Source organism: Pinus tabuliformis, chromosome 1_2 (genome assembly GCF_031772625.1).
Source record: "Pinus tabuliformis cultivar Carrire ecotype Pingquan chromosome 1_2, CPIR1, whole genome shotgun sequence".
In the NCBI taxonomy this organism is placed as follows: Eukaryota; Viridiplantae; Streptophyta; class Pinopsida; order Pinales; family Pinaceae; genus Pinus; species Pinus tabuliformis.
Window position 1 is genome coordinate 1009217641 of NC_142298.1, and position 72089 is coordinate 1009289729.

The 72089-nt window shown below is 38.7% G+C and overlaps 2 pseudogenes; both read right to left on the minus strand.

The window, feature by feature from the left end:
• Positions 1-19165: 19165 nt before the first annotated feature.
• Positions 19166-20430, minus strand: LOC149209515 (pre-mRNA-processing-splicing factor 8A pseudogene; annotated as a pseudogene).
• A 3678-nt stretch (positions 20431-24108) lies between these two features.
• LOC149209516 (pre-mRNA-processing-splicing factor 8A pseudogene) lies at positions 24109-31372 on the minus strand (annotated as a pseudogene).
• Positions 31373-72089: the final 40717 nt, after the last annotated feature.

The window sequence follows — 72089 nt, forward strand, 5'->3', positions numbered from 1 at the left end:
TATATAGTGTGACATGACTCTGATACCACTGAAGCAACAAAACTTATAGCTTGTTGGATTTAATGTAAAAATACACAAGAGGTATTTGTAGTAATAATTTATTATTTATAAAAATGTATAAGTGATTTGAATGTTACAATGAGGACGCACATATATTCCTAAGCAGGTGTCCTTTCGTGACTAGGCATGTCTTTTAGACATGATTTTTCACTTAACTAATGACTACTTAACATAATCATTACTTGATTATTTAGTATTTATATTATTTTACTTCTATATAATTATATTCGTAACAAATTCATGGAAATTTTTCGGTAACCAGCTGGAAGCTATTGTTGAGAAGCAATAAGGGTTCTAATAGTTTGGAGGCTTCATCCAAACAAGGGAAAAGTTGAATTGGATGATTCCATTAACATAACTTATAAGGAAACTTAACTTTAACCTTCTTTTTATGGACTTGATTAGAACTAGTCGACAGTTGGTCACCAACATGATCTCCAGAGGCCAACGACAAGGGCTGATATGAGCCTGCAGAATGCACTTCTAATACCTGAGCAATACGAGGAAAATATCTAAGGAGGTGGTTACCCTTACAAAGCATGCAAGTGGATTTGACTTTATGGGGCTTTGAAGGACTAGCTACATTAATTATAATGGTTTCTTGTTTTCCCCCTTGCTTATTTGGCTTCTATGTCTTCTTAGCCTCCTGGTTACTAACACCAATACTTTCATTAGGCGAGAAAGAAGAAAGGGAAGAAGGAAAAGGGCCAACTTGAGGTTGATGTTGTTTAGGAAAAGAGTCGGGTTTCAAAGCAACCAAGACATTTGGAGCCAAGGAGGTTGAAAAAGACCATATTAGTAAACCTATGGTAAATCCGAGAAGGGATAACATACCCATATAAGGAGCATAAATATTTCCAAAAGAAGGGAGAGTACCAAGATTCTTGTTAGAGGGGCTTCCTTGACTGTTGGACTTCAGAACAATTTCCATTAGGTTCAACCTAAGGTCTACTAAGGAGTAAAGCGATAATTTAATGTCTCATGAACATTGAATATGTTGTTTCACGATTGATTAATTTATTTTAGAAAAAAAACAAAAACAATATAAAGGAATTACCAAGTCCTTCTATATTGCAGAATACCATTTCCAATACGTGTAGGTAATCCAAACAAGGTGACTGACTTGGTTACTTATGGCAAGTTTGCAACCTAGTGGGGACTTCCCATATACTTGAGGTATGTGGAATCATAGTCCATGGTAGTGTTGTCTAATACGTCCTGTATGACAAGAATAATTTTGATATACTTTTCATAGGCGGAGTGCCATCCGATATACCCGAAGGTACATGGGGAATGATCCTATATACTTACATACGTGGAATAATGACTACCCGCAGAATGTAACATAAATAAGTAATGATAACTCCTACGTTTAAAGACACCAAAACACATCTTCTAGACTAGACCTCGATGTATGTCATTAATGTTCCAAATGCTCCTTAGGTTAATTGAATAAATTTTAAAGTTGATCTTCAATTAAGTTTCAATTTCAAGGCTCACAAAACAAATTCACCTGAATTTCCTATGATGCAACTAACATGATAAAAATAACTCTTTTTCTTTCAATGAAGATCTATCTACGAGAAGGAAGAAACACACAATGATGAAGCAAAAAAAAATATTCCTAACGATATCTTTCAATTGCACTATTCCAATTCAATTCAAAGCCCTAAATGCAATACAATGAAAAAAAATGAAAAAATTCTTTTCTTTTCATTTTTCAAATGAAAAGAAAAATGAAATGTAACTAGACTATTGATCGAAACAACTCACACAGACTAGAACCATAATATGAAAATTCCTTTTATCAAATCAATAATCAATCTAATTTCTCACAAACCCTAATTGATAAGAAGAAATAAAAATAAACAAACTCTCATCAAAAGGCTATCGCTCTTAAATGTAAACACATTGATGGATTTACAGAGACAATGATTAGTTTAGAGACTCGGTAAAACAAATAATACAACTAAAAAAAACTCAAAGAAAGGAAAAAAAAATGTATTTTTTTCATCCTACAGGGATGATCGCAGGTTATACATGACAACCAACACGATTCATCGCACTCAAAGAGAGAGACTAGTGTGTTGGGTCGCTCTGTCTTAGACCAGAAAGTGCAATGGGGTCGATTTTGTCCAAAAGACGAAACTCAAACCCTACCAAGCTCACGAATAGAAATTCCTAAGGCTGATTACTATCTGAATAAGTCAAATTGAGTCGATTTCAAAGCTTTAAAAATATTAGCCAAAGGAGACCACTAAAGGAACATCTCGTTCCATAGAGGAGTCACCAAGTTGTTTGACAGATAGTTCTCTTTTGCAGATAGAAGTGAACTCCCTAGATCTAGTGGCTTGATCTAGAAACAACAGAAACAAAAATACTTAAGCTTTCCTTAGAAAATTAGAACATGGAGGAAGGACCTACCTGGAATCCAACACAAGTTCTCCTCTTCTCCCTACTTGTAAGATTTAACTCCAACTCCAAATGCTATAAATAGGACATGAAAAAAAATAGAACAAGCAAGATCACTACAACATACAAATAAAATGTACTAATATATTTAAACAATGAGTCAATAAGGCATTCTAATACATATGCATCAATGAGACATAAGTATAGGAAAACAAAGAATTTTTTGTATTTTTGAATATAGGAGAAATTACAACCCTTTACAGATCTTGACCTTGTAGATGTCTCCTAACTATCATGTCCTTCTCTTGTCACAAAGCAAGCCTTCAATCAAAACTCAAGTGCATGGATGGATAATGGATCCTTAGGCACAAATCAACAACATGAGGGAATAACTAAGAGTCTCCAAAATCCAACCCAAACTCCACGGGAGGTAGTAAATTTATAGGGTAAATGGGGTGGTTTGGGATTTAACAATCTAGAACTTATATCCACATATAATGGAGGATATTATATGGGGGTAAGAGATAATACCTCAAGAGTATGCGCTCAATATTGTAATTAATAGTAAATGGTTAAAACCACCTTGGAAGCTTCTGGAAAGAGAAGATTCAATTTTTATTTTTATTTTTACCAAATTCTAGAGCCCATCAAACTTGTAGCAAAGGAAACATGCACTGGTCAGTGCATTTTCTCAGTGTACAACCTGCAACCAGTGTAAGTTTCTCAAAGGGAAAGTGAGATGGGGCTAAAAACTAGGATTTTGAGCTATTTAACCTAGAATTCTTAGACTTAGAGAGAAAATGTTCTAGGCTTTGCAGGGGATGAATGGAAAGTGTCAGTGGTTATTCGGTTTCCAGGCCATTTTATTGGATGTGGCAGAATGACTTGTAACAGTAGGAACCAAACTATTAATATAAACTTTGTAGGTACCAACCTACTATTGCAAACTTTGTAAGCACCGACCTACAGAAGATACCAATCCCACCTATTGCAGTATTTGTAGGAACCAAACTATAAGGGAAACCAATCCCCTCTACTGCAAGATTTGTAGTCACCAACCTATAGGAGACACAAATCCGCTCCAAGTTTACATACTAATTTTGTATTCATTAGGTCTATTAGTTGCTTCTGCCTTCACTAGGTATGATTGTTTCTTCTACCTTCACAAGGTCTACTTGTTGGTCCCTATTGGAAAGTTGACTATACTAAGAGGGGGGGTGAATCAATATAGTGCATTCATGGTCATCAAATTTCTATTTTTACTTTTCTTTCTTATAGTTATTTGACCTATTAAATGAGTAGCGTTAGATCATATGGAAAACATATTTAACATGTAAACAACATTAAACTACAACATAAGAATCAAGACACAAATGAAACGCATGTGGACACTAGATATAAGTGGAAACTCATAAAATAAAAAACCACATTTTTGTTGTTGTTGTGATGTAAATCAAGCACCCACTCCCTTATTACATGAAATTTTGGAGGCTCCAACCTCTCTACTATTTTTCAAGATACAACTTGCTCAAAGCACCCACTAACACTTACATCAATTTCATGTAGGCTTCTACCTATAAGAGGTTTCTACCTCGATTTTATTCTACAACCTACAACTTGCTGGGAAGATCCTACTTCCTCTTCTATAGGCTCCAACCTGCTCTTTTTCCGGCTACTACATGAAAGGAGACATCAATCCCATGATACATAAAAATTTTAATATGTCAGTTTACCTAGTCTTTAGTACTAAATACCTCCATCTCTTTGTATATGTTATGTACTCTTTGCTCCTTCTCCTTATTTCTACATCACATATGATCCTCTTCCACTTTCTCCTTGTGCCAAGTAACTCACAAACTAGGTATCACAAAAATCAGTTTTCTCTCTAATAAAACCAACCATCATGCCATCCAAAAGCACATATTTTTATGTACATAACTTGTTGACTATTAGTATTCCATGCAGGAATATGAAATGAAAGTCTAACTCTTTGTGTTCAATGTATTCATTTCACATTTTTAAAATTTGAATATTTAAACAAAATTAATAATCCTCGAATAATATTAAAAGATTAATATCAACCACTTTAATGATTGTATGAGTCAAGGACAAACCAATGCCAAGAATTTACATCACAATATATCTATGCACCTACATCATAAAATTTTCATACACCTCTACACTTGACCACATATTTCAACATCACTTCACATCACAATATCTACAAGACACCTCTGTAACTCTGACCTCTGCAATATAACTCACTGCTTGGCAACATACTCTTTCAACATCATCAACTAAAAAACTGCAAGCATTTACATCACAAAATATTTAATTATTTTCATTTTCACATTATATTCACTCACTGATAAACAATATAAAACTATGTTATGCACTTGACCTACGAGAATAACATAATTCCAGAAATACGAAACAATATTGCCAGAAACATAGAAATATCACATAAATGGAGACAAGCTGCAAATATATTTTATTATTCAAAAGCATAATATAATGTTCACTTGCCTCTTCGAGGGGGAAACCTCCAACCGAGTAGATCTCAATTACAATAAAACTCAATGATTCTTCCCTTGCTATCTAAGACTATTTATAGCTTTATGACATCCAAAACCCTAACTACTAGTTTTTCCTTCAATAATACAGGTTAACCACTTTATTATTAAATATGACCCATTTATAACTAATTTTGGCCCACTTTATTATTAATTTGGATAAATGATTACGAGCTTTATTGACTGAACTAACTAACTATGGCTCTGACTATGCCCCTTGGACTTATTGCATAGATAAAGGGGTTAGGGTTGGACTCTAACATGACCTACCCCATCAAAAGAAGCCTTGTCCTCAAGGCTGAAGTTGCGGAAGATGCTGAAGAATAGTGGCTCGTTCCCATGTCGCATCTTTTGGAGAGGTGTCCTTCCACTTGATGAAGAATTCCTTGATTGTGTGGTCATTGAGATGTATTTTGCGAGTATCAAGGATATGTTCGGGTCAGAGCCAAAGTGAACCTTCCTCATCCAATTATGGAAAACTTGTTTGAACCCTATAATTGTTCCCTACAACATTCTTGAGGTAGGATACGTGGAATATTGAGTGGATTTTTGAAGTAGTCAGTACAACCAGTTTGTAAGTGACTTCTCCTATACACTGAAGTACCTGATAAGGCCCATAGAATTTTTTTTCTAGTTTCTCACATCCCTTTTATTTGAGAGAGGTATTATTATAAGGTTGGAGTCAAAGGAACACCTGGTCACCTAATTGAAATAACCTCTCTAAACAGTGTTGGTAAGATTATTGCTTTTCTATTCAGAGCTTGATGTAGATTATCTTTGAGATGAGTGATCATGGTGACACAGTTCTGCAGGATATAAGAAGTTGGTGAAGGTGGCAGTTGGACATACACTACCTCATTTGGCGTTATCTTGGTGGCTTCATGATAGTTAGTATTATACCACCCTTCAGCTAAAGGAAGCTGCTGTACCCATTGATGATGATTTTATGAAGTGAAGCACCTCAGATAGGTCTCCAAACATTTGTTGACTTCTTTCATTTGATCATTAGTTTGGGGATGATAAGTTGTACTCAGTTGGAGTTGGGTGCCCTGAAGTTTGAAAACTTCCTGCCAAAATTTGCTTGTGAAAGTGGGGTCTCGATTAGACATAATGGAAGTCGACATGCCATGTAGATTTTGTCCATGAAAACTTGAGCCACCAATGTTGGGGTAAATGGGCGTGGTAGAGCGCAAAAATGAGCTTATTTGGAAATTTAGTCAACAACCACCATGATGCCAGATTTGTTGCGTGACTTTGGGAGACTTGTAATGAAATCGATGGAAACATCTTTCCAAAATGGAATTAGGGAGTGGAAAGGGCTGTAAGGTTCCCAGTAGCTTGATCTTTTCCTCTTTGTTGTGCTGGAATACATAAATAATTCCATTCTTCATGTCGGTCCAAAAGAAAGAGTGGTGTTCTCATGCAAAATTATTATGAAATATTGAATGTCTTGCAATAAGAGAGGAGTTCAACTCTTCCAAGATGATGGTTTTGAGGGTGGAGGTCAGGGATAACACTACTCGATCCTTATAGCAGAAAACCTCATCCTTCCAAGAGTAGTCCTCCTAGGAATCAAGATCTGATTGTAATCTATTAATGAGTTGGGACAAAGAAGGATGGGAGAAAAATTCATGATGAGCTTCTTCAATCCAATATGGTATGTGTAGAGAGAGGGATAAAAGGGTGACCTCATCCTCAAATTGGTGCGATAAGGCATCGACCACTACATTGTCATACCCCTTAGTTTAAATTATTTCATAATTATATCCCAACATTTTTGTGAGCCATTTATTTTATTGTGGTGACGATAGGAATTTCTCGAGGAAATATTTTAGGCTATGATGGCTAGTGCGTATTTGGAAATGACGCCCCAATAAATATGGTCGCCAAATTTCTATGCATGTAATATGGCCATCATTTCTTTCTCATATGTAGATTGACCTAGATGCTTGCCACTGATTTTTTGACTCGTGAAAGTCAATGGTATACCCTCTTGCATTAATAGTGCACCAATACCCATACCTAAAGCATCACATTCAATCACAATAGGTTTTGTAAAGTTTGGTAGGGCCAATACTGGAGTGGAGCACATGGCCTATTTGAGAGCCAAGAAGGCCTGCTTAGTGACATCAATCTAGAGAAATGATTTTTTCTTGAGAATATTAGTGAGGGGCCAGGAAATACATCCATAATTGCAAAAAAATTTGCAATAGTAGTCTGTGAGACCCAAGAATCCCTTCAAAATCTTCAAGGTTTATGGTTGGGGCCAATCTTACATTTCTTGAATCTTCTTCGGATCAATTCTCACTCCACAACCCACAAAGTGTCCCAAATACTCTACTTCTTCCATGCCAGAGGAACACTTGGATAATTTGAAAAATAGTTTATGATCTTGAAGCAGTTGCAATACATGGTCAACATGCTAAAGGTGAGCGTCCCATGTTATGTTGTAGATGAGAATATCATAAAAAAAGACTAGGACAAATTTTCTGAAATATAGTTTCAGAGGGCGGTTCATGAGGCTCTAAAAAGTGGATGGGTCATTACAAAGACCAAATGATATGACCAAGAATTCATAATGGCCTTCATGAGTTCAGAAGGTTGTCTTGGGAATGTCAACTTTCTTCATTTGTATTTGGTTACAACCCAAGCAGAGGTCTAGCTTGGTAAAAAATTTGGCACCATGTAGTTCATCAAGCATATCAACAACTATTTGGATAGGAAATTTGTCCTTGATAGTGAGCTTGTTAAGGGATCTAATGTCTGGAAAAATGTGCCATTTACCATCTTTCTTTAGAACCATGACCACTGGAGATGAATAAGGGCTGGTGCTGGGACAAATAACACCAACTTTGAGGATTTCCTTGATGTTTTTTTCAATTTCATTATTTTGTGCAAAAGGATATCAATACGGGTGGACATTTGGCAGTTGGGTACCTAGGAGAAAAGGGATGCTATGAACATGTTCACCCCTAAAGGGTGAGTGGTCCTTATCATTTTTCAAAGACCCGCTGGTGGTGATCTAATACTTGTTGCATATTAGGACGAATATGAGGAGGAGTGGATTCAATGACATGGATGACATTAAATTGTGTAACTATCCCATGATCTCCCTTTTTTAAAATCTTCTGCATTTGATGAGAGCTGATGATAGTAGGAGCACCTTCCTGGAGTCCCTGCAGGGTATGAGTGTGGTATTTTTTCTTAAAGCTCATATATAAGTCTTGGAAGTCTATTGTGATAGGGCCTACTGTGGAGATCCATTCAGAACCAAGGACAATGTCACAACCACCAATTCAATGGAAAACATGGGGGTTTTGAGGTGATAATCCCCCATTTGAACCTTAATATTTTCACAGTGTCCTTCACATTTCATGGTCTCCCCATTAGTGATAAGGACTTGGAAATTATATACTGCCTTAAAAAAAGAATGAATGACTTCTGCTACTCTCTTATGGAAAAATTTATGCATGCTGCCACTATCAATCAACACCACTACTTGTCGATGTTTAAGAAAATATCAGATTTTGAGAGTCTGGGGAGAAGAAATGATAGCCAGTGCATGGAGTGAGATAACAGACTCATTTGGCGTAGCTGTAGTATCAATGTCTAGGGATGTTATGGGTTCAACCTCTTCCTCCTCAGGAACTTTAGTGGATGGAGCTTCATTGGCAGAGCTGTTTTTAGTAGCGTTGATTTGAAATAATTTTGGTTCCTTGCATTTATGTCCCAGGGAGTATTTTTCATTACAGTAGTAGCAGAGTCCTTATTTCCTTCTTTCGGCCATTTCTGTCAGCGACAACTTTTGAACCTTAAGTGTTTGGGTGGGGCCCATAGGCGGGGTGGGAGATGCCCATGCGATGAAATTTGGATGATTAGAATGGAAACTTAAGGAAAATTCTGTATCTAAGGCCTTGCGACATTCTTGCAACCAAGGAGCTGGGTGATGCATTCATACATGGGATTGGATGGCTTCATTTAGGCCATTGATGAAACATTCCATGTAAAAGGCATCTTCTAGTCCCTCAATCTAGATGAACAATTGTTCAGAGGCTGCAATGTAGCCTTGTACCGTACCCATTTTCCTTAGCTTAGTGAGACGACCCAAAAAGTGAGATTCCCGATCAAAGTGGTCATAAATGGCTCTAGAGAACATGGTCAAAGTTGGCCTCACTGGATACCATTTTTGATGCCACTACCACTACTGCCATTACTCTTGATCCAAGTAAAGAGCTCAAACATGTAGTTTAGTTTCATCATCGCAAATAATATTGAGGTGGAAATATTGCTCCATTTGTTCCACCCATACCACTGGGTTGGAGCCATCAAATTTATACATGTCCAGCTTGGGTGTCTGGTGGCTTGAATATTGGTGACCTCCATGGAAATGAATGTGATGGATAGATTCTCCTTCTACATGTGCATCCACATTGTTTTATTCCCCTATGGGTTCACATGACTTGGTTAGGTCATGCGATACTTGTGAGAGTTTGTCGATTTTGTCTTCGATGGATGTTTGGAATTCATAGAATTTTTTCTCGAGGGTGTCAAAATTTTCCAAAGCCATAACTCTAAACCGGGTAATGTACATAGACTAGCCTTGGTCAAATTTTGAGCTTACTTAAGAGTAGTATGTGTGGAAATAGGGCAAGATTAGGAGTCTAGTGATGCGGGTCACTTGAATCCGAGTTGGGAAAAATTTGGGACTGCATGAAAATTGTGGGCTTATAGGGGAATGGTACCACTGTAATCAATTTGTCATCATGAATCTGATGGGATAGGTCTCTTACAAGTGTTCCATGATGGCCAATTTTTTTTTTTGTTTACTTCGAATGGAGTTTTACTTCTAGCTGATCAATACCGCAGTGGCCAAAATCCAAAATGCTTGATACTACCAAATATTCTGTGCAAATCAGAGCTGGATTGTAGTAACAAAAACCCCAAGGCCTTGCCACTGTAAAATGTGTTGTGAAAATATGATATGGACTATGGCTGCCAAAACCCTCACTGCACAAATAGTCTCATTTGCGTTGTGAAAAGACCAACTGTTGAATTTGATCAGTACAACGACAGCAGAACACCAACTGGTGTATCTGATATATACAACGACGGTCGAATCCCAACTACTAGATATGATTTGGATGAAAAGGTAGGGGGAGATCTACAGATAGCTGAGGGAACTATGGTCACAAAGGAGTGTCAGGTGCTATAGATCACAATATACACAAGGGTCCAACAGTGGTACTCGACCCAATATTTCAAATTGCTAACTAAGGAGGATCAACCGTACCTTTAGCTGTACTACCTAACTACCCTATTTTACATTCGAGTAATCTCCCCGAGTGCTGTTCTCAGTGTACTGTAGAAAAAAGATGACCAAAAAATTATCTAAGGTTAGGTTTCAGGTTACCCTAGGGGGGGCTTCTGATATACCCAAGTGTATGTGAAAGTGCAGTCCATGCATGGTTCTGTCTAATGTGATACTACTCTAAGGGGTACCCACAAGGGTTATAAGGGAGTCCAAGAAGCGTGACCACCTCTTGTAGTTCCTATGTGCATGTCTCCCCAAATCTATAAGTTTATGCCCTCAACAACAGATCCTGTGGTTTAAAGACGTCAAAACACATCTCTAGCCTAAAAAAATATTCTACCAAAATTGGAGGTACAACTGGATTTGGAAAGTGCTATGATATCACTTGTTATGCACTTGACTTGTAAGAATAATATAATGAAAGAAATACGAAACAATATTGCGAGAAATATAGAAATATCACATGAATGGAGACAAGTTGCAAAGATATTTTATTATTCGGAAGCATAATAAAATGTTCACTTGCCTCTTCGAGGGGGCAACCTCCAACAGAGCATAACTCACTTACAATAAAACTCCATGATTATTCCCTTGCTATCTAAGACTATTTATAGATTTATGACATCCAAAACCCTAACTACCAGTGGTCCCTTGCATAATATGGAGTAACCACTTTTTTTATTAACTATGTCCCGTTTATAACTAATTGTGGTCACTTTTCTGTAATGTGGTTCAACTACTTACAAATATTAATGCGGATAACCGCTTATGAGATTTATTGACTCAACTAACTAACTATGACTCAGACTAGGGCCCTTGGGCTTATTACATAGATAAAGGGGTTAGGTTTATACCTTAACAAACTCAACTATAACATTCTAACAACTGTATATGATATCAACATACTCATATCTTTGACATCAATCATAAACATACTATCAATTGTGGGGTGCATGCATAAACTAACACATAAACCTTCAACACCCTTTTCTATCATGACAAATTTACCAACAATACCCCCCTTTGACATTAATGACAACATTGATTTGATCCTCCCCATGACATAAGAAAGAAATAGCATCCTCATCAAACAATTTTTCTTCAAATTGCTTTAGTTCAGTGACCTGGCATTTCAGTTTGTACTTGGATAACACTTTCCTTTATATTATGGCATAAAAAAAAGGGTCATCGCAAGTTCATGATCTAGAATACACCACAATACTACCAAAGTATAAATTCATGGTTCAGATTATAAATACATCTTGTTCATTACTATCCAAAATTGGTGGCATCTAGATTCTATACTCATTTCCTTCACATTCTGGGTTGGATTGAAAGTCATTTGTTGAGTTCAAATCCGGTAACGAATCCTCATAGCCACATCTAGGTGTGGGGCAAGCGTCATCCACAAACATAAATTCCAATTCACCATGTAATATAAGTACTGGTGTGCCACATTATCGTTCTGCAGGAACATTAAGGAAATCAACGGACAACCGGAACATAAACAATATAAAAGACTAAAAAAAATTGACTTCATGGATCCTGAGATATTTGAATTTGTAAATAACGTACTCTACCTAAAGTTTTAGAAATCCAAGGAAAAGTTTTAGAAATCCAAGGAGTGCCATGTCTTGAAAAGAATGAAACTTTCCATGTCAATAAGACTTTCCTTGTAGCCTGTGTAGTCTTCTCTTTTCACGTAGTTTGCTCTTTCTTTGCCAAAATTATTTTTACGTAGTCTACTCTTTATTCACGTAGTTTGTGGGTGGTCTATAGTATCACCATTTTTATCATTTATAAGATCAAATGAAAATAACCATATTTTCTTCCTCTATCTATCTTCACCGAGAATCTCCCTCTCACAACTTTGTTTTCGATTCAAAAATTTTGTATCAACAACTTGGGCATGAAAATTGGAGTTGGATGGTTTTGGGCACAAACTCATTATTTGTAATGTTCAAATATACATATACATATGGATACAATATCGATCCAATATAATACATTTAGGTACGTTCCATTGGAAGTTTGTGTTGTGGATTTAAAGAATGAACATGAGATATGTTGCAGAAGAGATACAAAACATAGCCATGTCTCTTCTCTGTTTCTTGTGACGACATGAAAATGTACACGTGCAATGCGAAATTCAAGCCTCCTGAAACTCTTGGACCATCCATCAACCCACAACAATTTAGCTTCTCCGTTAGTGCAAGTAGCAAAAATACAACTGAAAGCAAAAATCTCTACTTATTGTGGCCTTCACGAATCATTGAAAAAAAGATCCTGTCATAAGTATTCAACAGTACCAATCTTTTCTTCCGATTTCACATAATTATATCCCCTGATATTCTCTGGCATTGCTACGTCTCTGAGTTGTAATGTATATGAAACGTTTCATTGCAATTCCTCTGTTTTGGCATTGTGACGGTTTTGACTTGTATTCCATGACACTGTTATGGCTATCCTTGACTTGGCTCTATCCTTAGGTCCAATATTCTTTTCTATATAACTACTCTATTTGGAATCCTTTGTTTTCGTAGACAGTTCCATTCCTCATGTTCCATCCTCGTAACACATATTTGATCTAGGCTGAGACTTGTAACATTCCATTCCTCATGGTCCTTCACTTCAAATAATGCCATATCAGTCTAACTTGCCATTGTAACATTGTTCTTACTTGACAGAAGGTAACAAATGACACGTAACATATACCACTTTAGGTCTACTTGCTCTTCCTTAAACAATCCTTTTTATATTCCATTATTCATTGTTGAGATTCCTTTAGACCACATATTGTTGGTAATGTGAATCAGCCATCATATTTCTGGTATTAATCCTTTATTTGATACTAATTCCTCAATAAAGATCTTCATACACTTTAGATTTGTATATCAATTATGGGTGATTTGTTTTCACTCTCTCCATCTTAATAGCAACCTCCTCAGCACTCATTCTCATTTCTCCATCAGTCCCTTCAACAATAGATTTTATTTCGATAGATCCATCTTTCTTCTCTCCTTTATTATATTTCATCTCAAACCAGTGGATAAAGATCTTGTTTCCCTACCAAACTTGGGACCCAATCTCTTCATCAATATCAAGATGCGAGTGATTGTCCATCCTGTTAGTTTAGAGCATACATCACACATAGCAGATTTATACTCAGAGACTTAGACGACAATAGCAAAGAATAATTTCAAAGACAGACAAATGGAGAAACAACAAGATTACTCAATCAGAAACAACAGAATAGATAAAACAATCACTGGAGAACAGAAATCACTTTGCATTACGTAATAGGCTTGGACCTTGGCTTGCTTTCCTTGGCCAGAGAAATTACAAATTTATAGAGGCTGAAGAAGGATCTAGAATCCTGCATGTGATTTAGATGGAGATCTAGAAACTAATGGTGGTGTAGAAGGATCTAGAATCCTGCATGTGATTTAGATGGAGATCTAGAAACTAATGGCGGTGTAGAAGGATCTAGAATCCTACATGAATTTGGCTTCACACTTAACATTCTCCCACTTGAAGCCAAATAAGAGTCATGAATCAAGTCACACTGAGTCCTACCATGCCTCTACATAACTCATGTTTATTTCGTGGTAGAATCTTAGTGAGCATATCAATAGGGTTCCTATCTGTATGGATCTTTTCCAAGGATAACTGTTCTTCCTCCAACACATGCCGGATCCAATGGTACCTTAAGTCAACGTGCTTGGTTTTTGAATGAAATGCTGAGTTTTTCGCCAAGTGAATGGCACTCTGACTATCACAATATAACACATACTTGTCCTGCTTTATTCCTATCTCTTCTAGGAATTGTTGCATCCACAACATCTCTTTACAAGCTTCTATTGTAGCTATGTACTCTGCTTCTATTGTAGAGAGGGCTACTATTCTTTGTAGCCTTGACACCCAAGATACTGCTGCACCTACAAATGTATACAAATAACCTGTAGTGGACTTTCTAGTGTCCATATCTCCAGCCATATTTGCATCTGTAAATCCTTCAAGCACAATCTCATCATCACCAAAACATAAACAATAATGACTAGTACCCTTGAGATACCTTAAAATCCATTTTACTGTTTGCCAATGTTGTTTGCCTAGATTGGCAAGGAACCTACTCACTACTCCCACTAAATATGCAATGTCTGGTTGTGTGCATACCATGGCATACATCAAACTACCAACTGCTGAAGCATAAGGAATCTTGCTCATCTCTTCTTTCTCCTTGTCATCACTAGGACATAATTCAGTACTCAGCTTGAAGTGGGCTGCAAGGGGTGTACCAACTGGCTTGGCATCCTTCATATTAAACTTGTCAAGCACCTTCTTGATATATTTTTCTTGTGACAACCACAACCTTTTGTTTTTCGGTCACGCATAATCTGCATGCCCAATATCTGTTGTGCTGGTCCCAAATCCTTCATTGCAAATTTGCTACCCAAATCTTTCTTCAACCTATTGATCTTATTCTTATCATGCCCAACAATCAACATGTCATCCACATATAACAATAATATGATATACTTTCCTTGATCATACCTCTTGATATAAATACAATGGTTAGCTTCCAACCTCTGAAAACCATGTTCCAACATGAATGAATCAAATTTCTTGTACCATTGTCGAGGTGCCTGTTTCAACCCATAGAGACTCTTCTTCAACCTACAAACAAGGCCTTCTTTGCCTTTTTCTATGAAGCCTTCTGGCTGCTCCATATAAATTTCTTCCTCCAATTCACCATGAAGGAAAGTAGTTTTTACATCTAACTGTTCACATTCTAAGTCTAAAGTAGCAACTAGACCAAGAATGACTATAACGGATGACATTTTAACAATAGGTGAGAAAATTTCAGTGAAGTCAATACCTTCTTTTCGGGCAAAGCCTTTCACTACCAGCCTTGCTTTATACTTCTTCTTCTTCTCGTCACCTTCATGCTTAATCTCGTAAACCCATTTGTTTTGTAGAGCCTTTCTACCTTTTGGGAGGTTTACGAACTCCCAAGTTTTATTTTCCAGCAAAGAGTTCATTTCTTCTTCCATTGCTTTCTTCCATTCTTCACGATGCTCAACTTTACAGGCTTCTTGAAAACAATTAGGCTCACCTTCATTAGTAAAAAAAATATAGTTTGAAGGAGGATACCTTTGTGAAGGCTTATGAGGCCTAGAAGATTTGCGAACCAACTGTGGTAGTGCATTATCAAGTTGAATCTCCTATAAAGGTCCCTGCAAGATTCCTTCTTCTTGTTGTTCATCATTTTCCACTTGTTGTTCTTCATGCTCCTGAATTTGCGGTTCATTTTCTTGTATTGGTGGTATGTTTTCCTGTTGCTCTTCAAACCTGTCAATAACCTTCTTGACCTCCAACTCACCTACAGTCCTCTTGAACATTTCTGACTCATTAAATATAACATCCCTGCTTCTAATAATTTTATGTTTGACTGGATCCCATAGACGATAACCAAAATCTTCATCCGCATATCCCAAAAAAATGCATTTCATATATTTATCATCTAGCTTAGTTCTATTTTCTTTGGGAATATGTACAAATGCTTCACATCGAAAGATTTTCAAGTGAGAATAATTCAAATTCTTACCAGTCCAAACTTCTTCAGGGATACCGCCATCCAAGGCTATATTTGGAGATCTATTTATGAGGTAGAAAGCAGTCCTGACTGCTTAAGCCCAAAAATTCTTCTCCAAACCGGAATTGGACAACATACTTCACACCTTTTCCATAATGGTGTGATTCATACTTTCTGCGACAACATTCTGTTGAGGAGTACCAGGCACAGTCTTCTCATGCTTTATGCTAAACCTGTTACAGTATTCCTTAAATGCATTCGAGCAATATTCTACACCATTATCTGTTCTTAAACACTTGAACAATTTGTTAGTCTCTCTTTCAACAAGAACATGAAATTTTTGAAATATTCCAAACACTTCATTTTTACTTTTCATAGGATATGCCCAAACTTTCCTGGATGCATCATCTATAAATGTTACAAAATATGTTGCTCCTCCTAATGATTTGATGTTAACATGCCCAAACACATCTGAGTGTACCAATTCTAACACATTTTTCTTTCTGTCATGGCCACCTCTAAGGAATGAAACCCTTCTTTGTCTACCATATATACAATGCTCACAAAGATCAAGATTGTAGGATTTCAAACCTGGCAATAAATTTTTACCAATAAGGACTTTTAAGCCCTTCTCGCTGATGTGACCCAAACGCTTATGCCACAGATCTGCTGAATTTCCTTCTTTTGTGACAGCAGCCAAATCTGATTTTTCTATCAGTGTCTTCAATGTGTATAATGTTCATGTCTTGGGTCCGTTGGCCATGATCGATGCTCCTTTGCTAATTTTCTAGCCTCCTTTTCCAAAGCTTGCGGAATAACCTTCATCATCCAATCGTCCCATAGAGATTAAACTCATGCGCATTTCTGGTACATGCCTGACCTATTTCAACAATATATCTTGTCCATATTTCATCTTGATCTGGAAATCTCCCACTCCAACAATACTGCAAAAATGATTACTCCCCAAATGCACTCTACCATAATCACGAGGATTATATGAAACAAAACTATCTTTGCATGGGGTTACATGTGAGATGCCCCAGAGTCAAGGATCCAATCAAAGTTACTGCTAGATGTATATACACATGCTTCCTCTACTGAAACAATAAACAACACATCATGATTTGTGGCTACAGCAGTAGTCTCGCCTTCATTTGTGCTGGATGACTTGTGATTTGTACTAGACGGTCTTTGATCCTTTTGTCCTTTCTTCCAGAATCGACATTCTTTATTCATGTGACTGGATTTGCCACAATGAAAGCGGATGATCTTGCCTCTCCATGTTTTTGATCGGCCTCTCGATCTTGATCACCCTTACCGGCTGTTATCTCAAAATCAGACCCTGGAAGGCTGCAGACCAGGAAGACTTCAAGTAACTGTTTCAGACCAATCTTTTAGCTAAGGCTTAGCCTCCTTAGCCTGAGAGGGCTCTCTCAAAGGGTTTAAGATTTGTGATTGTGATTGAGATGGCTAACTCTTTTATGAAACAAATAGGAATGAGGCTGGTAAAATCTAAATTAACAAGCATCCATTGGGCTCATGGAGTCATATGTCATTTAGCATCAACATTGAATTGGCTTTGCAATGAAATCAAGGCATTCAGACTTCAATATATATAAAGTATAGCAGACATAAAAGGGACAGTATATGAGTACATGAAAGAAATTAGAACACAGCATGTGATTTCCAAGTAGTCAAGTACTCATCAAACTGTAAACAACATGAAAGACAACAAGAGGAATTCATACATTGAAGTCACTATGATTCTTGAGCAGCAAAAACCATTACTGTATTACCAAAAGAACAGAGTCTTTACATAAGCCTCACAACAGGGCTTTTTTACATAAACTTCCAACCCTTATTACATTTCCCTTTCTCCTATATATAGAGTTCCTCCTACCTGACTGAGATTCCTCCTTAAACATTAAGGGAACTCGAAAACTACTTCTAATGACACTTGTTTAACTTATAACTGCCTATTAAATGTAACAAACTTCAACTAGACTTTCTAGAGATCTAAATCAAGTAGGACTCTAATTCCATATTATGCTTTGACTTATGATCATTCTCGCTCCTTGACATCTGGTCCCCTTCTAGTTTGGCTGTGATGGATGTTCAAGGCTCCATGTTGGTCTTCAATGTCACATGTTTTCCATTTCCCTGAAACATAGGAAACTACCCCTGTTTACCAGTCTTTGGTTTGCCTTAAAATGTTCGAATCCAAAGAAGCATGTCCTTTATCCTTTAATTATCCAAAATAGAGCAGATTTCCATGTCCTTGATGTGCTATCCACCGTTTTCATGTGTAAAGGCAAAAGTTCTTGCAAACTGTTTGACATATCCTGAACTGTGGTAAATGTGCTCACTTTATGACAAAAAATCTAAAGTTGGATTCGAATACATATTTTCTCCACCTGTCTTGACCTGGTTGAATCTTGATAGCTTCAGATGATGCCTTGTATACCTTGTAGATATTCCCCTTTCAAAATTCCCGCTCATATTCAAAACCGGTTGATTGAGATCTAGATTGTGTAGCTTCAGCAGTTTCGTAGTGCGCTACGAAACTGCTGAGCGTTAGTCACCATCTTCAGTAGTTGCAACCTCGCTATTTTGGTCCCTGTAAAAAGGTTGAAATTTTTCTCTATTCCAAGGTATTGAATCAAAGTTACATTTTGAAGGTGCATAGGAGCGCTGAGAGATCAATGAACAAAACATTACCATTGTCCATAACACAGTCTTGTAATATGTCTAATATATTCTGCTGTATCTTTAATGGTCCCTGGTCCTCATCTACTTCCTTTGGATTTGGAATTATCTCCATTTTAAGAGCATTAGCCTCCACAAGCCTCTTAATCGCCTTCAAGTTCACCCATAAATTATTGGTATTGAAGATTTTGAACTTTTCAATCAAACCAGGCAAACGATTTCTCTCTAACACCTCGGCTATGAGTTTTTTTGTCGCTATAGTGATCAATGGTGTAGTAGGAGCATCTTTCCAAACAACACAATTGCCACAAACCAAAGCGATGCATGCAGTCCACCCAAGTACAGCACATGGAAAGTTGAATGCAGTAATTACTCCGACTATGCCAAGAGGATTCTAAACCTCCATCATCATATGATTGGGCGATTTTGAAGGTATGATGGAGCCATTCAACTGTCGACTTAAGCCAACCGCATAATCACACATGTCAATAAATTCTTGAACCTCTTCTATCCCTGAGTAGGACGGTGATCCTCGTGACAAAAGTCACGAGGAGCTCCAAGCTTAATTCCATACTTCATACTGACTGTATGCTTAACACCCATGAAGTTGTAATTCCAATGACCTTTATCTGGTACCATGTAAAATCCCAAGTAACGGTCACTGAGAAGCATTTGTACTTTCTCATAATGAGTAGGCAGATAACCATGTGGATTGCTTCCAGTGTCTTTGTTGAGCCGCCCCCATTCATAACCTGTTGGAGTAAGCTTATATGCAGTTAAGGAGCAGGAGCCGGGAGTGAAACTGCATGTAGGAATGATACATTTCTCTCCATCCCACTGCTTATTATTCTCCAAGATTCAAGCATGGCATGTTAAGTCCTGAGGTGATAATTGAGGAAGCTCATTGGGTTGTGTATGCATCCATCCCAAAGGCTCTAAATCATTCAAAAATTCGTGCTCTGGCAAAGCCAAAGGCAAATGAACTTGTTGATGCGTTCCCCATTGTGGAGGCATAGCTATACAACGAATTTTCTTCACCTGTGGATTGTCGGGAAGGCTTATACCCTAAATATACCCCAAAATCTGAGTCCTAGGGTCAGCTATGCAAATGATTTTTTTCAATATGTTCTTTGGCATAATGTATGTATAGCTAGTTTCCTTGATATCATCAGAGTTAAAAAATATATGATTGACTTGGAGATAGAGACTTGTGGCAGATATTGCCCTTACATGCCAATCCGTTTTAGAACCAAAAGAAGCCTGCTCAAATAGACTAGTTGTGGTGACAATCAACTTATCACCATGCACATTTGTAGTCCTTGTGGTAACTGCAGTGAGCTGGCTTGCTTCCTTTGCATGCTTTTCAATTTTAGCAATCTGTTGCCTTTCTCTACGAGGATTTTGCCCATCTCCAACTATTGCCTGCCCAATCCACCACAGATGCAGGTGAAAATGACCTTGAACTCGCGAGTATGCTCCTCTGGAACCTGTGCAATCTCTAGAAGCTGAACGCAGCCTTCATAAGAGATAAGCGTACCACCTTTTACATCCTGTGAGAGTAGTTCATCAAGCTTCTCACTGTTCAAAAGAGCAGGGAAAACATCTCCGTGACCAGGTGGCAAATTCATAATGGCATTCTCAATAAGATAAACCAGGTGGCACAGTTGATTCTCTTGAGACGTTGTATTCTGTTTTCCAGGCTTCATCAAAAGAACGGTTCTCCCATTTGTATAACTGAATCTTTTAATTGATGCCAGTGAGCAACTTTCCATTAAATACATGCAGATTGTAAACAGAACCCTTTGTCTCCTTCTCAACAACAACTGCAAACATGTGCCAGTACCAAGACACCAAACGACCTAAAACACATCGGATTCTGATAAGTATGACAGCTGGGTGAGATTTGCTATGGATCAGCACAAAATCACCTAGACCAGGTTTCTATGCTACGAAATCACCTGAAAAACTGACTTATGCGCTACGAAAACACCTAAAACTGACTTATGCGCTACGAAAACACCTAAAGAGCTTTGTAGCACATAATAACCTTTGAACAAAGCTGACACATGGAAATTGTGTGAATTATGAGACCAGTGGTGAATGAGAATGCATAGTGGACTCCTAAGACTCAGACTCTAAGGCAAACAAAAACTCAAACCTAGACTAGCACCGAATCTTTACCATCAAACTAATGTGAGCAGTTTTGGAATTAGAATTCTTAAGTGATAACAGTGGCTCCACTTGGGATAGTGTGCTCCTGTAGTACACTAAGAACTCGCAGGTCCAGTGCTTTATCCTTTTATGATAAACGGAAATTTGCTTAACAAGCATCCCATTCAAGCTTCTGCGGCCTTCACCTCGGGCTTGAGCTTGATGATTACTGTAGCAGAGAGAAGTCTATATCTACTAAAAAAAAATGCTCAGTCAACCTTGAGCTTATTTGCATTTTCCTACCTACCTACCCTATTAATTCAAACTTCTTTTAGCTCAATCAATGTGAAATTTCCAATGTAGCCAATCATTTGTCTTATCTAATATTTGAGTTTTTTAACTGCATCGGAGTTCAGAGCCACTATGATATTGTGATGACCACTGCCACTGAAATTGCCTCTGATCTTCATAGAAAAACTGAAACACTGGAGAGTAAAACTCTTCCATGTATTTAGCTATAGGATCCCAGAATGCATGATCAGCTTGATGGTTCTTGTAACTTTTTGGTTGTGCAAACTGGTCTTCAATAACAGTGTACTCTTCCTCAATCATGAAAGAGAAAGGAAGCAACACCCTCTCCTTGTGTTCTGACATAGAAACCCTTTTAAAAGAATGATCATAACCATGAAGACTATATGATTGAATTTGATCTTGTATACCTTCAATGTCTTTCTCAATGTCCTCAGCAACTTCATCCAAAAATTTCATCTTATCCTCTGTCTTGCAGTCAAATGATTTTACATAAGAAGACAAGGACAAAGAAAAATTTTCATCTATTTCTTCATTTATATGATGATCATTCCATTGTTTGAAACCTTGAATTGAAGGAGAGTTTGCCACCACCTCTGATCTATCTATCCATTCCTCCAAAAACATAAACCAAAAGTCTTCAAATGACTTAATGGATTTGGCAGGAAAACTTTCAATCCACCGTTTACATTTCCCTTGAAATGAATCATAGAACAACATAATGCAAACATCCTCATGTTTAACTCTAAGAAGCTCGATAAAATCACAGAAATCTGATATATGCTTCAAAGTTAAACTCAAATCTTCTCCATTGAATTTTGGACCATTCCTTAGAAAATATGCATCCTTGGGAAAATGATTTGGGAAACCATGAATTCCTGAAAAATTTATGCATGCATACCTTGAAATAAGAATGGTAGCATCTGGGTCCTTCATAACTCCAGTGGAATCACCATGAATCTATGAATTTCGAATTCTTCAACAATGGAGTCGCCAAGGTAGATTTGCAGCCTCGAAAAGTCTTCTGAGCTCCTGCTACCTTCAGAAGTTCAGCCTCTTGATTTCGGGAATGATTAATCTTCAGACTCCCGGCAGACGCAGAAAAATGTTATCTCAAAATCAGACCCTGGAAGGCTGTAGACTAGGAAGACTTCAAGTAACTGTTTCAGACCAATCTTTTAGCTAAGGCTTAGCCTCCTTAGCCTGAGAGGGCTCTCTCAAAGGGTTTAAGATTTGTGATTGTGATTGAGATGGCTAACTCTTTTATGAAACAAATAGGAATGAGGCTGGTAAAATCTAAATTAACAAGCATCCATTGGGCTCATGGAGTCATATGTCATTTAGCATCAACAGTGAATTGGCTTTGCAATGAAATCAAGGCATTCAGACTTCAATATATATAAAGTACAGCAGACACAAAAGGGACAGTATATGAGTACATGAAAGAAATTAGAACACAACATGTGATTTCCAAGTAATCAAGTACTCATCAAACTGTAAACAACATGAAAGACAACAAGAGGAATTCATACATTGAAGTCACTATGATTCTTGAGCAGCAAAAACCATTACTGTATTACCAAAAGAACAGAGTCTTTACATAAGCTTCACAACAGGGCTTTTTTACATAAACTTCCAACCCTTATTACATTTCCCTTTCTCCTATATATAGAGTTCCTCCTACCTGACTGAGATTCCTCCTTAAACATTAAGGGAACTCGAAAACTACTTCTAATGACACCTATTTAACTGCCTATTAAATGTAAAAAACTTCAGCTAGACTTTCTAGAGATCTAAATCAAGTAGGACTCTAATTCCATATTATGCTTTGATTTATGATCATTCTCATTCCTTGACATCTGGTCCCCTTCTAGTTTGGCTGTGATGGATGTTCAAGGATCCATGTTGGTCTTCAATGTCACATGTTTTCCATTTCCATGAAACATAGGAAACTACCCCTGTTTACCGGTCTTTGGTTTGCCTCAAAATGTTCGAATCCAAAGAAGGATGTCCTTTATCCTTTAATTATCCAAAATAGGGCAGATTGCCACGTCCTTGATGTGCTGTCCACCGTTTTCATGTGTAAAGGTAAAAGTTCTTGCAAACTATTTGACATATCCTGAACTGTGGTAAATTTGCTCACTTTATGACAAAAAATCTAAAGTTGGATTCGAATACATATTTTCTCCACTTGTCTTGACTTGGTTGAATCTTGATAGCTTCAGATGATGCCTTGTATACCTTGTAGATATTCCCCTTTCAAAATTCCCGCTCATATTCAAAACTGGTTGATTGAGATTAGATTGTGTAGCTTCACCAGTTTCGTAGCGCGCTACGAAACTGCTGAGCGTTAGTCACCATCTTCAGAAGTTGCAACCTCGCTATTTTTTCTCCCTGTAAAAAGGTTGAAATTGTTCTCTGTTCCAAGGTATTGAATCAAAGTTACATTTTGAAGGTGCATAGGAGCGCCGAGAGATCAGCGAACAAAACATTACCATTGTCCATAACATAGTCTTGTAATATGCCTAATATATTCTGTTGTATCTTTAATGGTCCCTGGTCCTCATCTACTTCCTTTGGATTTGGAATTATCTCCATTTTAAGAGCATTAGCCTCCACAAGCCTCTTAATCGCCTTCAAGTTCACCCATAAATTATTGGTATTGAAGATTTTGAACTTTTCAATCGAACCAGGCAAACAATTTCTCTCTAACACCTCGGCTATGAGTTTTGTTGTTGCTATAGTGATCAATGGTGTAGTAGGAGCACCTTTCCAAACAACACAATTGCCACAAACCAAAGCGATGCATGCAGTCCACCCAAGTACAACACATGGAAAGTTGAATGCAGTAATTACTCCGACTATGCCAAGAGGATTCTAAACCTCCATCATCATATGATTGGGCCATTTTGAAGGTATGATGGAGCCATTCAACTGTCGACATAAGCCAACCGCATAATCACACATGTCAATAAATTCTTGAACCTCTTCTATCCCTGAGTAGGACGGTGATCCTCGTGACAAAAGTCACGAGGAGCTCCAAGCTTAATTCCATACTTCATACTGACTGTATGCTTAACACCCATGAAGTTGTAATTCCAATGACCTTTATCTGGTACCATGTAAAATCCGGGGTAATGGTCACTGAGAAGCATTTGTACTTTCTCATAATGAGTAGGCAGATAACCATGTGGATTGCTTCCAGTGTCTTTGTTGAGCCGCCCCCATTCATAACCTGTTGGAGTAAGTGTTAGGATATTCCGACACATAGGATATAGTTAAGTTCAACTTGGTCTAGTATAGAGTTAGGTGTAGAGTTAGGTAAAGTGTGTTTCTTTACCATTGTACATTTTGTAACTTACAATCTGACGGTCACGATATGTAGTGATCCGACGGTTCACTCTCACCTCGGTATTACCGACACTTGATCCGTGGCTTGACACCCGATTGGTCCATGAGTTCTATTTAAAGCGCATGGAGGGTCATTGTTCGGGTAATCCGTGCATGAGAGAAGCATATGTAAATTTTCATTCTTTGATTAATAAATTGCCTGTAGTAGCTATTTGGCGCAGGCCGTGGACTGTTTCCCTCATTGCACTCTGAGGGTTTTAACCACGTCAAAAATACTGGTGTATTGATTTGAGATCTGGTTGTGAGCGGTGTCCTTTTGGTGTTCTTTCTGAGGAACTTACCCTGTAAATTCCTACATGGTATCGGAGCTATTTGAGGGCCGCGTCCGTTGGTGATCCAAATCTGAAGCCGGTAGAACTGCATGCGGCTGTCGTTTCCTAGATCTGTTGTTTCTGACTGCTTTCGGGCCGAGAGGACTGCTCTGTTGCGTTCGGAGCATCTGTTCCAGTGAGGAACCCCTTTCGTTTCACGCGAAAAGGTTTCCGGTAGCCCTAGCTGCGTCATTTTTCAGATCGGGAGGTATACAATGTTCTTTTTTGCAGTTTACTGTTATTTTCTCTCTGCTTGTTTCGGTTTCGGTTTATTTAGTTTTTTTTTAAAACCGGATCTATACCTTTCATTTCTGCGTATGCTCTTTGCCCTGCGACTCTATGCGATCTGGGCAAATCAGAAACAGAAAGGAAGGATTTTTCTCATGCGTATGCTCTTTTCCCTGCACCTTAGTGTGATCTCGGAAAATCAGAAACATTGAGAAAAATATTTAGTTTTTCGGCTAAAGCTAACTTTGAGATTTTTTTTAAAAATTTCTAGTTTTTTGGCTAAAGCTAACTTCGAGCCGTAAGGTTCGTTTTTCTTGCATATTCGTGTTGGGTTTTGTGTTTTGTGTTTTGTAGGGAAAAAGAGCTTTCTCAAGGCAAGCACGCAAACCGAGGCCCCCCCCCCCCCTCTCTCTCTCTCTCTCTCTCTCTCTCTCTCAAATTTTTTGTATAGATCAATTGGTTCAAAGCTATTTTAAGAGAGTAGAGGTCTTGGGTTCAAGTCTCCATTTTGTGGGGGCGGATTTTTTCATTCCCGCACATTCGCGCACTTTGCCGGCAACTTCAACAAATTTTTTTTCAAAAAGCCATAACTTCTTCATCCGGAAGCCTTTTTCAGAGCCGTTTTTTTTAAAACCGCCTATTTTTTCGAGATCTATCCATTGGAACACTTACTTTCAGCATCTTCAGCTTCATTTTTTTCCAAAAAAATGGAAAGTCCATGCCAAGTCATTCTTGACAGCACTAACTACTTCCAATGGGTAGCCTACATGGAAGATTTACTTAGAAGTAAAGGTCTCTTCAGAATAGCCACAAACCAAGAGAAGAAACCAAAAGATGAAGACAAGGCTGCAAAATGGGAAAATAGACAAGATCAAGCACGTGGTTTGATAGGGATGTCTATTTCTCCTGATCTTAGATTCCATATTGCAGAACTTGAGACTCCTCATGAAGCATTGGAAAAACTCGCTAAAGTTTTTGGGATTAAAAATGAAATTAGAGCCCATCAACTTGAAAATGAGTTGCTTACTTTGGATCCTAATAATTTTTCTTGCATTGAAGATTTCTTGTCCAAATTCAAGACCCTTAGATATCTCTTGGAAGGTGTTAAAGTTAAGAAAGATGATGGTAACCTTATTTATTCCATCCTCACTAAGTTGGGACCAGCCTACTCTGTATTTGTTTCCACCTTCCATTCTACAAGGGAAGCTTTCATTTGTCAAGGACAAGACTACAAGGCCCCTTCCTTTGACTCTTTTTGTGATTCTTTAATAAGAGAACAAGAAAAACTCTTACATCTTGGTCTTCTTAATCTTGGAAACTCTTCCACGAAAGCATTAGCCGCCCAGCAGCAACCAAACTCAAAGAATCCTAAGAAGTCATATCCTCAAAAGAATGGTCCTAAACCAACTCATCCTCAAAATGAAAGATCATTTCAGCAAAATGATAAGACCAATAAAAACAAATGGAAGAAGATTGATAGACATTGTAACTTTTGTAATCGAGATGGCCACTTAGAATCTAAATGCTTTAAGAAGATGGAAGCCTTGGAAGCCGCAATGAAGAAACATAACATCCATGTGGAGCCTACTTCAACTTCAACTTCCGGAATGGCACTTTCTGCATGTCGTTGTCAATCATCTCAGTCTGGTTATGCATTAAATGTATCTTCTTCTTCTTCTCATTCTCATGAGTGGCTCATTGATTCTGGAGCCTCTTATCACATGGCCAAAAACCAAGCCATGTTTTCTTCTTTAAATGATTGTAACACCAAAAATATATATGTTGGTGATGATAGATCTCTTAATGTTGTAGGGACTGGAACTGTTCATCTAGACAATGGTCAGTTCAATGATGTATTATGTGTTCCAAACTTATCCTGCAACCTTCTATCTGTCTATCAGATAACTCATTCAGGTGAAGGTAAAATTGTTGAATTTTCACCTCATGATGTTGTAATCAAGGATCTAAAAGATCCTAAACAGATTCTAGCTACTGGTCTTGCTGATGATTCCACAAGGTTGTATAAGTTTCACAACTTTGGGTCATCAAATCTTCCCTCAGTATTTGTTGCTCATAATGATGAAGTGAGCAAACTTTGGCATGAGCGATTTGGTCACTTAAACTATCGCTCCCTTCAGCATCTATGTAAAGAAAATATGGTGACAGGTCTTCCTATGGTATCTTGCAGAGATGGTGTTTGTTCCGGATGTGTACTCGGAAAACATCATCGGGACAGTTTTGACAAACGTGCCTCTTGGCACGCCTCAGCCCCTTTACAGCTTGTGCACAGTGATTTATGTGGTCCTCTTCCTGTTGCTTCATTCTCTGGCTGCAAGTACTTCTTAACTTTCATTGATGATTTCTCCAGACGCACTTGGGTATACTTCTTAAAACTCAAGAGCGAAGTATTTAACACATTTTTGGCCTTCAAAGCCTTTGTTGAAAAACAATCTGGACATCAAATTCTTAAGCTAAGAACTGATAATGGTGGAGAATATGTTAAAAACACATTCATCAACTTTTGCACCGAAAATGGAATTCAAATGCAACATACTGTTCCATACACTCCACAACAAAATGGTGTAGCTGAAAGGAAAAATCGCACCTTAAAGGAAATGGCTAATTGTATGCTGCAATCTAAAGGACTCAGTCTTAGTTTTTGGGCAGAAGCAATTAATTGTGCAAATTATATAATCAATCGCACTCCTACTAAGGTTCTAGAGAATATCACTCCAGAAGAAGCTTGGAGTTCCATTAAACCAGATGTAAGTCACTTTCGTGTGTTTGGAAGTGAAGCATGGGCCCATATTCCAGATGAAAAGCATAAAGCTTTAGAACCTAAGAGTGAGAAATGTACTTTTGTTGGATATTCTGAAGATGTAAAAGGTTATAGACTTATTCCATTTAAGTCCAAAAATGTTATCATTAGAAGAGATGTAAAATTTGATGAAAATAAATCGGCCTGCGAGCCTAGTCCGGCGGATGTGCCACCTCTTCCTATCTCTTCTACTTTTGAAAAAATTTCTTCTTCAGATGATGAAAGTGAGGATGATAATCCTCCCCCACCTTCTCAGGATCCTCAACTTCCAAGATGGGTCCGTGCTACTCGGGATGCAGCAGGTGATCTTGCCGGTGATCCTACAGATCAGCGACGTACACGTTCTCAGTTTGAAAGAGCCTCTTCTTTACTGGCTCAAGCTCCAGTAAATCATGATCCTGACACTTTTGCAGAAGCTTCAGGCCATCCACATTGGGAAGCAGCTATGAATGAAGAATATCATTCATTGATGACAAATGATACATGGGATCTTGTTCCTCTACCAAAGGGACGCAAACTTGTTAGATGTAAATGGGTTTACAGAACCAAGTATGGACCAGATGGGAAAATTGATAAACATAAAGCTCGTCTTGTTGCTAAGGGCTTTTCACAGGTTGAAGGCATTGACTACACTGAAACCTTCTCCCCTGTTGCCAAAATGAACTCTATCCGCCTTGTTCTTTCCCTTGCTGCCTCTTTAAAATGGGAAGTCCATCAGATGGATGTTAAATCTGCCTTCTTGCATGGGGACTTGCAGGAAGAAATCTATATGGAACAACCCATTGGCTTCATACAAACAGACTCCAGCCTTGTTTGTCGACTTAAGAAATCCCTTTATGGTCTCAAGCAAGCTCCTAGGGCTTGGTATGCCAAAATGGATAGCTTTCTTTTAGAGTCTGGCTTTTCTAGGTGTTATTCTGACAATAATGTCTACATCAAGAAAGTAGGCAACTCTCTTATCATCCTTGTTCTTTATGTTGATGATCTTATTCTTACTGGTAGTGATCCCAACCTTATAAACCATGTGAAGTCCATCCTTAAAAAGAAATTTGAAATGACAGACTTAGGACACTTACACTATTTTCTCGGTCTTCAAGTCTTGCAATCCAAGGAGGGTATTTTCCTTTCCCAGTCCAAGTATGCTTGTGATATTCTTCGTCATTTTCACATGGAAGACTGTAAGCCAGCCCCTTCTCCCTTTCAGTCTGGAGTCAAACTTTCAGTCTCTTGTACTTCTCCTGAAGTTGATGCTACCTTATACCGTCAACTTGTAGGAAAACTCTTGTATTTAACCCATACTCGTCCTGACCTTTCCTTTGCTGTTGGCCTTGTTGCTCGTTTTATGCAAAACCCCCGTGAAAGTCATTGGAAAGCAGCTAAAAGAATACTTCGTTATGTCCGAGGTACAATGCAGTTTGGGATTCATTACAGTACCGAAGCAGCTCCTCTATTGGTTGGTTTCACTGATTCTGATTGGGCTGGTGACCCTGATGATCGGAATTCTACTACCGGTTATGTCTTCACTCTTGGTTCAGGACCTATTACATGGGCTTCTAAGAAACAGGCTGCCATTTCTCTTTTGTCAGTAGAAGCAGAGTATCGTGGTGCCGTGGAAGCTAGTAAGGAAGCCTTGTGGCTTCGTCAGATCCTATCAGAGTTTGGCTTTGAGCAGCAGCATCCAACAACACTTTGGTGTGATAATCAAAGTGCCATTCAGCTATGCAAAGATCCAGTCCAGCATCAGCGCAGCAAACACATTGAACTACACATGCACTTCATCAGAAAACACATTCATGACCATGTTCTTGAAGTGCAATATTGTTCCACAGATGATCAGGTTGCAGACATCTTCACAAAGGCTCTCACAGAGGCGAAGTTCACTAAACTTCGATATATGCTTGGAGTTCAGGAAGTTGTCCCTAAGGGGGGATAGGCTCTAGTGCCTCCTTCCTTCTCCTATTGTGTCATATTTGTAAATCCTTCAATCCTATCCCAAGTTGTTCTTAAGGGGGGATGTTAGGATATTCCGACACATAGGATATAGTTAAGTTCAACTTGGTCTAGTATAGAGTTAGGTGTAGAGTTAGGTAAAGTGTGTTTCTTTACCATTGTACATTTTGTAACTTACAATCCGACGGTCACGATATGTAGTGATCCGACGGTTCACTCTCACCTCTGTATTACCGACACTTGATCCGTGGCTTGACACCCGATTGGTCCATGAGTTCTATTTAAAGCACATGGAGGGTCATTGTTCGGGTAATCCGTGCACGAGAGAAGCGTATGTAAATTTTCATTCTTTGATTAATAAATTGCCTGTAGTAGCTATTTGGCGCGGGCCGTGGATTGTTTCCCTCATTGCACTCTGAGGGTTTTAACCACGTCAAAAATATTGGTGTATTGATTTGAGATCTGGTTGTGAGCGGTGTCCTTTTGGTGTTCTTTCTGAGGAACTTACCCTGTAAATTCCTACAGTAAGCTTATATGCAGTTAAGGAGTAGGAGCCGGGAGTGAAACTGCATGTAGGAATGATACATTTCTCTCCATCCCACTGCTTATTATTCTCCAAGATTCGAGCATGGCATGTTAAGTCCTGAGGTGATAATTGAGGAAGCTCATTGGGTTGTGTATGCATCCATCCCAAAGGCTCTAAATCATTCAAAAATTTGTGCTCTAGCAAAGCCAAAGGCAAATGAACTTGCTGATGCGTTCCCCATTGTGGAGGCATATCTATACAGCGAATTTTATTCACCTGTGGATTGTCGGGAAGGCTTATACCATAAATATACCCCGAAATCTGAGTCCTAGGGTCAGCTATGCAAATGAATTTTTTCAATATGTTCTTTGGCATAATGTATGTATAGCCAGTTTCCTTGATATCATCAGAGTTAACATATATATGATTGACTTGGAGATAGAGACTTGTGGTAGCTATTTCCCTTACACGCCAATCCATTTTAGAACCAAAAGTAGCCTGCTCAAATAGACTAGTTGTGGTGACAATCAACTTATCACCATGCACATTTGTAGTCCTCGTGGTAACTGCAGTGAGCTGGCTTGCTTCCTTTGCCTGCTTTTCAATTTTAGCAATCTGTTGCCTTTCTCTGTGAGGATTTTGCCCATCTCCAACTATCGCCTACCCAATCCACCACAGATGCAGGTGAAAATGACCTTGAACTCGCCAGTATGCTCCTCTGGAACCTGTGCAATCTATAGAAGCTGAACTCGGCCTTCATAAGAGATAAGCGGACCACCTTTTACATCCTGTGAGAGTAGTTCATCAAGCTTCTCACTGTTCAAAAGAGCAGGGAAAACATCTCTGTGACCAGGTGGCAAATTCACAATGGCATTCTCAATAAGATAAACCAGGTGGCACAATTGATTCTCTTGAGACGTTGTATTCTGTTTTCCAGGCTTCATCAAAAGAACAGTTCTCCCATTTGTATAACTGAATCTTTTAATTGGTGCCAGTGAGCAACTTTCCATTAAATACATGCAGATTGTAAACAGAACCCTTTGTCTCCTTCTTAGTAACAACTGCAAACATGTGCCAGTACCAAGACACCTAACGACCTAAAACACAACGGATTTTGATAAGTATGACAGGTGGGTGAGATTTGCTATGGATCAGCACAAAACCACCTAGACCGGGTTTTTGCTCTACGAAATCACCTGAAAAACTGACTTATGCGTTACGAAAACACCTAAAACTGACTTATGCGCTACGAAAACACCTAAAGAGCTTTGTAGCACATAATAACCTTTGAACAAAGCTGACACATGGAAATAGTGTGAATTTTGAGACAAGTGGTGAATGAGAATGCATAGTGGACTCCTAAGACTCAGACTCTAAGGCAAACAAAAACTCAAACCTAGACTAGCATCGAATCTTTACCATGAAACTAATGTGAGCAGTTTTGGAATTAGAATTCTTAAGTGATAACACCGACCTTGATCCATTCTCCTATGACGATCAGTTAGAGCTAGAGCTTCTCCTCCCTAGTTTTCCGCAATTGACTTACATCGCAGTTCCTCATTCATTAAACTGCTGCTGACATCGTCAAACTTCAGGGTCCCTGCAGTTGTTGAAGTGCTCATAGCTGCAATTAAATTTTCCCAGCTGTCTGGCATAGAACACATTAGCAAAATAGCTCTAATTTCATCATCTAAAATGATTTTAATAGAGGCAAGTTGATTAGTAATAATATTGAATGCATTCAAGTGCTCAACAACTGAAGCAACCTCCTTCATTTTGAGATTATAAAGCTTCTTCATCAAGAACACTTTGTTTGATGCCGTGTTCTTCTCATATAGATCATGGAGCTTCTTCCATAATCCTTCAGTTGTCTTTTCTCCGGACACATTGAAATACACATTCTTTGCTAGATATTGGCGGATTGTTGCAATCGCCTTTCTATCTAGCTTATTCCATTCTTCATTTGTCATCGATGAGGGTTTCTTTGTTGTGCCCTCAATCAGAAAATACTGATCCTTCAAAATCAGTATATCCTCCATCTGTGATTTCCATAGGGCAAAATTAGCCCCGCTCAACTTCTCCATATCTGTAACTGTTGTCTCCATTTTCAATATATTGATGCCCAAAAACAAAAACTCCACTTAAAAATAAAACTTTAATTATTACTCTTTAAAATTTAGTAATAATGACCTTCCTCCTTTTAAAATACCCTTTTCAAAATTCCTGCTCCTTTTTAAAATATACTTTTCAAAATTCCAACATATAATTATATAAATATAAAAAACATATATAATGTTTTAACCTTTTCACATTTCACACATACATATGTTGGTTTGTATACGTGCAAGCTTGATAAAAAAAAATTACGAACTCCACGTAAAGCACTTACGCACTCCACATTTTAGGCTTCATGGCACGTTTCACCATATGCCCACGACCTTTTTATTTCTTGTAACAACTGTCTTAATGTTGCTCAGTTATTTCCTAAATAGATCCTTTTCCTAGACTCTCTTCTTTGCAGCGATTTCCGATTTCCTGGACAGATCCTTCAACAGCTCTGTTTTAATGAACGCTGCTAGAGTAAGGTGATGGCACTAAGTGGCTTGCACAGTGGATATTCGACCCTAGCTCTGATACATCCCCGATCTGAATAGTTAGACTAGACTATGCCAGAAGAGGAGCATTGAACACTAATTTACTCTTTCATCATATGCATTTTCACACAACTTTGGTTGATTTCTTGATAAAATATGTTTTGGTTTTAAGCAAAGAAAAATAATTTCATCTACCTTTGTTTTTCAAATTACATTTCAATACAATAATGAAGGTGGCAAGGTTTGTGACATATTAATTCTCTCCTTGTATTTTCCTGTCCAAAAAAGAAATATATTGTTTTGTATATTACGACATGACTCTGTCATGGGATGCCCATTAATATGGCAGATGGGTTGAAGAGGAGATTTGAATTCAATATCAAAGGCTATATTTATATTTTACTTACCAAGATATCTCCAACATTTTGTCATTTGGTTGTGTTAGGGTCCTATAATTTATAGGATCTCAAGGTGATTGAGTATTTCACAGTTTTCAGATTTCAAATTGTTCATAGATTTCAATATTCAATTTATTTCACAAAAAAAGAGAAAAGAAAAGAAGTAAAAAGAGGGTATGTAAAAAAAGGAGAAAAAGAACAAAAGAGAAAAAAATGAGAAGAAAAAGAAAACCCCAAATGCTGTTCAAATCATACAGTCTTAGCATGATTGAACAAATTTCAATTTTTGTTGATAGGGTAGAAAATAAAGATCTGCCAAACAATTTAAGCTTGGAAAATTAGGAGTTAGGTAGAAAGGGAATTGATTCAACTATTCAATCTAGACCAATGGGAGAAATAGGTGATAGATTAGGTTAGGAATAAAAAGAAAAAGTGAAAGGGTCTACAGGTCCAAATGCACCCTGCAAATGCAAAAAGAAATAAAAAAGGTTAGATTAGAAAAATAAAGATAGGTAGGCTAAGCAGAGTTGCAAAGGGAAAAAGACATGAAAAGTTCTTTTAAGGTTTGATGACATATCGCAATGTTTTTTCGTAATGTCGAGAAAAGAAATTAAAAAGGGGAATGGGTCTTATGTTATTTTCCCTAACCTTATTCCATACCCCTATATTCAATATTCCGCACCTTATTAATTCTCCTACCCCACCACTCATGTACCCATCGCATCAAACATAACCCACCCCTCACCTCTCATCAAATCTCCGCATCCACCATCCAATCTGATGACCCATATCACTTTCCAGCCCCCCCTCACCCTCTGAAAGTTAATACCGAGGGGCGGGGGGTTTGAAATCAGTGGTTTCAAACCACTGACGTGTCACACTCTAGGGATTTCACACCCCCCTCGCTCATTCCACTTACTGCTCCCAAGTCCCCCCGAAAAGTGGTTTCCGCCTTCTCTAAACCACCTCCCCCGTTCTAACCGTTTACGACTCCCGCCACCTCACGAATCCATTCTGTCCCATCAGCCTATCACCTAAATTCTCACGCTCTACCGTTGCGCATTCAATTGGCTGGACCATTAGCCAATGGACCCACGCCACTTCAGGCCAATCCAACGGGAACATCACAAAAATAAAAAATGCACCATTTCACGCAATTTACAAACTTTAACGTGCCCTATCTACTTACAGGTGTAATTCAAAAATCATCCAGTTATACACAGAGAAAGTAGTGAGCACACTAAAACAACCACACAGTAGCAGAAAACTCAATTTTTCTGCAATTGTCAAGCATTCCCCTTCTTGAATCCCACTTCTTGTTCATTCCCTTTCTTTCTCCCTCTTTGAATTCCCATTTCTTCTCATCCCTTTCTGTTGCAGTTCAACTGCAAATCCAACACAGTTCAGGTTTAAAGATTTTTTGCAGAAAAAAACCATGCCACCAGAGAATAAAGAACTGGAGGTGTTTAATCCAATGGTGCACCCACCAGTGGATTTGGATCACATACCCCTTGTAGGCAGCGACTTCAAAATACATGAGACACTCTCAGAGTTTGATTTATTTGACATCTATTGCTGGTGGGAGGATAAATTTGTGGATGAAGTGGATGACATAGGGCTCTGGGACACTAATTTTCCCTTCTATATCTTTCCTAAAACCCATAGCTTCCCAAAACAACCTATGCTATAACCCACAAAAAAGGGCAGTGACGGCCCCAACAGGACACATATTGTTTACCATTGATGCCAAGTCTATTATGTAGATAATGCAGGCTCCTATCATTGAAGGAACCACTCCCTTTTCCCATGAGATTCTTAGTGAGATGTATCAGAGGCTAGACTTCACCAAGAGAGCCAAAACCTTAGAACTCTTTATGACTGAGAAAACCCCACTGCCAAGCAAGAATCCTCCTTATTCCTCCTTTGCTTTTCCTGATAGAACCAAACATATAGTTGCTTTTCTTTCTTATTTATTAGGCTATTATTCAGATCAGTGGCTTGATGAAGCTATTATAGGTTTCCTATCCATATTATCAACAAAGTCAAAGCCCTCTATCCTATTCAATTTCAGTCAATTCCTAGCATATGCCATCCATGAGCAATTGAAAATTTCATCACAAAGGAAGTATTTTAATACTCTTCAGTTCTGGTATATATGTTTGTTTATTTTCAGGCAGACAGGTTCCCGTTTACAATGAGCAAGCTGAATGAAGAAGGTGAACCCCAATCTGCTATTTTCTAGACAACTTTAGTAATGAAGGATGAAAAGGATTTCAGCTACAAAACATTTGTAGAAATGTTTCTTCACCCAGCAATGAGCCTCCTCAGTGGGGCTATAGAACCCATAATCAGTGAAGAAATTAAAAGGATCATGTAGTTGACAGATCAAGCAAGAACATCAGATTGGTACTTGTACCAAAATTATACTAAATTAAGAGTATATGGATGTGAGTTGGCCCCTTACAAACTGCCAAAGTTCCTCCCCATTAGGATCTTCGCACTTGAATATATCAGGCAAATTATTAACACAGATGAAGTGCATTTTGTAGCAGCTAAGAAAAAGTCACAATTTAGGATCAGATCCAAGATTGGTCCTTTCATTTGCCACAACAGAGCAACAGGTGAGGAGGTAGACAAGAGATTGAAGGAAATGATATTCAATCACAGGTTTGCATGGTCCTATGACCCATGGGGCATCATCTCCAAGAAAATGGCAGAGAAGAAGTCAACACCCTACATTCACACTCAAAGGCCTGAAATAGAAAAATATATGAACTGGATTGAGTGGATGCCTGATACAATGCAAGAGGCTGAGGAACAAGTAATTTCTTCTTCAAGTGCATAGACTTCAAGGCCACAAGAAAGGCAGAGAACATAAGACATATCAGACAAGGGTAAAGAACAAGAAAAGGGAATAACAGGGAAAAGGCCAAGGGAAGATCAATCATCAGGGATTGATACTTCTATGAAGGAATTCAAAATAAAATTTAGAAAAAGGGCCAGGATGCACAAGGACATAGGAAACGAATCACCACAACAAACAGTCATCAATCCTAGTGACATTCCAGATTCATCCCCAACTGGAGGTCAATTTCTTCCCACCACTCCAATTTCAGAAAGACATTAGTCTCTTCAAGTTTCCACATCTACAAATGTAACTGGAGAAAATGAGGAGACCGTCTTTGACACTTTCAGAGAGATTAAAATCAGGAATGAGATATTGAAAAAGAGCACTTATGCTCAATTTTGGAAACATAGTGCAACTACCCAAGGCTGAATCCTCTCATCTTTTTTATTCTGAAAAAGGCAAAATGAATATGACATTCTTGGAAGCACAGACAACAAAGCCTAAAACTCAAATAGATTACAAACAAACTTCTTTTAAGTTTGATGCTAGAAGTGTTCATCCTATTGATCAACTGGAAATGCACAAGCAAATAGGTGAAATGATCTCATCTACTCTAACGAGTACTTCCATGAGTTTATTCAAAATGCAGGTGGCCTTGTCAAATGCTCAATCTTAGATAAAGATGGAAAATATTTCATCTCAATCAAAGGACAATAAAATTAAGTCTTTGGAAGACTTAGAAGTAACAATTGGGTATGATCCCTCAAATGTAAAAGCATTAGAAGAGATAATTAAGAAAAAATAAATGGATATAGCAACTCTGAAGAAGCAGCTCAAGATGCCTGTAATACATGATCCCTTGACCAAGGAGATAGAGGAAACATAGAGCCAAAAGGCTGACATGATGAAGTTGGAGTAGTCTCTTCAAATTAAACAAATGGAAGCAAAGATGGAGAAAATGGTACAAGAAAAATAAAAGGAAACAAAATTGGCCAGCACCATTATGGAGGCTCTTCCTCCCACAACTCTTCCTACAACCACTCCAGCAACTGCTGCTACAGTGATAGGAAGTAGTACATAACAACTAGCTAGATCCATGGAGGGCATGAATCTTCAGACTGAGGAGATCAAGAGACTAGAAACTCAAGTTAATGTGCTACAGGATCAAATAAAAAGGGACAAAAGTGCACCTTCGATGGAGATGTTGAGGACGAAGAGCTTGATTGAAAAAAATGCAAAAATCTGAAAAAGAATCATCTATTGGCAACACTCTATGAAGAGAGAAGGAGATCATTTGGAATAACATCATCAATGCTATGAATGAAATTTGGGCCAACATCGAAATTATCATTGAACAAAACGAGTTAGTTGAAAAAGGTAAAGAAGCTATTTCACCTTCTAATCTAGAGTTGGGCGACATGCCAACAACAACCAACAGGATAATCAAATTTCTCAATTCAAGGAATAGGTATGAGTTGGCAGTAGCAGACAGAACATAAACTATTCTTGAGGTGAAAAAGGTGTTAACTAAGAAGAACTTGAATGTACAACTAGAAGAAAAATGTCAGAATTTGGAGCTGATAGTAAAGATGTGTTTTAACAAAATTGAGCCTTTAACACAGAAAGGTCTCCCTTCTCTGTTTGTTATTAATGAAAAAATCATGGCTAGAGAAGATTATGTCAATAAGCTCCAAGGCATATCCAAAGATGCTACAAATCTCTTTAACATTAAAGGAAACATCACAGGAAAAGCATTGTTGGAAGCTATGAGCAATCAAATCTACATCCAACATGAACTGAAGCACATGTTCACAGTCAAACGTACTTTTGCGAGATACACTGAAGCTGATTAAATATACAGGAGGTTAATGAAGATCAAGATTCCAGATGAAGAAGCATGGAGTGACCTGTGTGATTATCAAGAGGAGAAAGACAAGGATGATTGAAGTGACAACGTAGATCTGAGTTAGCACCAGCCATGTCAGCAGAGCCACTACAACGAAATTAATTTCTCAGCAACAACATCCCTAAAAAGAGGACCAGATGTCCCAATTTTCTCATCGTGGCCACTTCGTGGTTACACTAGTCAATTTTATTTCAGTGTAATTAATAACAAATTGCCAAGTGTATAAGGCAATCATTGTAGGTTTTTGTTAAATACTTCATGCATTGGAAGTATTAGGGGTTGGGCCCAAGTCTTTGAACTATCTTTTCTTTTTGGAGCATTGTAATTTTGAGCTAGAGCATCAATAAAAATGACCGTTTGCAAGATACTTTAATTGTGTTAATCTGGTGATGTCTTCCTTTTTGTGATTGAATATATTGCTGTTTATTTATTGTGCATCATTAAGTATTATTGTAAAGCAGAAATTCTAGATTAAGATATGATGTTGGAGCACCTTATTTCTATCCGTGTTTACAATCTAAATGTTTTCCTCTGATGTATAATTAAGAAATACTTAATTTCTTTTTAATCATTACTGATATCATTATTCTGTCATCTGATTTTTCATTTTGCTTCTAGATCCAGTAAATATAGTTTGCTTTCCTTGCAAATTCTCTCGAAAATTGATATTACCAGCCAACCTTTGACTCCATAGCCCAATGGAAAGGATTCAAATATGACCTACCCCAACCAAACAAACAAACAACCAATAAATCAAGTAATAAACCTCTTTCACTATTATATCTAGCCTAACATATCAAAACAATGAAAATAGAGTCAAATCTCAAATATACATAGAGAGCCCTCTTCGAGTCTAGGAGGGATAGATCCTAGACTCTTAAGTGGTTTGATGTATCTTTTGTTATTTTGTATTTCCAATATTTAGAATCATAGAACAATAACATAGTGGCGACCATATTGGGGACCTATTGAAAATTTATCATTTCATTCGAATTTAGAGTACCCAGTCAAAAGCTTTGTATGATAAGATTATTCCTAAGATTGGTCTCCTTTCTACTCTTGTGTATATTCAGTTTGTACATGTGTTAGATCTGAACACTGGCTCCTAAAATAATCTCTACTAGATCCCACCCAGATCCAAATCCTCCTACCATAGTGGACAATCCTGAAAAGATCTTAAGGAAAACCCCTAGAACTGAGAGTCAGACAAGCAACAAATTTCTTCACAGAGCCAACTCACTCCCTAAAAAATTTGTTACCTTTCAAGATATCCAATTTGATTTACACTTTGAACAAGGCTTATTCAGGACTAAATCAAAGAATTGGAAAGATCATATTATCTTTGATCCATCAATCTTACCAAAGAGCCAGTGAGAGAACTTTCTTCACAAACCGAATCAGATCTTCAGCTCTTACAACATTTTGATACTCTAGAAGATATAGTGACATATCTCACCTCTGAAATCGATGATTCTTACCTTAAACATTCAGTAGAATTAACTGCTTTAAACCTAGCAGATTCTTCCCTCACATCTAAACCTGCACATATCATGGAAAAACAAGCATTTTTTCTAGTCAATTCGATAAAATATTTTAGGGTGTACATTTTACATTCTCATATCATTGCTTATGTGCCTAATGTAGTTGTCAAAGATATTCTCACACAAAATGGACCCGATGGGAAGAGAGGCAAATGGATAGCTGTGATTTTGGAATATGATATAGAAATCAAGCCCACCAAGGTGATCAAAGGATATGGATTACCCAAATTGATGGCTGAATCAAATTTCAATGCATTAGATATTAACATGGTATTTGCTCTGGACGATCTTGAGGAACTAGCGACTCCAATAATAGATGAGGCATATATACATTCCCCCTGGTATGCAAACCTTTTATATGTTATGTTCAATTTAAATGCTCCTCTTGGATTATCCAAAACAAAGGCTAGATTTCTTAAATTAAAAGCAGTCAAATTTTGCATTGTTGATAGTACATTATATTGGAAAGATGTTGGAGGTGTCTTACTCAGATGTTTGTTAAAAGATGATGTTGAAAAAGTTATGTAGGAATTCCATGAATGTGACTGTGGAGGCCATCTTTATTGGAAAACAATTGCTAATAAAATCCTCACGGCTGGTTTCTATTGGCCTACACTTTCCCCAGACATCCATAAGATGGTAAATGCTTGTCATAAATGCCAAATATTTGAAGGGAAGAGAAAATTACTATGTTTTCCCCTAAAACCCATCTCTGTTGAAAGTCCTTTCCAATAGTGGGGATTGGATTTCATTGGTGAAATTCATCCTCCATCCTCTGCCCAACACAAATGGATCCTAACAACCACATACTACTTCACCAAATGGATAGAAGCCATCCCTTCCAGAGCTGCTACTGATTATGTTATTATACAATTCCTTGAAACCAATATCCTTTCCAGATTTGGTTGTCCTAGGAAATTGATCACTGATAATGCTGCAACTTTCAAAGAAAAAAATATGATGGATTTCTGTCATAAGTACTATATTTATTTGGGTGATTCAACATCTTAATACCCTCAAGGTAATGGGTTGGCTGAATCCTCCAATAAAAGTTTGGTAAACATCATTAAGAAGATTCTTGAGGACAATAAAAATTCATGGCATAACAAATTGATTTATGATTTATGGGATGATAGATCGACTAGAAAGAAATTCATTGGCATGTCCCCATTTCAACTAGTTTATGGAATAGATGCAGTTTTCCCTTCTTCTATGGGAGTGCCAGTCATGAAGATCATTATGAAGGTGAAAAGTGAACCAAATGATATACAGAGAAGGATAAATTATACAATTCAATTGCAACAATCCAAAGAAGAGGTATAAAATAGAACTCAAGTGGTCCAGGAAAACATAAAGAAGATATTTGATAAAAGAACCAAAGCTGACGATTTCAACCTAGGAGATAAAGTGCTAAAATGGGACTCAAGAATAGAAGACAAAGAGAAACATGGTAAATTTGAAAATCTGTGGAAGGGTCCGTATATTATTTCTGCTTTCAGAGGGAATAATGCATTTTTCCTCAAAGAGTTAGATGGAATAGAATTGTTAGGAGGTCCTGTCAATGGTAGGATGTTGAAGCATAACTTTTCATGACTACACAGATTTCCTCACTCCATTGTAAATATCACAGTATATTGGGGTTTTAGTTGGATAATTCATTTGACAAAAAGAAATCAGATTGAAGATAACACAAATTTGAAGGACTCAAAGGTCTTGGTCATATGTTCCTGACACTTCAAACTAAGAAGTGCCATCCCTAGCTGGAGCCACTGTTAGGGTCCTATAATTTATAGGATCTCAAGGTGATTGATTATTTCACGGTTTGTAGATTTCAAATTGTTCATAGATTTCAATATTCAATTGATTTCACAAAAAAAGAGAAAAGAAAAGAAATAAAAAGAGGGTATGTAAAAACAGGAGAAAAAGTACAAAAGAGAAAAAAAATGAGAAGAAAAAGAAAACCCCAAATGATGTTCAAATCATACAGTCTAATAATGATTGAACAAACTTCAATTTCTATTGATAGGGTAGTAAATAAAGATCTGCCAAATAGTTTAAGCTTGGAAAATCAACAACTAGGTAGAAAGGAAATTGGTTCAATTGTTCAATCTGGACCAATGGGAGAAATAAGTGATTGAGTAGGTTAGAAATAAAAAGAAAAAGTGAAAGGGTTTGCAGGTCCAAATGCACCCTGCAAATGCAAAAAGAAAGAGAAAATGTTAGATTAGAAAAATAAAGATAGGTACGTTACGCAAAATTGCAAAGGGAAAAAGACATGAAAAGTTCTTTTAAGGTTTGATAACATATCTCAATGTTTTTTCCTAATTTCAGGAAAAGAAATTAAAAAGGGGAAAGGGTCTTATGTTATTTTCCCTAACCTTATTCCATACCCCTATATTCAATATTCCACCCCCTATTAATTATCCTACCCCACCACTCACGTACCCATCACATCAAACATAACAAACCCCTATCCTCTCATCGAATCTCCGCACCCACCATCCGATCTGACAACCAATATCACTTTCTGGCCCCCCCACACCCTCCAAAAGTTAATGCCGATGGGGGGGTGGGTACAAAATCGGTGGTTTTGAACCACTGACATGTCACACTCTCGGGATTTCATACCCCCCCTCGCTCATTCTGCTTATCGCTCCCAGGTTCCCCATAAAAATGGTTTCCGCCTTCTCTAAACCACGTCCCCCGTTCTAACCGTTTACCACTCCCGCCACCTCATGACACCATTTTTTCCCATCTGCCTATCACCTACATTCTCGCGCTCTACCATTGTGCATTCAATTGGCTGGACCATTGGCCAACGAACCTACGCCACTTCAGGCCAATCCAATGGGAACACCCCAAAACTAAAAATGCACCATTTCAAGCCATTTACAAATTTTAATGTGCTCTATCTACTTCCATGTGCAATTCAAAACTCATCCAGGCATACACAGAGAAAGAAGTCAGCACATTGAAACAACCACACAGTCGCATAAAACTCAATTTTTCTGCAATTGTCAAGCCTCCCCCTTCTCAAATCCCACTTCATGTTCATTCCCTTTCTTTCTCCCTCTTTGAATTCCCATTTATTCTCATCCCTTTCTGTTGCAGTTCAAATGCAAATCCAACACAGTTCAACTTTAAAGGTTTTTTGCACTAAACAACCATGCCACCAAAGAAGAAAGAACTGGAGGTGCTTAATCCAATGGTACACCCACCAGTGGATTTGGATCACATACCCCTTGCAGATAGAGACTTCAAAATACATGAGACACTCTCAGGGTTTGATTTATTTGAAATCTACTACTGGTGGGATGATAAATTTCTGGATGAAGTGGATGACATAGGGCTTTGGGACACTAATTTTCCCTTCTATATCTTTCCTAAAACCCATAGCTTCCCAGAACTAATCAGGAAATGCCACTTATGCTATAACCCACAACAAAGGGAAGTGATGGCCCCAACAGGATGTAGAAATTTTGAATAATTTAACACATATTCACAGAGATTATCCTGATCATACAATTATAAGCGGAACATGTATAATACATAATCTCCTCTACGTTGATCATCAATTTACAGAAGCAGAAACATTCACAGGAACACATAGAAGCATCAATCAAACTCATTAACACAGTATGTATCCCGGGGAAAGCATCTCGCTAAAAACCCCACACTATCTGTATATTATATTGATTGAATCATGTAACAATACACAGCACAATACTTCTCACAAGTATCTCCACCTGTTACACACAATACAGCTCAGATCTGATCTCCAAATCTCTTCCACTGCTTGCCTGCCTCCACTGCTCAATACTTGCTCAAGAACTGATGAGAATGACTTCCCAAACTCGTATTTCACCTACAAAATAGTCACTCACACTTTGTTGGACGTGAGCACAAGCTATAATGTGGGAAAATACGTGAGCTAACTCATTGGCATACTCAATCCCTTTATCGTGCAAGATCTGGTGCACAACTATAGTCACAACTGATAGCAATCTGATTCTCTACCACTTGTCCCTGCTGAACTGAACATGCACTAACATGCAACTGAGTTAATTGATGTATTCATTAGTTGTATTATGAGTTAATAACTTGTGAATTAATTAATAACTAATTCACCCAACTCATCTCTAGTCTATTTGCCAGTTAGACTAAATACAACCAGTTTAACAGGGCTAAACTAAACACAACTCCATCAACTCCACCAAACTCAACTGATTGAGTTCTAACTGAAGTCATGCATGCAAATATTTGTCATCCCATAGGTAACCATGTATTTCCCTTTGGGATCTGCATGTACCACATCCGTAGCTCATCCTGAAGTGCTCCAAGAGAATAAGATTAAGTTTATAGTCCAAATATTATTGTGAGATAATAATATTTGACTTTTCTATTTTTTGACTTTGATCACTCACACTGTGATCACTCACACTATGATCACTCACACTGTGATCACTCACACTTTCATCAAAAATAGAAGTCCATCTATTTTTTTCCCAACTTGATCAATCATCCATAAACAGCAACCTGCAATCCATAGACATGATCCATATGTCTAAAAATAGACATAGTCTAAAAATAGACTTGCGCCAAAAATAGCCTGCGGGCCCACTTAGTGAAGGCGACTCTTTTCACTAAGCTCCATCATCTTGTTGCACTCTCAACAAGCATTTCTTGTTGCACACTTTTCAACACTCCCTCTCAACAAGAAAGGCTTCCTCTCAAACCCGATCCTGTAACTCTAGAATGTTCTCCATGGAACACATCTGGTCGTTCCACTTGCTCTGTCATCAAAGTCTCTGACTGTTATTGCCTCTGTCGACTAAAACTCTGCATCTCTGTGCTCTTCAGTATCTTACTGCTCTAGCCTCTGTCACTTTGATCTCTGACTTCATCCGTGCTGCTGCTGGTTCTATCTCCCAGCATTGCATCCGCACTGCACCTCCCAACTGACCTCCCTGTTGGGATAGAAACACCCTCTGATGCTGAAGCTCTACCTGCTGCTGACAAGTGCTCCCTCTTTGACATCTGCGCTACTGCAACATCTCCATGCATCTCGCACCATTGCACACCTCTCTGTGCCATCTAGCACTGTGCAAAACACTTGTGCCTCTCGCATTGCTACAGCCTGCTAGCTATGCGCTGTCTTAGGATTCCCTGCACTGTCGCTCTCTCTGCCGCTCCATCCGCATCTGTCTCTACCCAATCAGTCAGTTCCTGCTACTACACATCTGGGCTCCCGTAGCAAGGTCTCATCCAAGAGGTTGGGTACCTCAAGGATCCTGCCCCTCCTCCTTGGGACAATCAATCCACATCACCCCACCTCCTACCTGGAGGTATGGATGCATGCGATCCCTCAGCCCACCTGGCTCGAAGTTTCCCCCTACTGGAGGTCTCTGGATGAGTAGATGTCTCTACTCGATCTCCTCTCAACTTCCCCTGTTGTGGCTCCTCCACAACCTCCTGAAGCTGCTGCACCAATCGTGGCTCCTCCACAATCATCTAAGACTTCTTCTGGCTCTGCATGTTGAGAGGTAATATACGCTCCCTCTCAACCACCAAGTCTCCATCAGTTGCCTCGCTGCTCAAGGCTTTGCATGCATCTTGAACCTCAAGAGCATACAGGTTCTTGACCTGTGAACCAATCTGCTTCACCTGTCTAGTGATGATGTGTCTAAGGAAAACCTTTCCCTTACTAAAGACCACATCATAGCCTCTGTCTTCCAACATCGCGATCAACACCAAGTTTCTCTTCAGTCCCGGTACATACTTGACATCGGTCAAGGTAAGGCGAGCTCCATGCTCCCTTTGAAAAATAATCGTGCCTACACCTGAGACACTATACTTCTCATCATTACCCATCCCTACGAGTATCTGGAGATCTTTCTCCTCCAAAGTACTGAACAAACTTTTGTCACCGGTCATGTGGAAAGAAGCTCCACTGTCAAGAAACCAACCATTTCCCACCATGGATGAAACCATGCATGCGAAGAGTGTGAAGTCCAACTCAAACTGTGAAGCAAGTGAGGCTGGCTCACCTTCAGATCCTTCCCCGGATCCCTTCTTGGACTTCTTCTTTGGGCAATTAGTAGCATAATGACCCAACTCATGACAACGAAAGAATCTCACCTTCGCCTTGTCAACCTTCTTCCCATCATTGGAAGAACTGGATTCAGAAAGAGAAACCTTCCCCTTCCCCTTCTTCGCCTTACTCGCTAAGGCACAGTTCTCCTCATCCTGCATGGATGAAGAACCGTCTCTGGTGCTCCGTCTAATCTCCTCCTGCACAAGATCCGACCAAAGTCTCTCCCATCCTGGCAGTTTCTCCCTTCCATTCACCGAGTCCTGGTAGCTATGCCAACTCTTAGGAAGGTCAAGGAGTGCTAGACTCACCATCCTCATCCGACAGTCACCCCCACACTTCCCAGCTCATCCCGGCATTGGGTGAACTTCGTGAGATACTAGGGCATACTGTCTCCATTCTCACACTGAATGTTTCTGAGTTTTATCTCTTGCTTTGGAATTAAATTCGAATTCCACCAGCTCAAAACTCAACCGCTTCCGATCTAAAATTCGTGAGAACAAAGTATTTCTTATACAGATATCGACTGTATGGGCATTCACCAGATATCTCACCTTCCAAAAGAAGGATGAATCCAGAGGCTACCTGGCCCGATTACAGACTCTGCCTGAAAAAATAAGATGTAAACACTTTCTGAATAATAGATCTGATGATCAATCCTCGCTTGATATCCTGTAAAAATCTCTTCTACAAATCAAGCAGCTCTGATACCATGTAGAAATTTTGAATAATTTAACACATATTCACAGAGATTATCCTGATCATACAATTATAAGCGGAACATGTATAATACATAATCTCCTCTACGTTGATCATCAATTTACAGAAGCAGAAACATTCACAGGCACACATAGAAGCATCAATCAAACTCATTAACACAGTATGTATCCCGGGGAAAGCATCTCGCTAAAAACCCCACACTATCTGTATATTATATTGATTGAATCATGTAACAATACACAGCACAATACTTCTCACAAGTATCTCCACCTGTTACACACAATACAGCTCAGGTCTGATCTCCAAATCTCTTCCACTGCTTGCTTGCCTCCACTGCTCAATACCTGCTCAAGAACTGATGAGAATGACTTCCCAAACTCGTATTTCAACTACAAAATAGTCACTCACACTTTGTTGGACGTGAGCACAAGCTATAATGTGGGCAAATACGTGAGCTAACTCATTGGCATACTCAATCCCTTTATTGTGCAAGATCTGGTGCACAACTATAGTCACAACTGATAGCAATCTGATTCTCTACCACTTGTCCCTGCTGAACTGAACATGCACTGACATGAAACTGAGTTAATTGATGTATTCATTAGTTGTATTATGAGTTAATAACTTGTGAATTAATTAATAACTAATTCACCCAACTCATCTCTAGTCTATTTGCCAGTTAGACTAAATACAACCAGTTTAACAGGGCTAAACTGAACACAACTCCATCAACTCCACCAAACTCAACTGTTGAGTTCTAACTGAAGTCATGCATGAAAATATTAGTCATCCCATAGGTAACCACGTATTTCCCTCTGGGATCTACATGTACCACATCCGTAGCTCATCCTGAAGTGCTCCAAGAGAATAAGATTAAGTTTATAGTCCAAATATTATTGTGAGATAATAATATTTGACTTTTCTATTTTTTGACTTTGATCACTCACACTGTGATCACTCACACTATGATCACTCACACTGTGATCACTCACACTTTCATCAAAAATAGAAGTCCATCTATTTTTTTCCCAACTTGATCAATCATCCATAAACAGCAACCTGCAATCCATAGACATGATCCATATGTCTAAAAATAGACATAGTCTAAAAATAGACTTGCGCCAAAAATAGCCTGCGGGCCCACTTAGTGAAGGCGACTCTTTTCACTAAGCTCCATCATCTTGTTGCACTCTCAACAAGCATTTCTTGTTGCACACTTTTCAACACTCCCTCTCAACAAGAAAGGCTTCCTCTCAAACCCGATCCTGTAACTCTAGAATGTTCTCCATGGAACACATCTGGCCGGTCCACTTGCTCTGTCATCAAAGTCTCTGACTGTTATTGCCTCTGTCGACTAAAACTCTGCATCTCTGTGCTCTTTAGTATCTTGCTGCTCTAGCCTCTGTCACTTTGATCTCTGACTGCATCCGTGCTGCTGCTGGTTCTATCTCCCAGCATTGCATCCGCACTGCACCTCCCAACTGACCTCCCTGTTGGGATAGAAACACCCTCTGATGCTGAAGCTCTACCTGCTGCTGACAAGTGCTCCCTCTCTGACATCTGCGCTACTGCAACATCTCCATGCATCTCGCACCATTGCACACCTCTCTGTGCCATCTAGCACTGTGCAAAACACTTGTGCCTCTCGCATTGCTACAGCCTGCTAGCTATGCGCTGTCTTGGGATTCCCTGCACTGTCGCTCTCTCTGCCGCTCCATCCGCATCTGTCTCTACCCAATCAGTCAGTTCCTGCTACTACACATCTGGGCTCCCGTAGCAAGGTCTCATCCAAGAGGTTGGGTACCTCAAGGATCCTGCCCCTCCTCCTTGGGACAATCAATCCACATCACCCCACCTCCTACCTGGAGGTATGGCTGCATGCGATCCCTCAGCCCACCTGGCTCGAAGTTTCCCCCTACTGGAGGTCTCTGGATGAGTAGATGTCTCTACTCGATCTCCTCTCAACTTCCCCTGTTGTGGCTCCTCCACAACCTCCTGAAGCTGCTGCACCAATCGTGGCTCCTCCACAATCATCTGAGACTTCTTCTGGCTCTGCATGTTGAGAGGTAATATATGCTCCCTCTCAACCACCAAGTCTCCATCAGTTGCCTCGTTGCTCAAGGCTTTGCATGCATCTTGAACCTCAAGAGCATACAGGTTCTTGACCTGTGAACCAATCTGCTTCACCTGTCTAGTGATGATGTGTCTAAGGAAAACCTTTCCCTTACTAAAGACCACATCATAGCCTCTGTCTTCCAACATCGCGATCAACACCAAGTTTCTCTTCAGTCCCGGTACATACTTGACATCGGTCAAGGTAAGGCGAGCTCCATGCTCCCTTTGAAAAATAATCGTGCCTACACCTGAGACACTATACTTCTCATCATTACCCATCCCTACGAGTATCTGGAGATCTTTCTCCTCCAAAGTACTGAACAAACTTTTGTCACCGGTCATGTGGAAAGAAGCTCCACTGTCAAGAAACCAACCACTTCCCACCATGGATGAAACCATGCATGCGAAGAGTGTGAAGTCCAACTCAAATTGTGAAGCAAGTGAGGCTGGCTCACCTTCAGATCCTTCCCCGGATCCCTTCTTGGACTTCTTCTTTGGGCAATTAGTAGCATAATGACCCAACTCATGACAACGAAATAATCTCACCTTCGCCTTGTCAACCTTCTTCCCATCATTGGAAGAACTGGATTCAGAAAGAGAAACCTTCCCCTTCCCCTTCTTCGCCTTACTCGCTAAGGCACAGTTCTCCTCATCCTGCATGGATGAAGAACCGTCTCTGGTGCTCCGTCTAATCTCCTCTTGCACAAGATCCGACCAAAGTCTCTCCCATCCTGGCAGTTTCTCCCTTCCATTCACCGAGTCCTGGTAGCTATGCCAACTCTTAGGAAGGTCAAGGAGTGCTAGACTCACCATCCTCATCCGACAGTCACCCCCACACTTCCCAGCTCATCCCGGCATTGGGTGAACTTCGTGAGATACTAGGGCATACTGTCTCCATTCTCACACTGAATGTTTCTGAGTTTTATCTCTTGCTTTGGAATTAAATTCGAATTCCACCAGCTCAAAACTCAACCACTTTCGATCTAAAATTCGTGAGAACAAAGTATTTCTTGTACAGAGATCGACTGTATGGGCATTCACCGGATATCTCACCTTCCAAAAGAAGGATGAATCCAGAGGCTACCTGGCCCGATTACAGACTCTGCCTGAAGAAATAAGATGTAAACACTTTCTGAATAATAGATCTGATGATCAATCCTCGCTTGATATCCTGTAAAAATCTCTTCTACAAATCAAGCAGCTCTGATACCATGTAGAAATTTTGAATAATTTAACACATATTCACAAAGATTATCCTGATCATACAATTATAAGCGGAACATGTATAATACATAATCTCCTCTACGTTGATCATCAATTTACAGAAGCAGAAACATTCACAGGCACACATAGAAGCATCAATCAAACTCATTAACACAGTATGTATCCCGGGGAAAGCATCTCGCTAAAAACCCCACACTATCTGTATATTATATTGATTGAATCATGTAACAATACACAGCATAATACTTCTCACAAGTATCTCCACCTGTTACACACAATACAGCTCAGATCTGATCTCCAAATCTCTTCCACTGCTTGCCTGCCTCCACTGCTCAATACCTGCTCAAGAACTGATGAGAATGACTTCCCAAACTCGTATTTCACCTACAAAATAGTCACTCACACTTTGTTGGACGTGAGCACAAGCTATAATGTGGGCAAATACGTGAGCTAACTCATTGGCATACTCAATCCCTTTATTGTGCAAGATCTGGTGCACAACTATAGTCACAACTGATAGCAATCTGATTCTCTACCACTTGTCCCTGCTGAACTGAACATGCACTGACATGCAACTGAGTTAATTGATGTATTCATTAGTTGTATTATGAGTTAATAACTTGTGAATTAATTAATAACTAATTCACCCAACTCATCTCTAGTCTATTTGCCAGTTAGACTAAATACAACCAGTTTAACAGGGCTAAACTGAACACAACTCCATCAACTCCACCAAACTCAACTGATTGAGTTCTAACTGAAGTCATGCATGAAAATATTAGTCATCCCATAGGTAACCACGTATTTCCCTCTGGGATCTGCATGTACCACATCCGTAGCTCATCCTGAAGTGCTCCAAGAGAATAAGATTAAGTTTATAGTCCAAATATTATTGTGAGATAATAATATTTGACTTTTCTATTTTTTGACTTTGATCACTCACACTGTGATCACTCACACTATGATCACTCACACTGTGATCACTCACACTTTCATCAAAAATAGAAGTCCATCTATTTTTTTCCCAACTTGATCAATCATCCATAAACAGCAACCTGCAATCCATAGACATGATCCATATGTCTAAAAATAGACATAGTCTAAAAATAGACTTACGCCAAAAATAGCCTGCGGGCCCACTTAGTGAAGGTGACTCTTTTCACTAAGCTCCATCATCTTGTTGCACTCTCAACAAGCATTTCTTGTTGCACACTTTTCAACACAGGACACATATTGTTTACCATTGATGCCAAGTCTATTATGTAGATGATGCAGGATCCTATCATTAAAGGAACCACTCCCTTTTCTCATGAGATTCTCAGTGAGATGTATCAGAGGCCAGACTTCACCAAGAGAGCCAAAACCTTAGAACTCTTTATAACTGAGAAAACCCCACTACCAAACAATAATCCTCATTATTCCTCCTCTACTTTTCCTGATAGAATCAGACATGTAATCATTGTTCTTTCTTATTTACTAGGCTATTATTCAGATCAATGGCTTGATGAAGCTATTGTAGGTTTCGTATCCATATTATGAATAGAATAAAATCCCTCCGTCCTATTCAATTTCAGTCAATTCCTAGCAGATTTCATCCATGAGCAATTTTCAAATTTCATCACAGAGGAAGTGTTTCAGTACTCTTCAATTCTGGTATATATGTTTGTTTATTTTCAGGCAAACAAGTTCCCGTTTACAATGAACAAGCTGAATGAAGAAGGTGAACCCCAATCTGTTATTTTCTGGACAACTTTAGTAATGAAGGATCAAAAGGATTTCAACTACAAAAAAATTGTAGAAATGTTTGTTCACCCAGCAATGAGCCTCCTTAGTGGAACTACAGAACCCAGAATCAATGAAGAAATTAAAAGGATCATGCAGTTGATAGATCAAGCAAGAACATGAGATTGGTACTTGTACCAAAACTATACTAAATTAAGAGTATATGGATGTGAGTTGGCCCCTTACAAGCCGCCAAGTTCTTCCCCATGAGGATCTTTGCACTTGAATATATCAGGAAAATGATTAACACATATGAAGTGCATTTTGTAGAAACTAAGAAAAAGTCACAATTTAGGATCAAATCCCAAATTGGTCCTTTCATTTGCAACAACAGAGCAGCAGGTGAGGAGGCAGACAAGAGATTGAATGAAATGAAATTCAATCACAGTTTTACATGGTCCTATGACCCATGGGGCATCATCTCCAAGAAAAGGGCGGAGAAGAAGTCAACACCCTACATTCATACTCAAAGGCCTGAAATAGAAAAATATATGAGCCAGATTGAGTGGATGCCTAATACACTGCAAGAGGCTAAGGAGCGATAATTTATTCTTCAAGTGCACAGACTCCAAGGAAAAAGGAAAGGTAGAGAACATAAGACATATCAAACAAGGGTAAAGAACAAGAAAAGGGAACAACAGGGAAAACGCAAAGGGAAGATCAATCATCAGGGACTGATACTTCTATAAATGAATTCAAACTAAAATTTAGAAAAATGGCTAGGATGCACATGGACATAGGCAAAGAATCACCGCAGCAAACAGTCATCAATCTTAGTGACATTCCGGATTCATTCCCAACTGGAAGTCAATCTCTTCCTGCCACTCCAATTTAAGAAAGACAATAGTCTCTTCAAGTTTCCACATCTACAAATGTAATTGGAGAAAAGGAGGAGACCGTATTTGACACTTTTAGGGAGATTAAAATCATGAATGAGATATTGAAAAATAGCACTTATGCTCAATTTTGGAAACATAGTGCAACTACCCAAGGCAGAATCCTCTCAGCTTTTTGATTATGAAAAAGGAAAAAATTCATATGGCATTCTTGGAAGCACATACATCAGAGCCTAAAACTCCAACAGATTACAAACAAATTTCCTTCTGAGTTTGATGCCAAAAGTGTTCATCCTATTGATCAACAGGAAATGCACAAGAAAACAGGTGAAATGATCTCATCTAATCTAACCAGTACTTCCATGAGTTTATTCAAAATGCAGGTGGTCTTGTCAAATGCTCAATCTCAGCTGAAGATGGAAAAGGTTTCATCTCAATCAAATGACAACATAATTAAGTCTTTGGAAGACTTAGTAGTAAGAATTGGGTATGATCCATCAGATGTCAAAGCAGTAGAAGAGATAATTAAGAAAAAATAAATGGATATAGCAGCTTAGAAGAAGCATCTCAAGATGCCTGCAACACATGATCCCTTGACCAAGGAGATACAGGAAACAGAGAGCCAAAAGGCTGAGATGATGAAATTAATAATGGATCAGTCTCTTCAAATTAAACAAATGGAAGCACAGATGGAGAAAATGGTACAAGAAAAAGAAAAGGCCACAAAATTGGCCAGTACCACTATGGAGGCTCTTCCTCTCACAACTACTACTACATGGACAGGAAGTAGCACAAAACAACTAGACAGATCCATAGAGGGCATGAATCTTCAGATTGAGGAGATCAAGAGACTAGAAACTCAAGTTAATGTGCTGCAAGATCAAATCAAAAGGGCCAAAAGTGCACATTTGGTGGAGATGCAGAGGACAAAGACCTTGATTGAAAAGTTGCAAAAATCTGAAAAGAATCATCTATTGGAAACACTCTAGGAAGAGTGAAGGAGATCATTTGGAATAACATCATCAATGGTATGAATGAAATTTGGCCCAACATCCAAATTATCTTTGAACAAAAGGAGTTAGTTGAAAAAGCTAAAGAAGTTATTTCAACTACTAATCTAGAGCTAGGAGACATGCCGACAACAACCAACAGGATAATCAAAGTTCTCAATTCAAGGAACAAGTATGAGCTAGAAGAGCTGGGAGTAGCAGATATAACATAAGCTATTCTTGAGGTGAAAAAGGTGTTAACTAAGAAGAACCTGAATGTACAGCTAGAAGAAAAATGTCAGAATTTGGAGCTGACAGTAAACAAGTTTTTTATTAGAATTGAGTCTTTAAAATAGAAATCTCTCCCTTCTCTGTTTGTTATTAATGAAAAACTCATGTCCAAAGAAGATTATGTCAATATTATCCAAGGCATAGCCAAAGCTACTGCAAATATCTCTAACATTAAAGGCGACATCACAGGAAAAGCATTGCTGGAAGCTATCGACAATCAAATCTACATCGAGGATGAACTGAAGCACGTGTTCGCAACCAAATGTACTTTTGCACTGAAGCTGATGAAATATAATGCAGGTTAATGAAGATCAAGATTCCAGAAGAAGAAGCATGGAGTGAACTGTGTGATTATCAAGAGGATCAAGACAAGGATGGTTGAAGTGACAACGTAGATCTAAGTAAGCACCAACCATGTTAGCAGAGCCACTACAATGAAAATAATTTCTCAGCAACAAAATCCTAAAAAGAGGACTAGATGTCCCAATTTTCTCATCATGTCCACTTCGTGGTTACACTGGTCAATTTTCTTTCAGTGTAGTTAATAACAAATTTCCAAGTGTATAAGGAAATCATTGTAGGTTTCTGTTAAATACTTCATGCATTGGAAGTATTAGTGTTTGGACCCGAGTCTTTGAACTATATGTTCTTTTTGGAGCATTGTAATTTTGAGCTAGAGCATCAATAAAAAGGACCATTTGCAAGATACTTGAACTATGTTAACCTGGTGATGTCTTCCTTTCTCTGATTGAATGTATTGCTGTTTATTCATTGTGCATCATTAAGTCTTATTGTAAAGCATAAATTCTAGATTAAGATATGATGTTGGAGCACCTTATTTCTATCTGTGTTTACAATCTAAATGTTTTCCTCTAATGTATGATTAAGAAATACTTAATTTCTTTTTAATAATTACTGATATCATTATTATGTCATCTCATTTTTCATTCTACTTTTAGATCCAGTAAATATAGTTAGCTTGCCTTGCAAATTCTCTGGAAAATTGATGTTACCACCCAACCTTTGACTCCATAGCCCAATGGAAAGGATTCAAATATGACCTACCCCAACCAAACAAACAAAAAACCAAGCAATCAAGTAATAAACATCTTTCACTATTATATCTAGCCTAACACATTAAAACACTGAAAATAGAGTCAAATATCAAATATACAGAGAGAGCCCTCTCTGACTCTAGGAGGGATAGATCCTAGACTCTTAAGTGGTTTGATGTATCTTTTGTGATTTTGTCTTGCCAATATTTAGAATCATAAAGCAATATCATAATGGCAACCATACTGGGGACCTATTGAAAATTTATCATTTCATTCGAATTCATAGTACACAGTCAAAAGCTTTGTATGATAAGATTATTCCTAAGATTGGTCTCCTTTCTACTCTTGTGTATATTCAATTTGTCTGTGTGTTAGATTTGAACACTGGTTCCCAAAAGAATCTCTACTAGATCCCACCTAGATCCAAACCCTCCTACCATAGTGGACAATCCGGAAAAGATCTTAAGGAAAACCCCTAGAACTGAGAGTCAGACAAGCAACATATTTCTTCATAGAGACAAATCACTCCATGAAAACTTTGTTACCTTTCAAGATATCTAGTTTGATTTACACTTTGAACAAGGCTTATTCAGTACTAAATCAGAGAATTGTAAAGATCATATTATCTTTGATCCATCAATCTTACCAAAGAGCCCCGTGAGAGAAATTTGTTCACAAACTGAATCAGATCTTCAACTCTTACATCACTTTGATACTCTACAAGATCTAGTGACAGATCTCACCTCCGAAATAGATGATGCTTACCTTCAACATTTAGTAGAATTAATTGCTTTAAACCTAGAAGCTTCTTCCCTCACATCTCAACCTGCACATATTCAGTCACCAAGCCCTATTGCCTCCATAATTCCCACCCCTTATTTTATCCTTGAACATAAGGTTACTCAAATTCCTTTACTCTCATTTCCACCTAGTACTAGTCCAACCTCATCCACTGTTCAAATTCCTTCAAGTGGCCATCCACCACCACCAATCATGGCAGCCAGATATGGTCCTTTAGTGTTTCCTGCACCATTGGCCAATATGCCACAAGACTACCAATCCAAAATTGTACTGTTTGATGGTACTAGTCCTTTAACATACAAACAACATGTGAATACAATGAATGACTGATTTTACTTACAAGAGGTAGATGAAGAAAGTGTTAAGCTCAGAATGTTTGCTCAAAGTCTAGGTGGAGAAGTCAAAAAATGGTTTAAGTCTTCGCCTGCAAATAGTATAAATGATCTTCCTACATTTCACCAAACTTCTCTTAATAGGTGGGGAGTCAAAAAGAAAACTCTCTAGATTTTGTCAGAATATGAAAATATTAGGAGAGAAGTAAGGGAAAGACTTTAGGATTATTGTACTAGATTCAACAAGACATATAATGCAATTCCTAATCTTAAACCACCCCGAGATTTAGCCTTAATAAAGTTCCCAGATGGATTTGATGCAGACATGTCCTACCAGCTTAGGGAAATGAATTATCAAACATTAGAAGGGATGCAAAGAGATGATGTGAGTGTAGGGGCCAATTTACAAGCTAAAAGAGCGAGGATGAGAACTGAAAGAAAAGTGACTTTTAGAGAAGAAACATCAACTTCTGTAGCAGAAGACAAAATTGTTTCCTTAGTAAGGACTATGGAAAGAATGATGGAGAGAATAAATATAAATGATAGGAATGTTCCTAGGGAGAACCCACCTGTCCAATAGAATTGAAATCCGAACCCTAGAAGAAACCCTCTACAAATTAGACAATGAGAACAAAGAGGCCCATATAAACAAATTAGGCCCCCATTTCAAGAAAATTATGTTGATGAAGGAGGAGAGGTGATTGAAGAAGTTGAATAAGATCAGATTAAGTTAATGGGGACTAATGAAGATGATTATGTTTTTCTTACATAAGAGGAGCAATAATTGTTTTTATTAACTCAAACAGAAATGGAATATGAAGAATCTGATGACTATAAACATGTATTTGAGAATGCTATCTTAGAAGTCCACAAACAATATAATCTTAGGAGCAAGAAAAACAATGATAACTCAAATAAGAAGGATTCTAATAACTCTCCCAAGAAAACTTTGGAGCCTGTTCCCAAGAAGACAACTAAAAGCTCTAAGAAAAATGAAAACAATTGAGAAAGGAGAAACACAGAAAATGTTGCTAAGAAAACAATTGATGTCTCAACAAAAGCTGTCCAAACTGGAATGCCTACTACAAGTCAACAAACAAAACTCATAACAAAGGTTGTGGCCAAAAGGACCGATTTCTCAAATTTTCTTAAAAATCAAGCACCCTTCAGTATTGAGAACAAAATTGCTAAACTCAAGATATCTATTCCTCTTATTGATTTGGTAAACAAAAATAGGTATAGGCCCCAGGTTCTAAAATTAATCAACATAGGAGAAAACCTTGATACAGTGATCTTGAATGATGACCAACCTGAACTTTTGTTTGGATTAGAAGTTGATGGAAAGCCTCAAGAAGGTGGTGTTCCTCCATTTTATGTCAGCCTTAATATTCATGGCAAGATCCTTCATAATACCATGTTGGATTCAGGTGCATCACATAATCTCATGCCAAATACTGTTATGGAAAAACTTGGACTTGAAATCACTAGACCATACAAAGATCTATATTCATTTGATTCTAGCAAGGTTAGATGTCCAGGTCTCATTAAGGACCTTTGTGTCACACTAGCCCAGATACCAGCAAAAAGTTTTGTGATGGATATAGTAGTAGCAAACATTCCTCCTAAGTATGATATGCTATTATCAAGATCTTGGGGAGCTAAGTTACAAGGGACACTTCAAATGGATATGACATATGCCACAATACCAATATTTGGTCAACCAAGAAGACTGTATAGAGAAAGCTTAATGAAGTATATGGTGAGTAGCCAAGAAAATCCAGACAACTACCCCCTCTACTCTGTCCATAATGATCTTTATTCCTTCATACTGTACAATGACAATGATGGAGACATAGATACACAGGTCAAGTAGGAAAAAAATGAATTGAATGAAGAACATGAAACACAAATACCCATTATGTAACAAAAACCTGAAACAAAACCTCTCTGGAATATTACTTTTGATGGCTCATGTGGTAAAACAGGATCAAGAGCAGGAGTCTGGTTATACAATTCAAAAACTAATCAGGTTGAAGGTCATTCTTATAAACTAATTTTTTTGTGCACAAACAACATAGAAGAATATGAGGCATTACTATTAGGATTGAAATTGCTTAAAAAGGTAGGTGCTAAAATAATTTATGTCCAGGGAGACTCTGAACTCATCATCAAACAAATTAAAGGACAATACTCTGCAAAACATCCTAGATTGAGAGAATACCGAAATGTTGTAATTGATTTTATAAAAACATTTGAAGAGTATGACTTTGCTGTTATCCCTAGGCTCCAGAATGCCCTGGCCAATGGATTAGATTTTTTAGCCAGCACCTACAAATTACCTCATCCAAATAAACAATACACAGTTGAAGTGAAACATCATTCTACAGTGCTTGATAACATGAGATACTCGCAAGTTTTGGAAATGATAAACAAATTAAGAGTCTTTTGCAATCAATAGATGAATTTGAGGATAGTAATATAGATTTGGAAGATGAAATAGACAGTCAAACTGGTGTACATGTTGATATAGAGCAACCTATTGTTTCAGATGGGAAAATTTATGTAAATAAAACTTTACATAAAAATGAAATACATAAAGATCCAGAAAAAGAAGAATTCAAAGTACTACAACCAAAGATAATGTTTTACCTAGAGGGATTTCCCCTTTGGAAGAGTTTTTTTACTTTAATGACGTTTCTAGAAAGCCAAAAATGGAACCAACAGGAACAAATATTGAAGAATGAAACATAGGCAGTCAACAGAACCCCAAAATCATAAAATTGTCAAAATCACTGCCTCTCATGGCTAAACAAAGGTATATAGCTCTGTTTAAATAATTCATAGATGTGTTTGCTTGGAGCTACGAGGATTTAAAATCTTATGATACTAGCATTATACAACATAAAATTCCAATCAGAGAAGACCAAAAATCATTCAAACAGAAACTACGTAGGATAAACCCTGTCGTAATGCCTTTGGTGGAAAAGGAAATCAAGAAATTGTATGAGGCTAAGGTCATAGTCCCAATTAGATATTCTAAATGGGTAGCCAATATTGTGAATACAAGGAATAAAACTGGTGAAATAAGATTGTGCATAGACTTTAGGAATTTAAAAAGGGTTTCCCTTAAGGACAACTATCCCTTACCAAAGATGGATCACATACTGAAAAGGGTAGTGGGTTCTAGAAGGATCTCCTTGTTAGATGGTTTTTCAGGGTATAATCAAGTTTTGGTACATCCTGATGATCAAGATACAATTTCTTTTACTACTCCTTGGGGAAATTTCATGTATGTGAAAATTCCCTTTGGGTTAATGAACGCAGGTGCTACTTTCCAGAGAGCAATGGACATTGCTTTTGCAGATGAAATTGGACATTTCATTGTGATTTATCTTGATGACATCACTTTATTTTCAAAGACTTATGAAGAACACCTAGCACATCTAAGAAAAGTATTTGAAAAATGTAGAAAGTTTGGTATCTCACTAAATCCCAAGAAAACATTGTTTGGTCTTGAAGAAGGAAAACTTTTAGGCCATATCATCTCCAAAGATGGAATCAAAATTGACCCCAGTAGGATTGAAGGTATCCTTAAAATCAGTCATCCAAGAAACATGAAAGAACTTCAACCTTTTATTGGAAAAATCAAAATTTTAAGGAGATTCATACCAAATCTTGCTGATCTACTCAGAAATATAACAAACATGCTCAAGAAAGACACATAAATTCAATAGAATGTTGAAGCCAAACAATCTTTTGATCTAGTCAAACATGCATTAATAGAAGCAAAAGTTTTAATCAACCCAAATTTCACTAAATATTTTATTATCTTTTCTTTTGCATATGAACATATTATTGTTGCTGTGCTATTACAAAAAAACAATGAAGGACATGAGCATCTAATAGCATTATTTAGCAAAGCTCTGAGAGATGCTTCTTTGAAGTACAATATCATGGAAAAACAGGCATTTGCTTTAGTCAAAGAAATAAAAGATTTCGGGGTGTATATTTTACATTCTCATATCATTGCTTATGTGCCTAATGTAGTTGTCAAATATATTCTCACACAAAATGGACCTGATGGGAAGAGAGGCAAATGGATAGTTGTGATTTTGGAATATGATATAGAAATCAAGCCCACCAAGGTGATCAAAGGACAGGGATTAGCCAAATTGATGGCTGAATCAAATTTCAATGCATTAGATATTAACATGGTATTTGATCGGGACGATCTTGAGGAACTGGCGACTCCACCAATAGATGTGGCACATCTACATCCCCCTTGGTATGCAGACAATTTATATGTTCTTTTCAATTTAAATTCTCCTCGTGGATTATCTAAAACAAAGGCTAGATTTCTTAAATTAAAAGCCGTCAAATTTTGCATTGTTGATAGTACATTATATTAGAAAGACGCTAGAGGTGTCTTACTTAGATGTTTGATAAAAAATGATGCTGACAAAGTTATGCAGGAATTCCATGAAGGTGACTGTGGAGGCCATCTTTATTGGAAAACAATTGATAATAAAATCCTCAGGGCTAGTTTCTATTGGCCTATACTTTTCCCAGACATCCATAAGATGGTAACTGCTTGTCATAAATGCAAAATCTTTGAAGGGAAGAGAAAATTACTACCATTTCCCCTAAAACCCATCTCTGTTGAAATTAATTTCCAACAATAGGGATTGGATTTCATTGGTGAAATTCATCCTCCATCCTCTGCCCAACACAAATGGATCCTAACAGCCACAAACTACTTCACCAAATGGATAGAAGCCATCCCTTCCAGAGCTTCTACTGATTATGTTATTATTAAATTCCTTGAAACCAATATCCTTTCTAGATTTGGTTGTCCTAGGAAACTGATCACTGATAATGCTGCAGCTTTCAAATAAAAGATGATGGTGGATTTCTGTCATAAGTACCATATTTATTTGGGTCATTCAACAACTTATTACCCTCAAGGTAATGGGTTGGCTGAATCCTCCAATAAAACTTTGGTAAACATCATTAAGAAGATTCTGGAGGACAATAAAAAGTCATGGCATAACAAATTTATCTATGCATTATGGGCTGACAGATTGACTACAAAGAAATCCATTGCCATGTCCCCATTTCAACTGGTTTATGGAATATATGCAATTTTCCCTTCTTCTATGGGAGTGCTAGTCATGAAGATCATTATGAAGGTACAAAGTGAACCAAATGATATACAAAGAAGGATAAATTAGACAATTCAATTGAAGCAGTCCAGAGAAGAGGTATACAATAGAACCTAGGTGGTCCAGGAAAACATACAGAAGATATTTGATAAAAGAACCAAAGCTGATGATTTCAACCTGAGATACAAAGTGCTAAAATGGGACTCAAGAAGAGAAGACAAAGGGAAACATGGTAAATTTGAAAAACTATGGAAGGGTCCATATATTATTTATGCTTTCAGAGGGAATAATGCATTTTTCCTCAAAGAGTTAGATGGAACAAAATTGTCAGGAGGTCCTGTCAATGGTAGGATGTTGAAGCATTACATTTCATGAGTACATAGATTTCCTCACTCCATTGTAAATATCACAATATTTTAGGGTTTTAGTTGGATAATTCATTTGACAAAAAGAAATAAGATTGAAGATAATGTAGATTTGAAGGACTCAAAGTTACTGGTCATATGTTCTTGACACTTCAAACTGAGAAGTTCCATCCCCAGCAAGAGCCACTATTAGGGTCCTATAATTTATAGGATCTCAAGGTGATTGAGTATTTCACAGTTTGCAGATTTCAAATTGTTTATAGATTTCAATATTCAATTGATTCACAAAAAAAGAGAAAATAAAAGAAATAAAAAGAGGGTATGTAAAAGAAGGATAAAAAGAACAAAAGAGAAAAAAAATGAGAAGAAAAAGAAAACTCCAAATTCCGTTCAAATCATAAAGTCTAAGAATGATTGAACAAATTTCAATTTCTGTTGATTGGGTAGAAAATAAAGATCTGCCAAATAGTTTAAGCTTGGAAAATCAGTAGTTAGGTAGAAAGAAAATTGGTTCAATCTGGACCAATGGGAGAAATAAGTGATTGAGTAGGTTAGAAATAAAAAGAAAAAGTGAAAGGGTCTGCAGGTCCAAATGCACCCTGCAAATGCAAAAAGAAAGAAAAAATGTTAGATTAGAAAAATAAAGATAGGTAGGTTAAGTGGAATTACAAAGGGAAAAAGAAATGAAAAGTTCCATTAAAAAGGTGGAGGGGTCTTATGTTATTTTCCCTAACCTTATTCCATACCCCTATATTCAATATTCCACCCCCCTATTAATTCTCCTACCCCACCACTCACGTACCCATCACATAAAACATAACAAACCCCTCACCTCTCATCAAATCTCCGCACCCACCATCTGTTCTCATGACCCATATCACTTTCCGGCCCCCCTCACCCTCCAAAAGTTAATACCTGGGGGGGGGTTCAGAAATCGGTGGTTTCAAACCACTGACATGTCACACTCTCGGGATTTCGCACCCCCCCTCGCTCATTCTGCTTACCGCCCCCACCATCCGATCTCACGGCCCATATCACTTTTCGGCCCCCCTCACCCTCTGAAAGTTAATGCTGGGGAGGGGGTAGGGTGGTCAAAAATCGGTGGTTTCAAACCACTGACATGTCACACTCTCGGGATTTCACACCCCCCCTCACTCATTCCGCTTACCACCCCTAGGCCCCCCTGAAAAGTGGTTTCCGCCTTCTCTAAACTACCTTCCCCGTTCTAACCGTTTACCACTCCCGCCACCTCACGACGCCATTCTGTCCCATCCGCCTATCACCTACATTCCCATGCTCTACCATTGCGCATTCAATTGGTTGGACCGTTAGCCAACAGACCCATGCCACTTCAGGCCAATCCAATGGAAATACCCCAAAACTACAAATGCACCATTTCACGCCATTTACAAAATTTAACATGCTCCATCTACTTATAGGTGCAATTCAAAACTCATCCAGGCATACACAGAGAAAGCAATGAGCACTCTCAAACAGCCACACAGTCACAAAAAACTCCATTTTTCTGCAATTTTCAAGCCTTCCCCTTCTCAAATCCCACTTCCTGTACATTCCCTTTCTTTCTCCATCTCTGAATTCCCATTTATTCTCATCCTTTTCTATTGCAGTTCAATTGCAAATCCAACACAGTTCAGGTTTAAAGGTTTTTTTTAGAAAACAACCATGCAACCAAAGAAGAAAGAATTGGAGGTGTTTAATCCAATGGTGCACCCACCAGTGGATTTGGATCACATAGCCCTTGTAGGCAGAGACTTCAAAATACATGAGACACTCTCAGAGTTTGATTTATTTGACATCTACCACTGGTGGGAGGATAAATTTGTGGATGAAGTGGATGACATAAGGCTCTGGGACACTAATTTTCCCTTCTATATATTTCCTAAAACCCATAGCTGCCCAAAACTAATCAGGAAATGCCACTTATGTTATAACCCACAACAAAGGGCAGATTTGGCCCCAACATGACACATATTGTTTACCATTGATGCCAAGTCTATTATGTAGATGATGCAGGCTCATATCATTGAAGGATCCATGATCCGGATTTAAACAGGGACATAAAAAATTACAGATATAACCATACATATAGAGATGCAACATAAATAATACTTCATTTCATTACTGTAAAATACTGAAATATGCTTACAAACAGAAATGGAAATAAACTAGCTAGGGCGATGGTAGCTTATCTCTGAGAAGAGATGTGGCGGCTAAATGCCTCTAAACTGTGTTACAATGAAGCTCGAAGGGCTATTTATTGTTGAGAAACAATAGAAAACCCTAAACATCCAAAAACCTAACCCTAGAAGATGAAACACCAAATTGTGGGCCCCGTTTGGGTAAATTGGTACATCAACTTCCCGGGGTCGTAACTTTGGCATACTATCTCCGTTTGACGCACACAATATCTCGTTAGAAAGATATATCCGAGAACTACAAATTTGGGTGAACAATGGTCCATGAACCCATGTTTCTCCTCATTTTCCCAAAAAGATGTCGTTTAGGGTCTCAAAACGACTTCGGAAGTTCAGGACCCGAAAAACGGCTAAAAATAATAAACTATGCTACAATTAAGGAAACTGAAAATTTGAAAGAAACAATGGTGGGGGTCCAAGTGGACTTGGCAGGTGGCCACCAATATCCACTTGGATCATTCCACCCCCCAGGAAGCAATGGTCCCCATTGCGTTGATTTCCTCCATGAGATGAGGAAACTTCTACTGAACTTGGTCCTTGGTGAGCCACTTGCCCTAGTGAAGGAGTTGGCCTGCTTTGACGACACGATACAGTTGGATATTCTGCTGGCAAGTGTGCTTGATCTATGTGTCCATGATCCGATCAGTTGCAGCTTGTTCCATGTAATATGGATTTAACTCTATGGGTGTGAGCTGTTCTGCAATGTTGGATGTGTCTAGTAATGGTGGAAAGTATGGCCGAAGGTGGTCCACATTGAACACTGGGTGCAGGCCAAGGAATGGGGGAATGCTTAGCTCAGATGCATTGTATCCCATAGCCTTGGTAATGGTGTAAGGGCCATATCGGAGTGGTCTGAGTTTCTGATAGGCTCCGGTAAGGCGTTCCCTTTGCAAATGCAACCAGACTTTGTTGCCCACCTCAAACTTGTGTGGCACCCGATGTTGATCATGTCGTTGCTTGTACTTGGCATTTGATTTCTCCAAAATGCTATGGATTAGCTTGCGAATATGTTGGATGTGCTCAATGAAGCTGTTTTCCTTATCTGTTTCGGACTGGACATGAGCCGAATCTATGTAAGTAGCTGCAAATGGCATGGCCACATCAATGGGACATAGTGGCTGGAATCCCACGCCCACCTGAAAAGGGATGTGGCCAGTCGAGCTGTGGAGAGCCTGGTTGTAGCTGTTCTGAACATAGGGGAGGCTCTCATCTCATGTGCATGGATGCTTTGAGTTGTACATGCACAAAATGTGTACGATCATCTTGTTGACAACCTCTGTCTGTTCATCCGTCTGAGGATGGAAGGCTGTGGACTTAGTGAGTTTGGTGTCCAGCATCGACCAGCGACTGGACCAAAATGTATTGAGGAACCTGCTATCCCAATCTGAGATGATAGACCATGGGATCCAAAAGTATACCGACACTCATTCAAAGAAGAGTTTAGCAGTGGCTTCTGCTGTGATATTCTTCTTGCAGGTCGCCATAATGGCCATCTTCGAGAACCTATCGACAACCATAAAAACACAGTCATTTCCATGCTTAGTACAAGGAAGGCTCGACATATAATCCATGGAGATGGATTCCCAAGGTCGATTAGGGGTAGGCAGTGGGGTATAGAGGCCTTGCTTCTTGATGATCTGTTTGGCAATGGCATAGGCAGTGCATGATCTGATGTACTTCCTGACATCCTCTCGAAGATTCGGCCAATAGAAATACTTCTGCAGTACTGCTACCATTTTCTCGACCCAGAAATGCTCAATAGTCTGACTGTAGTGTGCTTCCTAAATCATCTTGGCACACTCACCTGAAGGAACACAAAGGTGACCCAGGTGGCATAACAGGGCATCCTGGAGCTGAAAATCTGGAACATGCTAACCCTCCAAGAGTGTCTGGTATGTGTGGCCGAATTCTGGGTCACTTTTGTAGAGAAGTGGCCAATCAGAAGTCTCGTGCCTACAAGAGTTGAGCACGGTGGTTAACGCCATGATCGGTGGTCGACTAAGGAAATCTGCAACATTATTGGTGCTTCCCTTCTTATACTTGATATTCAAATGGAACTGTTGCAGGTATGTGGACCACTTTTGATGGTGATCATTCTGCAATTTCCCTTGGGTCTGTATGAACTACAGGGGTCGGTGGTCTGTGTGGATGATTGTTCCCTTCCCCAAAATGTAATGCTTCCATTTTCGGTAGGCCTGCACAATGGAATGCATATCTTTGTCATAAGTGGGATACTTCTGGACTGTGTCTGAAAGTGTATCATTGTGATATGCCACTAGATGCCCGTGTTGAGTAAGGACTGCCCTAATAGCATAGTCAGAGGCATCTGTCTCGACTTCAAATGGTTGTTGCAAGTCTGGTATGAGAGCATTAGTGCTGAGCAAAGGCGATCTTTCAACTCTGTAAATGCCTTTTGTTGAGATTCATACCAAAAGAATTTTTCTTTCACTCCTCCCCTAGTGACTTGACTCAAGGGCCAAGTGATATGAGAAAACCCCAACACGAACCTGCGGTAGAAGTTGGCAAGACCTAGAAAGCTGCAGAGCTATGTTAGAGTGGTTGGAGATGGCCAATCCTGAAAGACTTGGATGTTGGCTGGATCCACATGCACCCCCCGTTCATCAATAATGTATCCTAGATACTGAACCTGGGTCATGCCAAAAGTTCATTTCTCTAAATTGGCACATAACTTGTGTTGCCGCAGTGTTTGGAGAACCTGTCGGATGTGGTGGAGGTGCTCTTCCCAACTTTGGCTGAAGATCAAGACGCCATCCAAGTATACCTCTACAAATGAGTTGGTGAATGGCTTCAAGATGTCATACATTAGCCTCATGAAGGTTGCAGGAGCATTCGTCAATCTAAAAGGCATAACCAACCATTCAAAAACGCCCTCCTTGGCTTTAAAGGCAATCTTCCACACATCGGAGGGTTCGATTGGTACCTGGTGATATCCTGAATTCAAATCGATCTTGCTAAAATATTTTTCACCCTTCAGTTGGTCCAGGAGGTCATCAATCCATGGGATTGGGTACATATTATAGACATTGATCTTGTTCAGCACCCGATAGTCAATACAGAGTCTCCAAGTCCCATCCTTCTTTTGTACCAACACGATCAGGCTCCCACAGGGTGATGAACTTGGACGTATGTGACCTTTCTATAGCAGCTCCTAAATCTGCCTCTTGATTTAATCGTTCTCCAGAACGAAGCGCCGATAGATTGGTCCATTGGGCAATGGCGTACCTGGGGTCAGATCAATGGAGTGCTTGACCTGATAGTGTAGAGGAACCTCTGTGGGGGAGGTGAAGATGTCCTTGTACTCCTCCACGACCTTGTCCATCTGTAGTTGTCATGCGGAGGGGCCCTGTCTGGAGGTCGTGGCCACCGTCTTCTTCTTTCCTTGAGGGCATATCATCAAGAAAACAAATTTCCTGGTTTTGGAAATGAGCTTACTATATTGTTTTGCAATAACCAAAGAGATGGCGGTAGGTGGTGCTAGCTTCAGTATCTTATACAACTTATTTCCCAAAGTAACAATAACAACATAGGGCCTTGATTCTTACACAACACGTCGCTTCCCCAAGTATGGTTGTCCTAATAATAGATCAAAAACATCAAGGAGAGCAACATCACACAATACCTCATCCGTGCAGGGCTTGATGTTGTTTGGGAGGAGACATTGTTGGCTCAGGTGAAGATACCGTCCTTCGTGAAGCCACCCGATGGTATATGGTTGTGGATGTGTTGTGGTTGATAAGCCCAACTGCTTCACGACCTCTACCGAAATGAGGTTCTTTTGGCTCCCACTGTCAACAATGAACTGTATCAGGGAGCCCTTTACCGACATCTAGGAGTGGAAGAGACGCTCCTCCTCCTCTGGATCTTTGGGTTCCTCCTTCTGGATCTACGTGGTGGCAACGATAGCGTTGGGATCCGCATCGATAATCTGCTTCCCTTTGTCATTCCCCTTGTCGGGTTCTGACTTGGAGTCAGAACATGCATCTGATTATGAAACATTTAGCTCGGCCACCAGTGACTACTTAGCCCGCCACTCACTTATGTTGTGAGTGGATCTCTTATGGAACTCACACCACTTTCCCGTGTCCTTTTTCAGCTTCATGGCACTGTTCTTTGCTTGCAGATTTGGTGGCTTACCTTAGGCCGCCTCACCTTGGCTTTGTCCTTTATTCTGCGGTTTGGGGGCACCTTTCCTTTGCTTCAGATTTGCAGATCCAAAGTCTCGCTTCTTCTGTTTAAACGTTTGCTCGATCTTGATGACATATCGGTATACCGTGCCGAGCGAGGAGATGTTCGAGAATTCTATTTCTTCCTGGATGTACCTGTGCAAGAAACCATGGTATTTGAGTACCAAATGCTGCTCCAAATCCTTGATACCCAACTTTGTGGAAAGGGTATGGAAAATATTAGTAAACTCCAGCACGTCTTGCTCCCTTCCTTGCCACAGCATGGTCCACTTTATGTATTGATCCTCATAGCTTCTGACAGGGTAGTACTGCTCCTTGATGGTAGTTTGGAATGAATTCCAAGTGGGTGTGGCTGAAAAAAGTGAGGTCGTACTTTCATCCTTCTGCTCGCAGTAGGTTTCCCACCAGTCCTTGACGTGGGGGGGCAACTTTGAGAAGAGCAAAAGTAAACATTTCCGGGCCAGAAAAGTCATGAACAAAAAAATACCCTTCTAGAAGATTTAACCATTTAGCTATGACGTCTGCATCTATCTGACCCTCAAATATGGGAATGTCAAAGTTAACTTGAACCTTAAATGGTGTGGTGCTTCTAGAGTAGCTGCTGGAAGTAGATGTGTCACCCCTGGGTAGCCACTAAAGGATCTAGGAAAAGTTGTCCATCATCGCGTTCCTTTTTCACTCGAGGGCCTCTTCAAGAAAGATTTTGATAGGATCTCCTACCCCTCATATTTCTTTTCATCTACCATGGGAGGCTGTCGGGATTTGCGAGGCTGGTCTTGCAAAGGTTCGACCAGTTCAAGCCCTAACTCCTTATATCCCGACCTCCTTGGGGACATGCAAAGAAAGAAAAAGAAAGAGCAGACCACTCTGATACCACTGATCCAGATTTAAACAGGAATGCAACAAATTACAGATATAACCATACATATAGAGATGCAATAGAAATAATATTTCATTTCATTACTGTAAAATACTGAAATATTCTTACAAACAAAAATAGAAATAAATTAGCTAGGGAGATGGTAGCTTATCTCTGAGAAGAGATGTGGCGGCTACATGCCTCTGAACTGTGTTACAATGAGGGTCGAAGGCCTATTTATTGTTGAGAAACAATGGAAAACGCTAAACATCCAAAAACTTAACCCTAAAAGATCAAACGCCAAATTGTGGGCCCCATTTGGGTAAATTGGTACATCAACTTCCTGGGGTTGTAAGTTTGGCATACGATCTTTGTTTGACGTGCACAATATCTCGTTAGAAATATCTATCTGAGAAATACAACTTTGGGAAGAGATGCATCAGTCCGTGGACCCATGCTACTCCTATTTTTCCCAAAAAACGTCATTTAGGGCCTCAAAACAACTCCAGAAGTTCAGGACCCGAAAAACTGCTAAAAATAGTAAACTGTGCTACAATTAAGGAAACTGAAAAGTTGAAAGAAACAATGGTGGGGGTCCAAGTGGACTTCGTGGGTGGCCACCAATATCCACCTGGAGCAAACCACTCCCTTTTCCCATGAGATTCTCAGTGAGATGTATCAGAGGCTAGACTTCACCAAGAGAGCCAAAACCTTAGAACTCTTTATGACTTAGCAAACCCCATTGCCAAGCAAGAATCCCCCTTATTCCTCCTCTGATTTTCCTGAGAGAACTAGACATATAGTCACTGTTCTTTCTTATTTACTAGGCTATTATTCATATCAGTGGCTTGATGAATCTATTATACGTTTCCTATCCATATTATCAACATAATCAAAGCCCTCTATCCTATTCAATTTCAGTTAATTCCTAGTAGATGACATCCATGATAAATTTGCAAATTTCATCATAGAGGAAGTGTTTCAGTACTCTTTAGTTCTGGTATATATGTTTGTTTATTTTCAGGTAGATAGGTTTCAATTTACAATGAGCAAGCTAAATGAAGAAGGTGAACCCCAATCTGTCATTTTCTGGACAACTTTAGTAATGATGGATCAAAAGGATTTCAGCTACAAAACATTTGTAGAAATGTTTGTTCACCCAGCAATGAGCCTCCTCAGTGAGACTACAGAACCCAGAATCAGTGAAGAAATTAAAAGGATCATGCAGTTGACAGACCAAGCAAGAACATGAGATTGGTACTTGTACCAAAATTATACTGAATTAAGAGTATATGGATGTGAGTTTTCCCCTTATAAGCCACCAAAGTTCCTCACCATGAGGATCTTCACAATTGAATGTATCAAGCAAATGATTAACGCAGATGAAGTGCATTCTGTAGTAGCTAAGAAAAAGTCACAATTTAGGATCAAATCCCAAATTGGTCCTTTCATTTGCAACAACAGAGCAGTGGGTGAGGAGGCAGACAAGAGATTTAAGGAAATGAAATTCAATCACAGTTTGACATAGTCCTATGACCCATGGGGCATCATCTACAAGAAAAGGTGGAGAACAAGTCAACACCCAACATTCACACTCAAAGTCCCGAAATAGAAAAATATATGAACCAGATCGAGTGGATGCTTGATACACTGCAAGAGGCTGAGGAACAAGTAATTTCTTCTTCAAGTGCACAAAATCCAGGGCAGCAGGAAAGGCAGAGAAGAGAAGACATATCAGACAAGGGTAATAACAAGGAAAGGGAACAACAGGGAAAAGGCCAAGGGAAGATCATTCATCAGGGACTGATACTTCTATGAAGGAATTCAAACAAAAATTTAGAAAAAGGGCTAGGATGCACATGGACATAAGCAAAGAATCATCGCAACAAACATTCATCAATCTCACTCCCAGCTTTTGATTATGAAAAAGGAAAAATGCATATGGCATTCTTGGAAGCACAGACAACTGAGCCTAAAACTCCAGGAGATTACAAACAAAATTCTTTTGAGTTTGATGCCAAAAGTGTTCATCCTATTGGTTAGCTGGAAATGCACAAGCAAATAGGTGAAATGATATCATCTACTCTAACCAGTAATTCCATGAGTTTATTCAAAATGCAGGTGGCCTTGTCAAATGCTCAATCTCAGCTAAAGATGGAAAATATTTCATCTCAATTAAAGGAAAACAAAATTAAGTCTTTGGAAGACTTAGTAGTAAGAATTGGGTATGATCCCTCAGATGTAAAAGAAACAGAAGAGATAATTAAGAAAAAATAAATGGATATAGCAGTTTGAAGAAGCAGCTCAAGATGCCTGCAACACATGATCCCCTAACCAAGGAGATAGAGGAAACGGAGAGCCAAAAGGCTGAGATGATGAAGTTAATAATGGAGAAGTCTCTTCAAATTAAACAAATGGAAGAAAAGATGGATAAAATGGTACAAGTAAAAGAAAATGGAGCAAAATTGGTCAGCACCACTATGGAGGCTCTTCCTCTCACAACTCTTCCTACAACCACTCTAGCAACTACTGCTATAGGGACAGGAAGCAATACAAAACATCTAGCCAGATCCATGGAGGGAATTAATCTTTAGACTGAGGAGATCAAGAGACGAGAAACTCAAGTTAATGTGCTGCAGGATCGAATCAAAACGGTCGAAAGTGCACATTTGGTGGAGATGCGGAGGACAAATACCTTGATTGAAAAGCTGCAAAAATATGAAAACGAATCATCTATTGGCAACACTTTAGGAAGAGTGAAGGATATCATTTATAATAACATCATCAATGGTATGAATGAAATTTGGCCCAACATCCAGATTATCTTTGAACAGAAGGAGTTAGTTAAAAAAGCTAAAGAATCTATTTCAGCTACTAATCTAGATCTGGGAGACATGCCAGCAACAAACAATAGGATAATCAATTTTCTCAATTCAAGGAATGTGTATGAGCTAGAAGAGATGGGAGTAGCAGACATAACATAAACTATTCTTCAGGTGAAAAAGTTGTTAACTAAGAAGAACCTGAATGTACAACTAGAAGAAAAATGTCAGAATTTGGAGCTGATAGTAAACAGTTTTTTTAACAAAATTGAGCCTTTAACAAAGAAAGGTATCCCTTCTTTGTTTTTTATTAATGGAAAACTCATGGCTAGAGAATATTATGTCAATAGGCTCCAAGGCATAGCCAAAGCTGCTGCACATCTCTCTAACATTAAAGGCATCATCACAACAAAAGCATTGTTGGAAGCTATCAACAATCAAATCTACATCGAGCATGAAATGAAGCATGTGTTCGCAGTCAAACCTAATTTTGTGAGATACATTGAAGCTGATGAAGTTTTGTTGGGAACGGGATCCCCCAAGGACATTTTTGGGACTAAAAGCCCATGTTTTGG